Source organism: Nelumbo nucifera, chromosome 6 (assembly GCF_055504915.1).
Source record: "Nelumbo nucifera cultivar China Antique chromosome 6, China Antique-T2T, whole genome shotgun sequence".
Taxonomy (NCBI): domain Eukaryota; kingdom Viridiplantae; phylum Streptophyta; class Magnoliopsida; order Proteales; family Nelumbonaceae; genus Nelumbo; species Nelumbo nucifera.
This window is the reverse complement of record NC_142654.1, coordinates 5397657-5469745: the sequence shown is the minus strand read 5'-3', so window position 1 is coordinate 5469745 and position 72089 is coordinate 5397657. Positions and strand designations below refer to the sequence as shown.

Sequence of the window (72089 nt, the reverse complement as noted above, 5' to 3'; positions counted from 1 at the left end):
CATGTAATGTGCTTGTGTTTTGTTTTTCTTGTTTTTTTATGAAGTATGGAAGTTAAGAATCAATGCCTAATTTTTGCTTGTGGACATTGCCGGATGCATCTGTTTAAGGCAAAAACGAAAAGAAATTATGGACGATGGTTCTATTGATGCCCTACTGAATTAGTACATCTCTTATCGATTATATGTTTTTGTTATGAAATATTTTGGGTATTTAATAATAGATTTTTTTTTTTAAATAAGCAGGCACAAGAAAATGATTTCATTTGGGTAGGTCAATTCATACCTTATGATGATGGCAGACATGTTGAAGTGCGAAAAGAACCAATTGCACAAAATAGGGATCGATTTGTAGCCATTACTGCTTGTGGGTGTTGTTGCATCATGACATGTTGGGCATTTGTTTTATTGCTTGTATATTTTGTTTTGATCCTCAAGTGATCAAGGATTAGGTGGTGACAACATGAAGACATCACTATGACCAATTCATACCTCGTGATGGTGGCAGACATGTTGAAGTGCGAAAAGAACCAATTGCACGAAATAGGGATCAATTTGTAGCCAATACTACTTGCGGGTGTTGTTGCATCATGGCATGTTGGGCTTTTGTTTTATTGATTGTATGTTTTGTTTTGATCCTTAAGTGATCAAGGATTAGGTGGTGACAACATGAAGACATCGCTATGATAATGACATGTGTTTTTTATGGTTAATTTTAGGCCTAATGTGGGTAGATTTGCAAAACTGATGTTAAGAAATAGTTTCATTATCCAAATGATATTTATGTTCCTATAGAACAAAAATTCATTCTCAAAGAACAATTTGCCAAACGTATTTGTTACTCCTGAAGAGCAAGAAATAAAATTCTTGTCCTGGAACAAGAATTTCTAAAAGAACATGAACATGAATATGTAGAACATTGACAAATAGGGCCTTAAAGTACAACCAATGTTACTAATGTGCAGCAGGATGCACGTGGCCAACAATGTGTCGTGGTTAGCAGATCTGAACTCCATAAAATTGCATAGACCCTTTTGTACATTGGGCAATAGTAAAAACTAAAAACAGTGTAGGCTGTTTTTGTAATGTCATTCACATGACACATTATCATAAGGTGGCTAAAGAAATATTTAGTTATTTATGATCAATATTCTCTTGGAGGTGGGATCTCCTGCCAAGACAATTACACATTTCATTATAAAACCGGGGCTCATCATAAAAGTGGTCCCCATCATGTATGAGATATGCAATGTTAGATGATGTTGGTAGGGTATTGGAACATATTTTGTCGGTAGGTGATTCAGACTCAGTCTCTTATTGGTCAAAAGGACTAATTAAGCCCTATGTTAGATAATGTGTCACAACGGGATTCTCTACACACATTATCAAAAGCATAGGAGTCTCACCATATATTAGTAGCATATTGCCATGAATTTAAGATAAAGGTACATGTGATATTCCTGAATTGTGACTATATGCTATGTGAGCAGAATTTTGTTTGCAGAAAATCCAGGTTCAAATGTGCCATATGCAAACTCGTTTTTACAAAATTAGGATCTCCTGCCCACAAACTCTTCCCACATCACTACCCAAGTAGACTTTAGCTACAAATATCTCCCCTGTCGTCCTTCATGGGGAAATGTTCCTAATACATTGTAGCAGTGTCTTGTAGGAAGGGAAGTAGGAAGAGTTTGTAATTAGGACATTTGGAATAGAAATAATGTGTGGGTATCCCTATTATACTAGCTCAAATCTTCAAACCACAAATTGTGTTGACGTCTACACCCACACCACACTATAGGTGTGCATTAAGAATATCTCCCTTGTCATTCATTGGAAGATGTTACCAATATTAGGCATAGTAGTAATGTCTAGTGGGTATGAGATTCAGGATGTAAACATCCAAAGTTTTTTCTATTGCAATTTGGATTTGTTGATTACAAAACATTGGCCATATCATGTGCATAAAACACTACTGCCACATGTTAGGAACATTATCAAATCTGGATTCCTATGTTGCGTGTGGCAGCATTCTAGTTTGCAACCATTTGAGTTTTGAATGATACATTACTTTTATTTAGGGATGCAATTTGAACATGCTTGGATTGACCTTTTGTCAAAATTTGAATGAACTTAACTTGAAAGTCCAAACCTAAAGTAGTGTATTTACACTAACTTGGGCCAATCCGAGTTGCATCCCTACATTTATTATGGGATTAAGATCAGCACATTTTGAAGACGTTAGCTCGTCACTTAGACCAACATTTTGAGAATGCTAAAGGAGGAACATGAGTCACTAAGATGGTATTTGATTAATTTCATTACCGTTTATTTGAAAAGTGGAACAATTCAACACCACATAGGTGTTTCCCCTAATGAAATTTGAAATGTTATTTGGTTAAAGTATTTATCAAATAACATTTCTTTTTGGAGTTGTGTGAAAGTTACTAGTTAGAGAACACCTTTTTGACGTTTATTTCGAGATCAGATCGATGCTCCATAGGGAGCACCACACAAACGCTCCACAACACCTCCTACCCATGTATTGGGAACATCTCCCCATGATTAATACATGAGATGTTCCCAATGCATGATGAGATGTGCATGTGAGGCGCCATTGTTTAGGTGTTTTTTTTCTTCCTACTATTCAACATTTCAACTTGTGTGGTGCCTAATGATGCCTAACTGTTAAAAAACATTTTTTAACTTTTCATTTTTCAAGGGAGTACAAGATGTATATAAGGACAATGAAAATTTCGAGTGATAAAGAAGATTTGGGAAAAAATCTTGAATAGGATCTAACAATTTTCCCACCAAAGAAGATAAAGTCCATTCTGTTTTGTTGGGTAGAAGTAGAATTCCTCTAAAAAAATTCCTTTTTTTTTTCAATGTGTCCATCTTTCGTGCAAAATGATTTTTCCTTTTTTTTTTAAAGTGTCATACTGCAAGTAAAAAAGTGGAAATGGTTTCCCTTGTGTGCAACCCAAACAATAAGCAAACCATATCCTAAGAACTACTTACCCATAAAAGCATTTTCAAGAAAACCATTTCTTTTAACTTCAAATGATTCCACAAATCGCATGAAAAAATAGGAGGCACTTCCAAAAGGGGAAAAAGGATCTAGAACTAGCTTATAAGTCAAACAAAAAACAAGTTTTTCAGAATTCCTATATTTGATTTTTTGAATGTAGGTCACACTTCTAAGACATTTTCCTTCTATGTTAGACTTTCTCCATGACTTGGTTTATTTAAGTATGATTGCTTAAATTTGTAGAAACGACAATTTATGAACACCCCCTTTAACTATGCTTTCTTTGATCCACAGTCTATTGGCATCAACATTCTAACTTGATTATGAGGAGTTTGAATTAGGATTGCAATTCGAGTTGGTCCGAATTAACATTTTACACTATCTTGGGCCTTTGGGTCGAATCCATTCAAATTTTGATCAAATTCAACCCGAGTCCGCCCAAATTGCACCCATATCTTGAATTTGGTTAGGATGACAAGTTCAACAATTTTCTGGTTAAACCAGGCCCCTTTTTTATTTGATGACTGGTTCGGTTTTAAAATCATTGCTTTTATATATAAATATTGTGTTAGCAAATAGTTATACTAATTGAGTTTTTTTAATTAATTAAATGTTGATAAGATTATTTTTAGATGAATTTTTCATATATTTGCATTGAATAAGCTTACATGGGAAGATGAATGAGTTAAGCTGAGAATGTTCTTTTGCTTGAAGAAGATTGTTATCGAATTAGATTTTTGTTTATAATTTCTTTTTGAATCTATGACTATCTATTGAAATTTCTTTTATGCACTTTATCAAACAATCTCAATCTATTTTCTCTCACTATATCACCTATTGGAACTATTGGAAGGTTCTTTTGTATGACTTTATTTCAAATCCTATTCTTATGCATAGGTGACCATCTAAACATCTGTTAGAAAAAGTGATTTATTACAAGTTTAGGGGCAAAATGAAAGCACAACTAGGAATAAGCGTGTATGTGCTTTGCATGTGAAAATTCTAGATGATGATAATAATAGTAATAGTGTATCCAAAAATTTCTATAAATATATATTTTTATTTTTTTTTGTTTTTATATGTTTTTTGCTTTTTATTACTAATCGGATTCATATTGCAAAATCCAAATCTGACTACATAAACACATCATCTAAATATGTGATAATCAGATCGAGTTGTGAAGTTTCAAGTATCATTGACAGGTCTATCTGTTTGGTTAGATTCTTCTTTTTATAATATTTTATCTTTTTGGTGTTTTTTCTGTTCATTTATAAAAAAATATAAGATTTAAATAGAGGGAATTGAATGAGGTGAAAATTAATAGTTTAATTTACAATTTAAATCTCACAATTAAATAGAGACTAAATTCAAAAATGAGTATTTTAGTCAAAAGAAAGTTCCACAATCTTATTTATATTTTTAATAGTAGTGTAAATATAAAATTATAGATGTGTTCAATTTTTTATATTTCTGGGTAAAAATAATCCCGACATGTCATACTTATTTTTTTGTTTAATATGATAATTAACTAATATTATACATGTGCTTGAATGTTTTTTGCAACATTTATGTATTTTTTCATTTATATATGTTATATTTTATTAATTTTTATTATTTATTTATGACATTAAATGCTAATACATTTGACCTAAAAGTTGAACTATTGGTCTTTGCCAAATAGTAAAATAATTTCATTTTTGGTTAGTTCTAAAGTATGTATTTCATTTTCATTATCAACAAAAAAAAATCATTTTCATTACACTTATTTTTTTTAAGTTGATTAATAAAAGTATCATAAATGTGTCTAAAATTTTGTAATTTTCTATATTTATTTCTATTTTAATTTTTTTTTACCTAACTATGACTTCATAGGCTTATCAATTTGATTCGAATGGTTGAATTACTTAGCCATCACTTGGATAGAGAATGTTTTTTGTTTTTTAGCCAGTTTTAAAATATATGGATTTATATTATTAAAATATTAATATAGGTCTAATTAGTACCATTTATTAGTGAAAAATAACTTAAATATATGTTTTAATAAGAGAAAATGAGAGTTAATGCCTTTAAATATAAGACTTAATGAAAGGGATTAAATGAGGTGGAAAGTAATAATTGAAGTTAAATTTTCAACCCTTACAATTAGAGATGTAATACATAGACAAATATGGGCATTTTAATAGCCATCAAAAGTTGTCATTAAATTTGTAATAAAATGACTTTAATGCCCTTTCTCAAACAAAGAAATAAAGGAAAATTTTAGTAAAAAAAAACTTCCACTTTGCATTCGCACTTTTATATATAGTATAGATCTTTTTTCTTTTGTTCATTTATAAAAAATATGTAAGATTTTAGATAGGGACTAAATTCAAAAATGAATATTTTAGTTAATGTCTTAAAAATCGGACCAGACCGGGCGGTTGAACTGTTTTAGCCTGAGAACTGGTCAAGTCCCTAGTTCTATTTTGGCCCTAAACTGCTATTTTACAAAAAAAAACCCACTAAAATGGTAAGAGAATTGCTGATCCAGACAGTTTAACTGTTAAAATGTTCGACTCAGTTAATGATTCTCGGGTTGCTTTCAAAATAATTCTAAATTTTTTATTTATTTTTAAAATAGAAAATAAAAATGATAAAAGAAACTTTCATATCTCAAAATCTTGTTCGATTATTCCCAGTGGCCAAAATTAGTTAGAGTTTTTAGTTATTCCATTTTGATTTTGGGTTTTCTCATTTATGTGATTCTTTTTAAGTTGTAACAATAAAGTAATTGCAACTTTAATGAAGAAGTTAAAAAATTAATGCAAGAGATGAGAGATCAAACACCGATTTTATATTAAAATATGAGATACATCAATAAATCAAAAGATTTATGATTTGAGAGAGATTTAGAGAGATGTAAGAAGATGACAAGTGGTGTTGTAGCAATGGTTGAACCACTGACTTGGAAATCGAAAGCCAAAGTGGTTCCGTTTTTGGGTCGTTTTTAAAACATTGATTTTAGTCAAAAGAAAATTTCACAATCTTATTTATATTTTAATATATAGTAGTGTAAATATAGAATTATATATTTGTTCAAATTTTCTATATTTATTTTATATTTTTATACTTTTTATTTAATATGATAATTAATTAATATTATATTGTGCTTGATTTTTTTGCAACATTTATGTATTTTTTTCATTTTTATATTTTATTAATTTTTATTATTTATTTATGACATTAAATGTAAATACATTTGACAAAAAAGTTAAACTATTGATATTTGCCAAATAGTAAATTAATTTAATTTTTGGTTAGTTTTAAAGTATGCATTTTATTTTCATTATCAATAAAAATAATTCTTTTTATTACATCTATTTTTTAATTTGATTTATAAAAGTATCATAAATGTGTCTAATTTTTCTATATTTTTAATAATTTTTTATATTTATTTCTATTTTAAAAAATTATTACCTAATTATGACTTCATAGGTTAATCAATTTGATTCGAATGGTTGAATTGCTTAGCCATCACTTGGATAAAGAATGTTTTTTGTTTTTTAGCCAGTTTTAAAATATGAGTTTATATTGTTAAAAATATTGACATAGATCTAATTAGTACCATTTATTGGTGAAAAATAATTTAAATATAGGATTTAATAAGAGAAAATGTGAGTTAATACCTTTAAGTATAAGACTTAATGAGAGGTAATTAAATAAGGTGGAAATTAATAATTGAAATTATATTTTCAATCCTTATAATTAAAAATGGATTAAATACACAAATATGACCATTATAGTAGCCGTTAAAGTTGACATTAAAACTATAATATAATGACTTTTATACTATTTCTCAAACAAAGGAAATTTCTTTCACATTTTAAGAAAGGAAAAGAACAAAGAAGTGGTCCGGAGCAATAAAAAATGATCTAAGAAATTACAATTTGACAAAGAATATATAACCACACCAATCCAAATAGTTGAAATTAAGGCTGAGTAGAATAAAATTGCAAGATTTTTGTGGCGGTGTCCGACATATTTGACATGCAGGTGTGGTTCATCATTCTTTTCCTCTTGTGTTTACAGACCAGAATGGAGGAATGGACAAAAAAAGTGGCCCAAATGGCAGCTTCCTTGATTTGCCCTGGATGCAACAGAGCTGAGAGAGGCTTTACTCTTTCCAATAGAAGGTCATCGTGCCATATTTGTATCTGTATTGTATTGTATGGGTCAGATCTGATCCACCCGACACACAACTGGAGCTCTTTTGTCGGGCTCAAGTACTCCTTTTCGTTATTCCTCAATGGAACTTCTCATTGACGCTGCAATTTAGGTACGTTTGGTTGTGAAAGCAAACTCCACCCAACCCCCCCTCACCTCACCGCGTGGGGACTACTGAATACTGAATAGACTGGCTAGAGAGGATTTATGATTTTCAAGTGTTCACGTTAACAGACAACGACGACGCATTGTTGGTATTTGTTTGTTCTTAAAGGATTTATGAAAAAAACTTGCCACGTGTACTACTAAATGACTTCAACCCGAGAGATAGCCAAGTTAGGATTAATTGCACTCTTATTGACTGTTGCCTGTGACTATGGTCTCGGTAGAACTGTCAATGAATTGGGTCTCTATAGAATCGGAATCAATTGGACAAGAAATATTAAAGAATCAGAATCGATCCAAATCTTGATATGTAATTTTAGACTCAAAACCTAATTAATTGGTTCTCGAAACAATCAGGTCTGATTCAATAGGCACAATATCGGGACTCAGTAGAAATCAATTCCAAATCGAAAACAGTAAATTAATAGATCAAGAATCAAAATCGATATATCAGTACCAAATCCTGGAACCAGAATCGACCCGACCCATTAACAATCCTACGTCTCAGCAAATATTTCATTGGAGATTGGCCACTTCAATCTCTCACTCACTTCATTTGCATGGCTGATGTGGAACGTTATTATTAATTAAACGGCCCCTAATACACCCATCAGATGCAGCTAATCCGAGCTTGAGATTGCCTAGCTAATAGCTAAGCCAAGATGTAGCATCAATCATGTGAAATTCGTAATTTGAGCACATACATGATTCAATGAAACGTTGGCCATCTTATTGTGGCATAATTAAGTGAAATTTAATTCGTCATTAATGGAAACAAATCGATCCATTAGTTCTATGTACAAATGAAAATTTGAAATTGTCTCATCCCACCACTCATCAATCCCATCAACATTTTTTTGATCTGCATTTGTTTTGTCTCTTTTATAATATGCCAGATAGATGTTTTGTGCGTGAAAAAGAAAAAGCAAAAGTCAACACAGTTTTTCTTGAATAAAATTGATGTTGCTTGTGTTTATTGCAGGTACGGCTACTGTTGTTCTCTTTGTCTCTAATACCTATATTCGTTTTGGAAGGAGTACAAATGCAAATATGTACGCTTACAAAATCTTATATTTTGTATTATTTTATATTATTTACATTTTATATATTTGCATTCGTATTCCTTCTAAACTGAACCCCTTCCAAACTCAGCCTTAGTGTCTGGCATGGGCCGGCTGACGATATTTATTGTGACAATTATTAGCAATAGTTATCTGAGTGGATATAAGTTGAGTTTTTTGTGAGTTATTCGAGCTTGGTCCGATCCAAATCGAATTTAAAGCAAAATTCGATCAAAATTAAGCTTAACTTTTAAAGCTCGTTACATGATCACGATTCAAGACATAATATTTTTAATTTCTAATTTAGTTGAACACTTAGAAATTCAAAGTCCAAACCACCGTCTCAAAACAAACTTGAACTGAACTTGAAGTTTATGTTTTTCTGTCAGACCGAACTCAAATAATATAGATTGTGTTTGGTATAATTGCTGTTTGTTCATCAAAGGTTTGGGAATGATAGGTATAAATTGGTGTTGAAATATGAGTTGTCATGTTATATAATCAGAAAGGTTTTGGTTGATCAATACAAATTGATGTTGTTATTTGAAATATTAAGTCTAAACAGCAGTGATCAGTCCCCACATGCATTTTTCATCAGTTGAAGTGATTTTTTTTTTGCATAAATGACAATTCATCTTTTTTATCAATTTCTATTGATGAACTCCAAACCGTTTCATGAAAGAACTGCAATAATACCAAACATAGCCATAATATTCGGTTAAGCTCCCCCTGTATATAGCAAGCCACGGAGAGCAACCACACAAAACGATGGTCCATAGCCCAGCCATAGGTGTAGGTCGAGTCTATACTCTACAATCTATATACTAGTTTGGCTTAGCATAAATAACAAAATATATGTTAGCTTACACTAACGGTCTAATACAAAAGAGGTATTAGGGTTAGACTTCCGTTATGTGAGTGATGGTGAGAAATATCCAACTCTTAGGCATTAATCTGCAATAATGTTTAGATTAAGGTATTGGTTGTTCTCAAGGATATTTACACCAAACCCTAGGATTAGGATCCCAATGTCAAGTCAAGGCCACATGCATGCATTTCTCCTTCTTAGCCAGTAAGAACTTAGAACAAGAGTCTTGGGGGAAATTTTGTGTAGTCATTATTGGAAACAAGAAATAATAGCCAGTGTGGCTTTATGGCACGCAAGCTATAAGTAAAAGCTGTAACAAGGTCAAGTGGCAAGCCATATTGATTTTTTCATGGTCTCCCATGTGCTCACACACTATAGCATGTGTGGGCCACCTCCATGCTCCACCACTATTCCATTTGATGGTCCTCATCCCACACGGTGTACAAACTACAAAGACGACGGACAATTGAGATGTTTCCTATTTGTGGCTGTGATGTTATGTGGATGAGATCATTTCAGATTTTGGTCAGTTTAAGGAGTGGGCAGGCTTAAAATCAGCTCTAGAAACAATTTTGAGAAAAACAAAAAAAACTATTAAGTGCCAAAGCACCTGATATGTCTGTTTGTGCATGTTGGGTGTATCAATACTTCAAACCTTGGTAGCAACGGACAATTGAGAGAGAAAAAGGTGTTATGTGTTTTGGTTAGATATAAAAAATAATAGAAACAAAAAGTTGAGAAAAAAGTTCTTAATAATGAGTTTTACAAAGTGTATTAAGAACTTTCTCTCAACTTAAGTTTATACCTTCGAATCAAGCATAGTTTAAAGGTCTTCTCTAATAGAAGAGACAGAAATAGGGTATGTAATAGTGAGTTGATCCAATATCATGTATTATATCCATATTTAAGGTATGTAATAGTGAAGATAGAGAAGGGTGCATGTGAGGTCCACTGACCTTACCAAGTGCCTGCAGTTACGTGGATGCAGGTTCAAAACACCTGTTTAGAGGTTTTTTGAAAAACCATTTATTTATTTATTAAATAATATAAATGAATTTAAAAAACAAAAAAAAAAGCATAGGGTAATAACTGAATCTTGACGTGTATCAATACTTTAAATCTTGACGTGTATAAGAACTGAATTTAGCAATAAATATGACACTAAATAAAACATAATGGCGAAAGAGAATTATGTAATCGACCCCATATAGTTAGGATAAGGCTTAGATGATAAATTGATGATGATATTATTCAATTGATAGAAATTAAAAAATTGATAGATATGACCATAAATATAACAATTTATCCATCATATTTACATATTTGCCTATATGCTTATTAGGGTTTTAATCAGACTTATGGACAATCTATGTTCTGTTGCTTTTTTTTTTAAACTCTAAATAAATATCTATTTTATCTAATGTTTCTTGCTGACAGTTGACTGGTTTGAAGTGAAGAGTGAGGAGAAACGGTGGCAGCTAAAGTAAAACAAAAGAGGGAGAATCTCTTGGAAGTTTGGGCTTCATGCTGGCTGGTAAGTTGGTAATACATTTGTTCTTCCTCTTCTTCTACCCAAATCGAAGGCAACCTATTAAGCTCTTGGAAATCAGAGCCTGACAGAGCTTTGGCCATCTTCTTCATGGATTTGTTTTTAGGAAACACCCAAGTCAATCACAGAGCTCTAGTCATTTTCATCATGGAACTGAAGATAGAGCTCTGGAATCATTATTAGATATGGGTCCTAATCAGACTTGAATTTAACTGAACCCACTCTGTCACATGCCCTAGATCCAAGGCAACAAAACCAACCGAGGGCTGGCTCGTTGCTGTGGTAGTTTGTTTGTTCCAGTGTTGATTAGACCTGTTTATGGGCCGGGTGGCCCGACGGGTCGGCCCGGCCCGGTCCGACCCCCGGACGGGTTTGAACAGGATTTTTGGCCCGCGGGCTTAACCTCGGGCCAAAAAGCTCGGCCCGCATAAAATTCGAGCCGGGTTCGGGCTTTGCCAAAATAGCCCGACCCGAGTCCGGCCCGGCCCGACCTATAGTTAAACTTAAGTAAACCTAGCCCAACCTATAGTTAAACCTAAGTAAAAACCCTATGTGACGTCTATTTGAATAGATTTTTTGATTTGAGGTCATTAATTCACTTGTAGATCCATTGTTCATTTAAATAGGGGAAAAAAACATTTAAATTAAAATAGAAAAATGTCAGAAAATTTTGAATTTCTTTTATTAGGTTGGGCTTCGGGCTTTTTATCAGGGCCGGGCTCGGGCCCAAGTTGTAGGCCCATTGGTCGGGCCGGGCTCGGGCTCGGGCTCGGGCTCGGGCCTAACAATTTTCTATTAATAAAGAGTCAAAGCCCGGCCCGAGCCCGGCCCGGCCCATGAACAGGTCTAGTGTTGACGTGAAATCGAATCCCTCAACCGGCAATTTGGGAAAAAGGGGTCAAGGGGAAATTAATGGTGCATGACACCGAATATCAAAAAAAGGCAACAAACTAACAAATGCCTAATGAATTGGCTGATGAACCTAGGGTCTCGTGTCAAAGTACAGATACGGTTAAACCTACGATTTGGTTCAGTATTTAATTGAAGAGTTGTCATTTTCCCCTCATGGAGCCATTAGATTTGCAAGATTCCATTTCCCATTCACCGGAAGACCCCATATAGCTGGGACCAAATATTGGGTAATGGTCTTTTCTGGTCCAAAGCATCAGGTTTTAGGTGATCAATAAATTGGTGGAGAAAATGAATCCCACCACCCCTCTCCCCCATTATTGCAAGATGCTAAGTTTCAATGGAACGACCCCACTTGTGGTTGGCTGCACATGGAATTTAGGAACCTAGGGTGGTCCATAAGCACATCATCCTTGCCCTTCTCCCCCTCCTTTGAGGCACCGAGCTTTGATCTTGAATTCTCGATTCAAGCTCACGGATTAATTTATTATTACATCAACTAAATAGAAATGGAGTTGATCCAAGACCTAGCTGTCCATCTTGATGTAAGCCCCTCTAATGTAAACCATACCATCGTCGTCATCGTCTGCGCCTGCCGGCGACGGTGGTGGTGGTGAAGATAGAAACAACAGAATTATCTATTGGCTGGCTGCCCGGCCAAAGCCAAAGACTAGCTGCTCAATATATGATTGATTATCAACAGTAGGTGATTTGGGCGACTGAGAATTGTTAGTAAGAAAGCTCAGAAGAGGCCCAAGAACAATGTTGAAAGCAGATGCTTGAAAATTGAAGATCTGATCATTATCAATAGATGGCGTTGGAGACCTTTTCAAGTGAAACACCCTTCAATGGTGGGTCCAACCTCGAGTCCTGACACTGCACCAACCCCATTTAATGAGTAGCCCCTGATCCAATCAGTCAGGCACAGGCTCCCTGCTTGAAATTAAGAGGAATAGTTCTATTCAAAGAAATATTAACACAAAACTCTGTTCATGGTCTACTCTCTTGAGAAAATGGTTTGGGTCAATGACCTGAGCCGGAAACCACCACCATTAAGAAATTAGCAAGAACTAGTGGCAATTAACCCTAGTTTACTTAATTGAACAAGGTGGATTAAACAATTAACACCCATGTCAGACATTCTTCTTATATAATACAATTATAGAAGGAAAGAAACAAAGAATATGGGACGCGAGAGAGAGAGAGAGAGAGAGAGAATCCAATTCAACAATGAACACTCATTGTCGCCCCTTGTATGACACTGCTCACTACCGGTGTTACATTTTTTTTTTTGGTAAAAACTGCTGGTGGTCCATAAGAATTTGATGATGGAATTCCAATTCAACAGCTCCCCCCACTCAACAAAATTATCTTTTTATAATTTAATAAACAAAATTCATGAACGCCAATGACCAATCTGTAGAGCAATCAATGGATTTACATTCACGAAATCCACAAACCCATGATCAATCAATGAAATGAACCCTATGACCATGTCTAGTTGTATTCATCTATATACATAGTATGCCAATAATGGTAATACATGATATATGTATTCCAAAGAACAGAGAAAACATTCCCATAATAGCCCATTTTCTCCACACACAAACAAACAAGCCCCAGAAAGAAAACACAAAGAAAACAACACGAAATATGAAATGCTAGTGTCATAGAATGGAATGTCACCAATAAGGCATCAGAAAACGCTAACATACGCCGGAGTCATTCGTATTCATCTCTCCATTACCATAATTTGCTAAATAGCTATCAGATCAGATTTGTAGAGCAGCTCCACCAAACAAAAAAGAAAATAAAATAGATTGAAAACAAAGATAAAAAAGAAACAAAAGGTGTTCTTTCCCATCTTTTCTTTTTCTTTTTTTTTTTTTTCTGGTTTTTCTCCTACTGAAAGGTCGAACCTGGTGTGTAAATGGCGAGATCAGGCCACCCATTTCCGCTACCCCAACAGCTGGAATCGCCATCCTGAATGCCCAAGAAGCTCTCTTGATTGTTGTTGCCCTGCAACTCTAAGGTGGAGTTTTCAATTGAACTTGAATTTGAATTCTCTGCGAATTCTCCAAACTGCAACGTGCGAGTACCCGAGCTGCTTGGATTCAAACCGTCTAACAGGTTCCCCATTTGCCCATTTGAGGCCAACAGTGAGCTGAAACTCCCTGAGATGTCGAGCATCCGGCGATCATGATCGATGGTGGTTACCGGCGGGCTGAAAGTTCCGGTAGGCTCTGGCTTCGGAACTGCTGCGTTCTGGGTTGAAGAAGACGACGTGGAGCGTTTGGGGTTGGAGGAACGCTTCGTGTTCTTGCGACTGCCACCACCAACTGGGATGTTACGGAGGGCGCCGCCTTTAGTCCAATAGCGCCTGCAATTCTTACAGAAATGGCGAGGTTGGGAGAGATTGTAGTTGTTGTAGTAACAAAATTTGGTGTTGGTTGAATCACAACGAGGGCATTTGAGCTGCTCTTGCTCCGGAAAATGGGGCTTCACTGGTTGAAACGTCGAGGGATCTTGCATGTCTTTTCAGAAATGAACGGAGCTCTTAATTTAGATTTCTGTTTCTTTGTATCTGTCTGCAGGGCCTTACGAATATGAAATGGATCGTTTATAATTGGTTTCTGGAACTGGGTTTTGATTCTTCCATGAATTTGAATGATAAAACCTCTTGTTCTCGTATAGAGAAAGATGAACTGGGTCTTGAGAAGGAAACAGAGACAGAGGCAATTAATAGAAAGAAGAGAGTAGAAATGAAAGAAACTTAGGAAAGAAGAAATAGAAAGCTTGGAAGATAGGTGGTGGAATTTTGGAGAAAAGGAGAGACACAGTGAAAACTAGAAATAAAAATCAGAATTTTCTGGTGATGAATTTCAATGGAGGCAACAACAACTGTAAAACTTCAGATTTGTCAAATCCAGCAGAAAATTTGAGGTCTCAAAATTTGATTTCCGTGCAATCAAATCCAAAGAATCGAGAGCTCAACTCCTTACCTGGATATGAAACCAGCTAAAGATTAGAGTCGGAAGAAGCGTGAGAAACAGGGAGACTGAGAGAGTTATTGGGGGCAAAAATCGTGGGGGGGGGGGGGACGATCTAATCTACGTAAACACGTGTGAATGAGAGTGAAAGGTCAGAGTCGCCACTCGCCAGTGATCGGACTGCTGCCCTTCACACGGAGGATAGAAGGAACAAGGAAGGAAGAACGAATCCCAGTTCCTAACCCAACCCTTCCTATATCTACCCTCTTGTCTTCTGTTCTGTTTTGTTCTCTCTCTCTCTGGATTCGTGAATTTTCTGGCTAAAGCCTTAAGCCTTCTTGTGCTCTTAATCCAGAATTAGTGATCCTGATTGAAGGGTGCTGTGCAACAGGGAACCTTCATGGGGCACCCACGTGGCCTCATCATAATAAACATCAGATGCCCCCTTAACCGTCCGTCCATATATGGTCCCACCTAACCATCTGATTGGCTGTAAGATATGTTTAAGGTGGGCTCCAGTCGATTCTAGGGCCTAGGCCCCAAGGAATAATGGCTTGCTGCACACCATTCCTTTTATTTTCTACCCATTTAACTTCTTCTATCTCTCCATAATTAGGACTAGTGATGATTCAATGAACACCCTCATTGTCTCATTGAAACATTGAATCACCCACCAAACCCTACTAACTAGAAACTAGGGTTTCCTTCTTCACAAATCTATTCATGAAGATTGGTAGCATAGCATAATCAGTCATTAAGTGTTTAGAATTCTCTAGGGTCCATTACGAGTAGAACTGTGGAGGATTCGAACTCGTATCATATAGGCTATGGTCCCATATCATGATATTAAACATTAAAAAAATATTTATAATTATTTTCGTGATAAGACTCCACAATGGGTAAAAAACCATATAATATTTGAAGATGTTTATCGGTAGTAATGGACCCCACTCGGCCCATAGAGTGTATCTTTATTGGTCTATCTCGACATGGGTTGGTGGGCCACTTGGTTGAATGCCCAAAAATCCCAAAGTCCAGCAGACGCTGGGTAGGGGTACTGACTCATTGAGTTGAGAACGGGCAGAATTGTGGAGTGACAAGATTGTCAGAGACAGGTGTCAAGACCTGAACGAGCCAAGCAAGCTCAGTAGGAATAGTGTCAATCACGAGATTGCGTGCAACTTAAGCAACCTCCGCCAGTGAGAATAGATTAGATTCTAGGATGAATAATCTGGGCCGTAGGCTAGTAAACGGTCAGCATTGGCCGTTCAACTGTCGGATTATGGGTGGGCATTAGTAGTGGAAATATTGAGCTGCCGTCACCCACGTTAAGCCCCATTACTTCACCAGTGAACGTACTCACACCTGAGTCTTATTTGGGCACATCCCATTTTTTATCAGAGCAGAGAGCACCGAACACTAATCCCCCAACTAATGAATACGATATGATTATGAATGAAGATGCCTGGATATGGACAATAAAATGAAGATGCTCGGGCTGCTATAAAGTGCTAATGCATCGTGAATAACAGAATTTCAGGCTATTTGTTAAGTTTTGTCCCAAAGTAGTCTATTTACTCCTTACGACCTTACCCCCCTCTCTAAAACTCACCATAATTTTTTAATATTTCTTTTAAATTTATCATAAATTTTTAAAATGTTTAAAATTCATCATATTACTAACTTGATGTTAAATAGATTAACGTGAGTTAATATATTACCATTTTATTCTTTATAGAAAAATATAAAATATATATATATATATATCTATATATCTATATATTTTTATATTTTAACTGCAAAAACATGAAAAAATGTTCAAAAAATATTTTCAAATATAAAATACATTAAAACACAAAAATTACAAAAAAAAACTATAGAAATTGAAAAACAAATTCAGAAAATAAAAATTGTAGAAAAAACAAATAAAATTAAAGAAAAACACAAAAGTTGCAAATAAATAACAAAAAATACAGAAAAATTTATAGATTGTAGAAAATAAAAAAATGTAAAAAAACAGAAATTATAAAAAACATTGGAAATTATAACAAAAACTAAAAATGCAAAAAAAAAAAAAGAAAATAGAAAACCAAAAACTGAAAAAAGACAAAAAGAACTCGAAAAATACAAAGATTGGATAAAAACAGAAATCACAAATATACATAAAATGATAAAAATTCAAAAATTACTATATTATAGAAAAAGTAAAAATTGTAAAAACAAAAGAAAGTGATAAAATTTTCAAGAAGATAATAAAAATCTACACAAAAATACATAAAATGATAAAAATTAAAAAATACTAACTAAAAAAGCAAAAATTAAAAAAAAATCATATCCTTTTGAATTATATATTTTAGAAAAAATAAAAAATTACAAACTAATAAAATGATAATTTTTTTTCAAAAAATAAACAAAAATTAGACATTGAATCCGAAGATTATTGCAACAAAATTTCAAAAAAATATTTCAAACAATTAGATAAAAATTTACAAAAATATTTTTTTTGCATAAATTTGTAGAATCATCAATGGGGATTTACATTTCTGATTCAAAAGAATATATTGCAAATGTTTAAAACATAAAAAATCTTTGAAATTTCTGATCGTCACCTAAATGATCTTTTGCCCTAACTTGCCGTTCAAGGGTAATTTGGTCATAAAAATTATTATTTATGCTGGCATGGCCATTTCTGTTAAAACATTAATGGTATACTAACGGAAGATGAATTTAAAAAATAAAATTCACTGACATGGGGTTCCCTGCAAGTTTTGAAAAGTTATGATAAATTTAAGAAAAATATTAAAAACTCATGATGAATTTCAGACAATTTCCCATGTAGAGATAAAGACGATTAAGTACTAAAATCACTATCCCGTACGGTTGTCTGACTGGGTTTGTATTTGCAGGGAGAGAAACACTGAATGATGGTTCTGGTTTCTGGTTCTGTTATTAGTAAGCCAGAGTCCAGACCCCATCTGAGAAACAAAGCATGGCAGAGCGTGGTACCGGTAGTGGTTGGGTCTCAGACCCACTTCCAGTTCCAGTAATCCGGTCCAAGTCCAGGGATCGTTGGTCTTTCCATCCTTTTCACTCTTATCTGTTGAGAATGGGACCCAGTCAATAGTCATAGTAATGGCAGTAATAAATAAATAAAACCTTTATTTAATTTAAGACGAAAGTTCGTTGAAACAAGTCCCGAAAGTCCACTTCCGTCTACTGTACCACTGCGTATAGTGACTCTAGTCTTCAGTGTCGTGTCCATCCATCCATCCATCCATCAATGCAGCGCTCATTGGGTCTCAGTTGGCGTGCTCTCTCATTCTTTCCTCTTGACTGACACAATAATCCATGGTAATCCATCCTAAAGCACACGCCTGAAACTTGGTGTACGCAATTGTGCTCTGTGCTCTGCGTCCTGTACAATTAAATTCCATATGCCTCGGTAAGGCTAGCTGTGTTTCTTTATTAACTTCAGACTTACGTGGGATTATAGATGTTTTGTAACTTGCACCATTCCCTTCTTGGGCTCTTCCCCCGGGATTCCAACTGACTTAGTTTTGAAAAACAAGGGAAAAATTAAAACGAGAAGAACAAGAATAAATCTCGTATCTGAACTGATGTGGAATAGGATTGGAAAGAATAAGGTGATGACTGATGAGGTCAAGTAGATATTCTTCTCCGGCTCCATGATGTGATGATGAATGAATGGGAATAGAAGAAGGTTCCCTTCTTTTTCTCCTGTCTTTCCATGTCTCCAGAAAATTTCTTCCAACCACTAGATGAGCTTCTTTCTGCGCAGAATCTATTCTACGTTCCACTTAATTAAAGTCGATGACTTGTCAGAGATACGTTGGAGTTATTTTGACTTAACGCACATTTTGGGTCCATCTTTCATAATGGAGTTTAACATGGCAGAGAGTAGAAGTGTATAACCGCCAAGGAGAGGCCACCTCCGGGGGGCTGTCCGATGACGACTTGCGCAACTGTCTGGTGGCATCTATCCAAGTTCCAAGAGGAGGCGGCACAGATGAAAAAAGAAAATCACTACACCAGCTGGGTCAAGGATGTCTCTCGTATATGGCACCTATGAGGCCCGTCCCGTGTGGACTCCTGGCCAACACAACCCACGGAACAACCTTGGCTTTCAGCTGGATAAGTGGCCCTGCCGACGACCGCAAACAAGGGCGATCCACTTGCTTAAGTGCTTGGGACTCTGGAAAGCAGAGCAGAGCCCGCAAGTATATAAGCTTCAAAAGTACCAAAGACATCCTCCTAGTGAAACCTGAATGCTTAATAAATTGGCTCGTAGAAGTATGAGGATCCCTCTGAACTATAGCAAATGATAAATGAAATTATATACAAAATCAGTTTTAAATTTCAGCTCAAGCACAGCCTGTTATTTTACGGCATATTTCAAAAGTAATGCAAAAATCAAATAGAAATAACAGGAACCATCAAACTTTAATATCACACATTCAAGTGCTGGACTATGGTGCTATACTGCTATGTACATTTATATTAACATCAATGTCATTATCTCAGTACTCGGATCAATCATCTGATTATTATAACCTTCCTGTGCAAAAGAACCCCTGATTAACACCAAAATGTAGTGAAATGAAATGGAAACTTACTCATCGCTTGCTTGACCTGAGAGAATGAAAGTGGGCTGCAAAACTATCATAATCTGGAAGCTTTGGATGGACATGGCTTGTTTTCTTTACTGAATCTTCACTGCTCTTTGATGGTACTTTCTTTAGAAGAGGATTTGGCAACTGTTCCACTGCTGAACTCAGTTGTGATGAATCTATGCTTCTTGTCTTAGGTGCTGAGAAATTGGATTCCCTCATTGGTTTAGAAGTATATTGTTCACTAGATGGGTAATCCCTTGGCAACATAGGATCATCTCTGCTCCCTGAACTTACCGTCTGAGGTTGTAACTTGTTAACAGGTTCAGCTTCATAGGAAGCACTTGATTCCTTGGTAACTGAAAACTTGGACTCAGGTATAGACTCAAAACTTTTTTGTTCAATTGGTTTATTAGTTCTTGGCAACTTATGAACATCTCTGCTTTCTGAGCTAGTCACCTGAGCTTCTTTTTTATTGGAACCCCAAGCTTCCTTGTGCACTGAGAATTTGGACTGTGGCATAGATTTAGAAGGTTCTTGTCCACCTAATATATTTGCCCTTGGAGTCCTAGGATCATCTCCTAAGCTCATAGCCTTGGGTTCAGACATTGCAGGAAGCTCATCTGCAGTGGAATCCCATGAGGACAGTTTCTTTCCAATCCCAAACTCGGAAGCAGCTGGCCCCTTAGATCCAACCGTAAACTTCGCACCCCTACCTATTTCAGATTCATTAGGAGAATCCTTTGTCCTGCGCGAAAGTGTGCTACCTGTGTAGTTCCGAATGGTTTGGTGGGGAGTTTCCTTTGTATCATCACTATCTGAATCAAAATACGCTCTTGAGGTTCTTACACTTGACTTTTTGTGAACTTTGTTATGCATTTTCTGACTGTTTGTCTCTTCATCACAAGGTTCAGACTGTTTAGGATAATCTTTTCTTCGGTGAGAAAGTCTCCTGCCCATATAACTTTCCTTGTGGGGTACTTCCTCAGTATCACTACTATCTGAAGCAGTATATGTTTCTGAGGCTCTTGAGCTTGATGCCATATTAACTTTTATGTGCATTTTTTGATTGTGTAATTCCTCATCACATGATTCAGAACTGTGTGTATTCGTAATTGCAGAGGAAACAATTGGTTGTTTAATGGTTGGAGTATCTTCTGCTTGCTGTTGAGATAGCAATGCAGAATTACCTGAGGAAACCTTGGTGTAAGGTGGACGTCTGTAACCCTTATTTCGGAGGCCACCAGTTAACAACCCAAAATTCAACTCTTGCCCACTTTCAGAGCTAGATAAATTTGAAATGTCTGGGCTTTTTGTAATATCAGGCGCCTGTTCTGAACCAAAACTTTCATGAGCTTTGGCCTCCTTGGCCAGTGACAACTTAAAAGATGGCAATGGCAATTCATGGTCCAAATTATCCAAATCTCTTGGGGAGCTAGTGTGTCTGGGTGGTGGCTGCTTGGTGGGAGAGTTAATTTGGCCATAATTCTCCGTGGACCTGCCTACATGCAGATTTCTTTCTTCTCTTCTCCCAATGTGGTCTTCCTTGGAGTCTGAATCATCAAAAGAGGACTCTATGATAGGTCTTCTATTCACTCCCATGTCTTCCTTTACAATAGTTGATCCTCTTGATATATGAGTCCTAGTGCTTGGTGCTGATTTTCTACTACTGATGAAGATATTCTGACCATGAAGCCAAGTGCTAGATTCTGTTTTTTCATAAAGTTCAAAATTATCCTTCTCCCCTTCACTCTCAGAATCCAGAGTGTCTGAATTATCATATGTAACAGGTAACAAGTCATCAGATTGAGAAGGAGCTTCAGATTTTATCAGTCTATCAGAATGTTCAGAAGGGGAGTGTGGTTCCACAATGAAAGGTGATTCTGCAGTGGACTCCAAAGACTCACTCTTGTTTTTCCTAGGTCTCTGAGCATTTGTAGTTGCCGAAAGAAGAGAATAGGGTTTCCTACCTGAAGAATGGGAACAAAAATCAGATACATGTCTATTATAGTTGGGCTTAGCCTCAAAATGATGGTCATCATCTGAACCATAATCATCAAAAACTGCAGGAGGATAACCAGCGGAGTCTAAGGGATTAGTGCCTCTTTGCATCTCTTGGTCAGTATTAATGAATGACCATTCACCACCATCATTCTTGTACTTTCCAACATCATCATTGCCATCATCATCAGAAGCACTTCCATGGGAATAAGAGGATATAGAACTGCTAGATCTCTTCTTGAAACATTCTTCTCCATAATGGTTTGTATTCTCAGTTTTCTTACTCTGTTCCTGATGGCTCCCATTATATACCTCAGATAGGGTAGATTGCCCTTTGGTACTTACTTCACCAACTAAATTATCCTTGGGTTTTCTGCCATGCCAATTGGGGTCAGTTGCCACGGTTCCAGGTGACCTGTCTTGAGAATATCTTTCTCCTTTGCTGAAACTAGCCATGGATATATCATTGTCAGCAGAAGCAACACTGGAACCTGAGGAAGCAGACCGACTAGAACTTCTCTTTGAATGACCATGACCTTCATACACACTTTCAGTGGCTCCTGGCAAGTTATCTTGCCTGTTTATTTCTCTTGGTTGATTTGGTACACCTGGATTCATGTCATGGGAGTTTTCTGATGAATTATGCACCATTGTTGGCGACTCCCTGGCAATAGGGTCTTCTTGCAACTTTTGAACAGTTGAACTTCTAGGTCCACCATCTCTCAAGCCATAACCAGATACCCCTTGTGATTCTGAGGAATACTGTCTTGAAAGTTCTGCAGCGGCCCTGGCAGCAATACTAGCTCTTTCTGCAGATTCAGCCGCTGCCTGTGCAGCTGAAGTTGCATCTTTAAATTCCATATTCCAGTTGTGCTTGTGAAATTCTCGCCCCTCAATTCCACTTTCTGTAAGATTAGAAAGACAACAAAAAACAATAATGAAATCATGCAAGCAATAGATAGAAGAATTGATGCAACAGGCTCCCATTGTCCAAAATGAAATAACTGATCATCAGAAACAAGATACATCTGATTCGCATACCTGAAGTTGTAGTGGCAGGAACTGTTGTGTAAAGAGTACTGGTGTTTGTAGGAACATAGGCATGTGAACTCAGTGATAACCTGGTTACATTGTTATCAGGGATGTTCATAGTTGATTCTTGCTTCAGGACAGGGTTAAGAGGTACATCAGGAAGTTCCTCATGCAACTTACTGGCAGCCTCAAATGTACTTGGCCCATTCTGCTTTACATGGATTAAGAAAGAGAATACTAGTCTTCAACTCTATAACAATGAAATGTCAAGCAAACAATGATTTTGTTCTCAAGTAATATTTCTTACCAGCAAATCCTCAGGAGGTTTTGGATCTTTCTCTTCAAGCCTATTAGGATCCCAGTCAATGTTATATTCCTGGGCAATTGAGGTCAAAATCTTAATCTTCAACTGACCATCAGGTGCTCTTGCAGATAAATTCTCAACCAACTGAAACATAACAGCATAAAATCCTGATTAGTTGAGAAAGATAACAAAGTTAAATTCCTATTTGCTTCTTTTGAATGTTAAATTTGAATTTCAATTAACAGGGATTGCCAGGAACTACACAAGCTTACAGTACGGTTTACACCACATTCTGGATGCAGCTCAAGGGCTGAAGCAACAAATTCTTTTCCATATTTTTTTGTGAAACGCTTGCAGACATCACTGAGTTCTGGTACATCCGCGCATCTTTTGGATGCAAAAATTAAACTAGATATTGCTTCCTTCAAGTCAATGGGGCAGTTTCTGGAGACATGAGAGAGAAACCAATAAATTTCTAAACCATATCTGGTAGTTGTAGACTTATCTTACATGATTCTATTATTAAAGACTGAGTTAGGACTGGTAAGATTCAGCTCTATATCATAATATGCAAATACAGTTTCAAAGATGAGAAAGATTCAATGAAGGCACCAACACCCAACTAACCAATTGAAAAGGAGGTCACAAACTGCACGAATTAATACAGCAATTAACAAAGCAGATGCCCTATCCAGTAGGATTTCCTTCATTGAAATTTAACGTGAGGGAACAAAGTAAATAATCCCAACACTGGAAGTCCAGTTATCAGAAAATTTGATTTCCCGCAGTAACACAACCATTAGTAACTATATGAGGCCCACCTTTGTTATTTGACATAGCAGTTGCATTCAAATTCTTAGGAAAGCATTTTGCAAAATTTCAAGGCAAAACATATGCACAAGGCAACAAAGATAATCTAAAGGCAGGGGAATATCACACATGGTAAGAGAGCAAGTTGCTAAGAAATGGTGCATGTAACTAATGATGGAAGTAGCATATGGAGCAAATAATGTAACTCACGCACTTCCAAAGTCATGGTTCAGAAAGATACTTATCCTTCCTTCAAAATCTCTTACCTCCAGTAGGCCTGCAACTTGGGCTGGGTTAGCCTGAAACCAAGCTGAAAAAGTTGGGTTGAAGTTCCAGTTAGGGTTAGGTTGAAAAATATGAATCTGGCTTAACTTCATATTTGTATGCATAAATCTATGCTTCCAGAAGAACTTTGATCAATCAAACCCTCCCGTGAATTTTGATATATACCACCTGATTGGTTACCACTTTTATGACACCTGTTGATTGGTAAAGAGTTTTTCCAGAGTCATAGTTGAATCCAATATTGTATAAACATTTATTTATCTATACAAGTACTTATTTATATATGTATGTATGCATGTGGCATGTATCCACATGTGCAACTACATACAACTGTGTATGCATCAAGGATTTAAATATCAGATTAGGGTGATACAGGATACATTACGAATGGAAACGTATCCTGCAAATCACGCGTATTGGACCGATACGGGTGCGTATTGGCCCATATTGCATTGTATTGACTGATACACACTGATACCAACCGATACACAGCATCTTCGATTAAAAATCAAAACACTGCTAATTGTGTGATTTGAACTCGAAACTCCATGCATGAGGCGCCGAAAGCCTTAAACTTGTCATCAAACCACTAAGCCATGCCATGCATTATGATATTTAACGAAATAACATGATTTTTATTAATGTCTATCCAAACAAATAATCAATATTTATGTTTAAGAAATAACTCCAATTAAAAATTAAAATAAATAATATTTAGAATTAGTATTTCATAAACAAATGGAATAAATAATCTATCAATTCTATATTTACATGAAAAGATGATTTTAATCTCAAGAAACTTATGAAAATAAAATATTAATAGTAGAATAATTACCTTATTACTTATAATTTATAAATTTGCACACAATATATATCTTACAAATTTTATATATTTTTATAATTATTAAATAATATTTTAATTTACATTAAATGACAACATACTTATTATTTACAAAAAATAAAAATTTGTTTACAAAATATTCAAGAATATAATATTAAATTGAATTTATCAAATCCACTAATTTACATTTATATGAATAATTGATTTTTAATTTCAAAAAAATTATACAAATAAAAATTTTAATAATGAAATAATTATTTTAATAATTAAAAATTATGAATTTGCATATGGCATATATCTTAGAAACTTTAAAACCAATTTGATATATTTTAAGTTAAAATGATATATTTTTATAAATTATTAAATGATAATTTAATTTATATTTGAGAATTTAATATTTGGTTAACTTTTTTATTGTTAATGTTAAAAAGTAAAAATAATAAAATAGAAAATAATTGATATAATAATTAGGATAAATATAATAGGACCATCTTGGACTCTTAACTAATGCATTGTATGATATCTATACATTCTGCTATTAATTATAATATATTTTTATATACACCATTAAATATGCATTTCTTATATATTTTATACATTATTTATGGCTATTTGACCATAAATTTTGTGTTATTAATGTATTTATGAAATTTGCATGTGTTTCCCTAGTGTATCCAAGTGTTTTCATATTTTTCATCCGTATCCATGTGATTCCAAAGTGTATCCGTATCCGCATCAGTATCCAAGTTGTCCGATATGATACTCGATACCGATACTTTAACCCTTGGTATGCATGCATCCATACAACCATGTATGTGCATGGTATGTATCTATGGATGCCAAACAATTTTACATTTAAAGGCAAAATTTTTCAAAAGCATGATAATACTTAACAGCCTCTCTGTATGTGCAGGGGTAAGGCTGCGTACATTTGTCCCTCCCTAGACCCCACATTGGTGGGAGCCTCGTGACCTGGGCTGCCCATGATCACAATGTTCTTTTACATATAATAATGCTAAAACCGAATTTACCTCAACCCATGATTCTAGGAAATAAGAACATTTGTCCAAAGGAGTAGAGATGTCAGGCCAACCCGAACCCAACATGAGTCCAACCCTGGCTTGAATGGTTGCATCCCTAACCCCCAGCCTACCTGTGGTCAAGTGAAAAGCAAGGAGTCATCCATATCAAGTTAAGTGATAGTGGCCCTTGATCTTGATTCTTGAAGCTTGATTGTAGAGGAGCAATAATTTTAACTTTCGCAGCTGCAGTATGTGTAATTCTGGCCCCTTGGGTATTGGAGGCATTTTGAGACATAGTAGAGGAGCAATCCTAGCCTTGTTTTCTGGCCCCATAGGCAATGGGAATTTGACAAGAGCTAAAGTAATAACTGTGCTTCAAGGTTTATGGCAAAGCCCCTTGATCTTGATTCTTGAGAACTTGATAGTGGAAGGTAATTGTGGGATGGTTAAAAAAGGGACAAGTATTACTTGGCAATACTATACTATTTTGACGAAGATAAGAGAGCTGGGAAGGAATCTGCACTCAGAGTTCAATTGGGTACAAGGTCTGCAAATGCAATTGCTGATGGCTTAGCTAAATAAGGGATAATCAGGCAACAACTATATTGGAGGAGAATACCCAAAAAAAAAAAAAACAACTATATTGGAGGATAGTAGGGGATCAAAATGTAAGCTAGCTCTGTAAGAAATTGTTTATGGGATGCTTGGCATATTACATGCAACAAATTCTTTATTCTTTCTACTAATCAATAAAATTTAAGTTACTAATAAACAAAGAAATAAACTTAAATATATTGTTATATACAGATATTGATGATAACATCTATAAAGATAATAAATACATAAAATGGGAACAAAAAGGCAGAAGAATATAGTGATAATTTCTAATAATATGAGACAAAAAAGATGAACAAAGAACAACACTTGATGCACAAAATGAGCCCACTAGTATGGAGATGCCACTTCTCTAGAAAATTTAACAAGCAGAAAATGCAAGTGTCCAAGCTGGGGTGCTCAACAGATAAGGTCATGCAATACATACTTCTGTGACTCAATTATTGGCAACCGTGCAGCAACAAGTTCACAATAAATCTCAATAAGATCATATGCTGCCATGGTCTTCTCTTCCCTCACTACATGTTCAACCTGAAAAGAAAAGCATCATCATCATCAAGCCTTATCCCAACTCAAGCTGAATCAAAGAAAAAAAAAGGTCATGACTTATGCGATGGGGATATTTGCAGATCCAGTCTCACTACATGTTTGTGACAATGCCAGTTCATATACCAAAATATTAACAAAGACTCATATTATGAATATTAGATACGAATATTCCAAATGGAGTCCATGAATACCACCTAATAATGAACTAGAGGTTACATTGAGAATGCAGTGAAAAACATTGTTTTATTTTTGCTAAGCCACTTTATTACTAAATGCAAAACCCAATGGATTATATGCTTGCTATCATGTCACAACATACACCTCCAAAAATTCTAAATCACATACAAGACTACCATTTGCAGATTTTCATATATAAAATAAATAGGAAAAGCATTAGGAGTTAAGAAAATAATCCTCATCACAGAGAGAAACCATGTGGCATAATTTAACATTAACATGGAGGTTCAAAGAAAGTATATTCATTTCAGATACCCTAGGTAAAAATAGCTGAACCATAATTTAAGTGCAAAAAGAGAAGAAGAAAAACAGATACGATTTGAAAGAGAAGATTACAGAAAGAAGATCAGTAGACAACATAGTCCTACTTGAATGTACTATTAGAAATCCTAGGTTTCCCCGCATAGATTTTATGTCCTACAATGTAGATCATATGTACCTGTCCTATGCCAATTGTTTTAAATTTCCAGAAAACCTTGATTAGCTACAGGCCTACAGTCAATGTTTCCTTATCTGTGGCACTCAAGACAAAATTGTTGTGCCAAAATCTCAGCCAAAGTGTTGTTTATAGATAACAAACAAATTTTAGTAGAGAAGAAATACAGAAGTACAAAAGCCCCAACCATAAGGAGGGGGTCAAACAACAAGAATCGAACTCAAAAACAGCCAAGAAGTCTCAACAGAGCTCCAACACACTAATATGCCCCTGAACTTGCTTCTTAGTGTTCTTATCAAAATCCAATGAGCAGATCTAATGACAATCAAATCAAGAATGATATACTGCTGCAAATTAATGGAAAAAATTCTAGAATTTCTGACCTATCAAATTTTCCATAATTAACATCACGAGTACAACCTTACATAATATTGGAAAAAGAACTATATAAAAAAATATGAGTATAAGAAAGGAGACGTCATTGAGTACAAAAGACTCTGGTAGCAAACTCAAAAGAGGGGTAGATTTATTAATGGTCTAACAGTTAACATTATATAAGATGTACACACATGAGGGATAGCTTCCTAGACTTCCATATGCATTATCTCACAAGAAATGGTTTTCATTTGAACCATCTCCTGACAAAAAGGGTGGGGATTCTGGGGAACAAGTCAAATAGCTTCAACCAGAAAAACTGAACATTAGAGCATTAAGGACACTAATATGAGGGCCTTAAAGAAGCATGAACGCAAAGAAGGCCCTTTGGAGCCAACCATCCAAACCATCACCCACCATCTAAATGGCTATTTTGTTAAACATCAATAAACCTCTCTTGAGAAAACTCTGAAGGAGGCATAGGGAAAAGACTAAAAATCCTTTTACAGGAAAAGACATTTCCAGTTTTACTTCTTATGGATCATTAAATCTTAGTTTCTCTCAACAAAAGAAAAAAAAAATTAGTTTCCAAAATGGTTGCCGAGGGGTATTTCCTGCATTAGAAGAGTATAGACTTGAAACTTAATTTATTGAAGGAGAGGAGAGGGGAATATGGCCTGAATATTTGACTTTCCTAAGCATAAAACCAAAATTATCTTATGATACTCTCATGTAATATCTTAATCTTTGCTCATATATTTCCATGCCAAATCTTTACGGAACTTGACCTATAAGTGTGGCCCTCTCAATTAATTAAGCAACCCTATGCGTGTCCTTTATATTTTCATATACCTGCAATGGTATTTTGCTAGCATTTTCTTCATTAATCTTGTTATATTGCTTAATTAGCCAACACAAACCAATTTCTGTCAAGTGTTTTAAACCTATACTATACTGAGATATCACTCAACATTTCCCTACCAAATCTTGACATAACTGGACTCATAAGATTGCCCCCTCTCAATTAACTAACAGTTTCTCCTTTATGCTTGTGTACACCTGCAATAATACTTTCCAAAATTTCGCTAGCATTTTCTTCATCCTTATTTCTAACCTATAAAGCCTTCTGCATCTTTGCCCTTCTCAGAGCTTGTTTAACTTCAGATACTACATTCTACAGAAGCATGTGATCTTTGATATATTACCAGATGACTCCCAACTCCTGTAATGCTTAAACTCCCAACATGGTCATCATTTAACAATTTCTAGAAATAACTCCATAAATCTGTCATGCCTTACCAAGATCATATACTTGTTGCTCTAAGGTCTTAATTCTATTTCAGATTCCCAGACTTCAGCTCCCTGATTCTTGCAAGCTTAGAGACATCTAGGGCCCAAATTCTGAACTTGCACCTTGATGCACAAAGATGTGTTAAAAGTTCAATGCTCCAGAAACCAATAATATGTGGTTGGATTCAATGAAAAACAATTTTGGAATTTAATCAATTTAATAAAAAATCAAAGTTGTACATAGAACCAATCAACTAGAAAGTTTCAAAATGTCAATATTGGTATGAATTGAAGAAAGTAAATAGCCTTAATATGCAAGTCTCCTCCAAGGTCACCTTCTTGATGTGGACAGACACTCGGGATCAGATTTGCACCATTGATCACCTATTAAACAAGGGAATGGTCCTTGAAAATGTCTGTAGCTCATCTGGAATGGAACAGGAACTGATTATCCACCTTTTCATTCATTGCCAATTCACACACACGTGTTATGGTCCCACTTTCTTTGCTGCTCTTTTGGAGACAGTGGGTCACTCTCCTTAATCTCTCTGGCTTTCTGTCAGCCTGGACAGTTAGGGGGTTCTCAGCCAAAGAAAAGATTTTGTGGAATGCCTTGCCTTTTGCTCTTTGCTGGACTGTTTAGAAGGAAAGGAATAGTAATTTGAAATCAAATCATCCACTTCTGAAGCAGTGACCAACAAAGTTGAATGGATTTTGAGATGATGGCTGGGGTACTTAAGCCATTTTTCTGTGACCTTTGAGAATTTCAAGAGATCAGTGGAACACCACTATTTTTTGGTGGTTACTGGACTTTTTTTGTACCTTTTTCAGTTTTAATGTACATAACTGCATATCTTGTGGGGGCACACAATCTCACACTCAGTGTAAATTATGATTTTGAGGGCTCCTCGCCCATTTTACAGTAATACAATAATTTTTGTACTTATCAAAAAAAAAAGAAAAAGAAAAAAGACTGATCTTCAATTCCACAGTCCACTATGGTGCTGCATAAGTTTCTTTTTTTTTTTCAATCAATTTTCTGCATAAGGAAGTTCAACCGCCCATGGAGCATACACATATATGATATATCCATCTGGCTTTATTGGGACAGAGTTATCTGTGAATTCCATGATGATGGGATAATAAATCAGACAACATAGGAAATTACAGTCTCAGTAGGCAGTTTATCACATTCTGTCAAGAGTAGCTATTAGACATGTTTTTATAAATTCACATCCTTCAAAAGATACATTAGTATCTTTGACATGTTTACTCTTTATTGGCAGCTAAAATTTCTCCAAAGATGCCATTACAATATTGGGAATGTTGAAGCAATGTAAATACATCTCATCATGGCCAGAAATTAGTAGATCATCTCCAAGCCATGAAATGCACAATTTCAAGCAGAAAAAATCATTGATTAAAGTTGGGAATTTTTAAGGTACTAACCTACTAACTTAAGATCAGATATAAGAGAATAAGAAAACCAAAAGTCAACTAGGAAACTAAAAAAGAAGAAAAAAAAAAGAAACATAAGTGATACCAAAGAAGAATAGCTTCTCGCTAAAATCCAAAAGGATAATGGTTAGTTTGACTTGACACGAAGCATATCAGAAAAGCTGAATGTAAATTAACGCGTACTCGTATTTTGGCAGTCTGGTCCTGCCCGGACTCAAGAAGCTGAGCCAATTCTCTCTTTAACTGTTTAACTTGTGCATCTCTCTTATTCTTTAGAAGCTTTAAACGAGAGGCCGCAAGCTTCAACGATGTCTTGCTGCACATACAACAGATTGAAATAATCCAACCACAAGTCCAAAAACCCAAGTAAACTCAACCTTCACAACAAAACCCTAGAATTGTACGAAAGCCATAATAAAACCATAGAACCTAAATCGTTTATAGATTCAAAGATGTGCAAAAGCTATATATAACATGCAGAGAAAGGGGGAAAATATTAACTAAGTTCTCAAGAACCGATAGAAATTAAATTACCATTTCGAGGCCTTGAAGCTCCTACGAAGCATTTGTTTTGGAACGAAATGGATAAGAAATTATGCTTCTACCGAAGATGGATTTACAAAGAGAAATCGAGACTGAAGTTTGAGTTCTGATTTTAATGGTACAAGCAAGTAAATTAGATTTTCCAGCTGGTAGAAGAATTGCAGTAAGGGATCTGCGACTGAAGAATAAGAAGAGAAATCGATCGAAGTTTCGCAGAATTTTAATCTTACAAAAGAGTATATTACAAGAAAGTAAAGGATTTGCCGCGATTGACTTTGTAGCTTCTATTTTCAATCCTTTCAGCCTCTCGACACAACTGCGTTAAAACTTCAAAGAACTTAAAAATAAATCGTGGTCGGTCTCACGAGTCATCACAGAAAGTGAACCGCTGTCAGAGTGTCCTTGTCGTTATTGTGTGGTTTGCCACGGTCGAACCGTGGACCACCAGGCCGTATACACGGTTTGCTTTCAGGATGAAGAATGGGACGACGGGCGGCCGGTCCCAACTATCTTTTACGCGCTGCATCCTGCAGTGCTAGACTAAGGTCTAAGGTCTATGGTCTAACTTCTAAGGACACACGTCCCTCTGATTGATACATGGTCACATGGATTAAGGCCCAAAGGTCGTGGGATGTGCCTATGACTGAAGTCGGTGTGAGGTGCGCTCGGTGAGAGCAGATCCGTCGTGCAAAGAGAAAGGGTGAAGAATGGACCGATGGCGTAGGGTGCACGTAAAGGGCACTGACCTTGTCAAAGGTTTTAGTGCTTTACGCGGGTTTGATCCGCGCCTTTATTTTTGGAGGAACACAAGTCATACAATTAATCAATTATCCCTTTTTAGAATTAACTAAAAAAAGAGACCCGTGCGGTGCACGGACTGGTGTTAAAAATGACTAATGATGAAAATTGGAATATGTTCCTCACACAGGGCGCCTCACATTAAACTCACATGCACATTTCACCATGTATTGAGAATATCTTCAATGAATAATAACATAAATATGGGAGATATTCCTAATGCATGATGGAATGTACTTGTGAGGCGCAGATTCAGTCTCGTTTAACTATAAAATTTTATAAGGGTTGAGAAGCAATATGATGAATTTGACAGGGACAATTGCATTTTAAAATATAGTACTCATGGCCCATATAATACACAGGAAAACCTAATACCTAATATGATGACAAAAACGATAGCAAGTAAATGTAAATCTCACATTATTTGTGATGCATGTGCATTTTCAATGGAGTCAAAAAAAAAAAACCTTAAGCAAATATAATTAAATATAGGGAAAATATTTCTTAATTAAGTAGGGGTATAACTTGGGTAGGTCCAACCTAAGCCCATGCTAACTTAATTCATAATTTTACATGAATTAGGCTTGAATTTTTTATCACCAGACCAGGCTTGGGTCCAAAAGCTTAACCCTTGGGTAACCTGAACTGGCCTGATTTATCATAACCCAAGTTTGACCCAATTATATATATATATATATATATATATATATGTATACATACATACATACATACATACATACATACATACATACATATATGCATAATTTTTTTAGTAAATCATATGTACATATATGCATATGCATGCATACATATATAAACACATACATGTACATCAATTTTTAGTATGAGTTGATTCCCAACCCGAGTCCAATCCAAATACATTAAGTTTTAGCATGGGCCGAGCTTGAGTTGGATAGTTCAAGCTTGACCTTGGGCTTTGTCTTAAGCCCAATTCTTAGGATTGGGTTTTGGGTTGAGCTAAAACCAGGCCCAATCTGCCCAACTTGCACCCCTATAATTTGAGTGAAGAAGGAAGTGAATTCGGCTTCAGTCAAGGCAATGCTTCTTCCAGCAGATTTTACAGCCTTGCATTGGGAATATCTCCATACTTAGCCCTGACTGAAGCTAATCTCGGAGGGAATTCCCTTATGACAAATTATGTATTTCTGTCGCATGAAAATATCTTATGTTATGACGATCCAGACTGTCCATCAAGATTGAAAACCCAATCAGATTGGTGTTGGCTACATATTCAATTCCAATTCTGTAGTTTGTATCATCATATATCGATCCCGATTTATGTTGGTAGCTTTGAGATCATAATTGTCGTGATCACTGATCACACTATTTTCTTTATAATTGGTTTTCATCTACATGAGAGGAAACCCATGCGATTAGATTCAGTTTCTTAATAAAAACGAAACTAAATCAGCTGTTGATGAGTGGAGATAAGTTGTGATGTGGACCAAGAAAGCATTAATTCTCTGTACAAATGATTTACATATTTTAAGCATTTTCTGTAAACAGAAAAAGATAAAGGTTTGAACTTTGAATAGAACTTGATGAAGGAATGCCAAGGTTGAACCGAGATTTTGTTACGACTGATTAATAACCAGGGAAGCTCTTTGTTGACAAATGCAATGTTTAAATTTGAAACTTCAGATATTGGTGGGTCCCAAACGAAAGAAAAATGGTAGAGGAAATTCAACCGCAACCTGTGGGAAGCAATTTGATCAATATCTTATCAAGCTATCAACATGGAAAACAAGCAAACCAACAATGGTTTTCAAATTTAATTAGACAAAATGTCGCTGTTACCTATTTCGTCCATTTCCTAGGTATAATGAGAAAGAATATTGCATAAAACCTACTTTGGAGGTTCCTTGTCCTTTCCATAGAATTTTATGAGAAACCATTGACATAAAGCCGGATTGTTCAGAGATTGAGTCATAGCCCAATTTAGGGCTGCGAGGGAAGAAAATTTGGAACAGGCCAAGGCCATCTGGTCCTGGCCTGGTCAAGTATTCTCGGCGTGGCGGTCCCATTATTTGTCCAAATTAGCCTATCCAAATTCAGCCTGACAAAGGTTGTATGGATTAAGGGGTGGCTTAATGGAAAAACCTCAGCCTTCACCCTGACAGGATCTTCTGCAAGCAAAAAGCATGATTGAGATAGCACGTCATCAGCTACACGGCATGAATATCTCCTCATGAATTTTACATACAAGTGTGTGATAGATGTTTTCAATATATGGTTGGATGTTGTATGGTGAATTTATAAACAATCTTCTTGTGGCGATTTGAGAGATAATCCGGGGATATTTGGTACCATAGACAAAACCATGGATGGTTCATTTCAATCCATGCCAGTCCCTTATTAATATTCTTTGACATCCTAGGTGGACTAACTTACATTATCTTAATTCTTTGTCTACAGGTAAGGTAAACATCGTGGATCAGTCCACATCATGCTATATTTAAATATTTTCATGAAGTTTTATAATAAATGACTGAGGCCATGTTTGGAAGTTTTTAAAAATAAGTGTTTATTTGGGCCGGGACTACATCATTAAGCACTTATTGGTGTTTGGGAAATAAGTCTGGAATAAGTGCTTATTTTAAAAATAAGGACTTATTTTTTAAGTCAAAATTTCCAGCTGTTTTTAAGTGTTTATACAAAAAAGCACTTTATCATTTTTTTCTTCCAAAATTGTCCTTAGTTGAATTTTATAAAAGTACTTCTGTAAACACTTTTATAAAAAAATGCTTTTACATAAGCACTTTTATAAAAATATTTTTATAAAAGTATTTTCATGAAAGTGCTTTCGTAGAACTTTGCTGATAAGGCATCCACACCATGGTGGAAAACACTTAAGCTGAGTTTGGAAGAAGTACAAATGTAAATATGTAGAGTGCAAAACCTTATATTTTGTATGTATTTACGTTGTACATATTTGCATTTGTACTCTTTCCAAACTGAGCCTTAGTGTAAAATGGTTTCAACTTTCAACTACACAACAATGGGGCCACCACATGTACTTTTTCGGTAGACCGGTGTAGTTAAAGGGATAATATAGAAAGGGTACCTAACGTCATTTTCTGAAGTGGTGCCTAAGAAGTAACTAGAAAAGCCCTCAGGGTGAAGGGAATGATATAACACTTGGGCCCCGTTCGCTTTTCGATAAGTTACTTACCCGGGTAAATGCAATTACCTGGGTAAGTTTTTCCTAGGAAACACTTATCCGGATAAGTGCATTTACCCATGTTCTTTTATTTCTCAGGTAAATAATGTAATGACCATTTTAGTCATAAAAATCCATTATTAATAGGGGCATTTTTGTCCCATTGAAGTGTTAGCAACTTTCCTCCTAGGTGGGAAAATTATTTACCCACCTAGGATATGGGTATCGTTTATCTACCCAAGAAAATAAACTTTCCCTGGTCCCCACATTAATCTGAAAAATGATCATGGGATTCTTGGTCAATGGGAACCAAAATCCCATTGACCAACTTTCCCCCTCTCAAAATCCAAAAAAAGAACACCCCCTTAGGGTGAAGGAAATTATTTTCTAGAAAGAAGAGCAAATTGTGAAATAAACGTTTCTACATGATGTTTCTTGCATGTCTAACACAAGGAAAATGCCATTCTCCATGGAAGTCAATGTATAGAGTTATGTTTTCCATCCAACCAAGCACAATGGCTATTGATCTACTTTAACACAAGATCAATAATTCAAGGAAACGGTACAAGTTGACATGAACCACTTGGTGGGTTTTTCTTAATAGAAGCATAGAATATGAAATTAAACATTTCCTGTTTCACTTTGAACTGATTAACTATTACATAATAGAATCCTTGAAACAAAGTAAATACCATGTATTTCCAAGACTTGGTCTTTCACCTTCAATCTAAGTACTTGCATGTCAAAACTACAATAATAACTCCAATGGTTATTAATAATGATGGGGATTAACTGTTCAAAGTTTGCTTCAGAGTTCTTGGAATCCTAAAGCAGCAGCCAAGCGAAGTTGAAATATCATGAGCTCATGAAGGAAATGGGCCATCCTCTAAGAACCTCTCTCAAAATTTGTTGCCCAACCAATCATTATTCTAGAATCCCCTTCACTTGCAACAAACTATAGAGTAGAAGTTTAGCAGATCTGAGGCCCTCAAGGAGGGCTTGCACTTAAAGATGGACTACCATGTAAATAATTTTCAAAGTATTATTAAATAATTAAATAACTTATTCCAATAAATAAAAAATTATAATTAGGGGAAATTATTTTTCTGAAAATTAATTTATTCCAATTTAAGAATTTCCAAGAAATTAAAATTTAATAACTTAAATATATTCTGAAATGATTTTCAATATGTTCCCGAATCCATTATTTAAATAATGGATTTAGTAATTATTAAATAAGTGAGGTAAAATATTATGTAAATAATTATCTTTTAAACAATAAAGGTGAACTATTATGTAAAAAGTTTCTGAAATAATTATTAAATAATTAAGTAATTTACCCCCAGGAAATTAAATTTTTATAACTTGGGTAAATTATTTTTCTGAAAAGTAATTAATTTTAATTTAATAATTTATTCCAAGATATTAAAATTTAATAATTTGAATATTTTCTGAAATGATTTTCAATAATTATTAATTGAGGTAAACTATTATGTAAGTAATTATTTATTAAATGATTATTTAATACTTATTTTTTAAACAATAAAGATGGAATATTATGTAAATAATTTCTGAAATATTTATTAAATAATTAAACAATTTATTGCATAAATTAAAATTTTATAAATTGGGGAAATTAATTTTATGAAAATTAATATACTATAATTTAATAATTTCTTCCAAGAAATTGAAAATTAATAATTTAAATATATTTTGAAATAATTTCCAGTATATTCCTGAATCCATTATTTAATTAATGGTTTTAATAATTATCAAAGAATTTTTAATAATTATTTAATAAATGAGGTAAAGTATTATGAAAATAATTATTTATTTAATAATTATTTGTTATCTGATTATTTAGTAATTATTTTTTAATAATAAAGATGGACTATTATGTAAATAATTTCCAAAGCAATTATAAAATAATTTAATAATTTATTCCAATAAATTAAAGTTTAATAATTTAAATATATACTGAAATGATTTTCAATATATTCGAATCCATTATTTAAACAATGAATTTAATAATTATTAAATAATTATAGTTATTTAATAAGTAATTATTAAATAGTTGAGGTAAAATATTATGTGTATAATTATTTAATAATAATTTATTAAATAATGAGGTAGTATACATCTCAATAATTATTAAATAATTATTAATGTAAGAAATATTAGTGTAATAATTATTGTAACACTAATAATAATAAATATTCCAATAATTTTATTGGAATCTAATAATAATAATTTCTATTGTGTAATAATTATAATATCATAATTATTAAAAATATTTACAATATAATTATTATTTTTCATTATTGTAATTTAAGAATTATTATGTAATAATTGTTATTATTAAATAATGAAAAATAGTGTAATTTAATAATTATATTATTATAATTAATACCGAGTTGACCTTCTCGTCACTCACCGAGAGGTAGAGAGAGCTTTAGCTTGTATCTGGGTTCTAGCCTAGTTAGTAAGGGCGAAGAACTAAGGTATCTCTTAAGCTCGTCAAATGCGAGCTGACGCTCTATGATCCACTCGAAGTCTTGGGCTTTTTTTTATTGCTTTGAAAAATTGAAGGCATCGCCCAGAACCAAGCTGAAATTATTTTGTCACCTCACTTCTTGCCACTTCACTCCTTCGAGCTGCAGTAAGGAAGAGTTGCCTTTCTAAGGAAGTGGTGCTATACTGCTATCATAATTTTTACTCCCAGATTCAAGCTGCAATAAGGAAACATGTAGGTTTTGCAATTTGAACCTAACTTATGATCACCACATTTGTCACCCACTGAAGCATCCGAAACATTCAATGTCTTGGAAAGCAAAATTTGAATTTCTTCTGGAGTATCACTTTGTTCATGATAAGAAAACACAAATCTCTCAGAGGAAATAAAGGGTGATGCAAATCTGTTGCCAACTTTTCCATCTACTCAGCCTGGTACAATTGTTTTCCCAAATCACCATGGCTCCAAGAGACGTGCATTTGTGAGTATCAACCCATTTAAAACAGCCGAAGCCCAAACTCCGTCATCTATAGTACAAACAGTTTGGTTCATGGGAATAGAGGTATGGAATCAGAATCAGAATGGGCAATTCCGATTCCAACTATTTGGCTGGGAGGAAACTGAACCCATTCCCATTCTGTAGGGCCGAGTGGTGAAAGTTGTTAGGATCAATGTTGATTTGGGATCTTTAAGGGGGATTGCTGGCTTTGAATTTTAATGGATTTTGGCAGTGGGTTTTCTTTTTGTTTGCAAGATATGGAGAAGAAAAAGTATGTATTAAAAGGGATTGAAGGAATCTAAGGTGTGGGTGTTGGGCTATGAACTTTTGAGGGTGATATCTTATCACCTTCTTGTAATTTCTTATTCTTTAATAATATTTTTCTTTTTTATTTATTACCAAAAAAACCTTTCATTAGACACTGTTGAACAGAAAATGGAATGAAAATGAGAAATATGTTATTTACCAAAGGGTATAATCCTTGATAGAGTGGAAGGTCAAAACAAGATTCATCTAGTTAACACCACAGTTGGAAAAAGAGGGTTGGTTGAGTTGAGTTGAACCCATATGATATTTGTAGATTTGTCGCAATTCCCCATATAATGTCTAAATCACATCATATTGGCCAGATCAGATGGGTAACACATAAAAACTCTTCTACTGAAAGGTGACCGGGCACATTTAGGGTCTTAAGCATCAACGATGATGCCACAAGATATCGGCCATGACTTCCCCAAATCAGTTCTGCAACACTAATATTTCTAGCTTCTAATAGAACCTTCAAATTATTGATAAAAAATTATCTTCTGTTTCAAAAAACAATATGCATCGTTTCAATGGCCTCGTCCATATGAAATCATTCAGTTATATTATTTCCAGTTTCAGCATCACGAAGCACCTGTGACAAAAAAAAAAAGAGAAACAATTCTTAATATTTCAATCATGAAAAAAATGCCAATGCATATTGAATAAAAAATGTAATGTATGAAATACTCAACACCTTTTTTTATTATTAAGAAACAGTTTTGTTAAAGATTAAATAAGGATAAACAACATGGAAGAAAGCGCTCCCAAACAGAACAGACCCGGTACCAGCCACATTATCTCTGGCTAGCTTCTCAGCTAAAAAGCTGGTAGACCTCGGTATCCATCTGAACAAGTTCACTATGATGCCTAAAGTTTCATCTTGTCTCCCTGATTTTATGCCTCAAATGGCAATGGACCATGAGAATCAACCTCAATTCACCCAACAATTTGAGAATCCCCTCAACCTCAAATCCTTCGAAGCCCAAAAGATAACATCAATCTTAATCTCTGATTAATCAGTAAGAACCAAAGTCAGATATTCCTGAGGGACCCAGATTCCATAACCAACAGTAGGAAATATTTTCACATAGCCATTTTTGTCTTTTGAAAAGGTAAGGTATTGTACCACAGAGCCAATAACTCCATCATGGAGTTTATACAACAGTAGGTGCCATAAAAATGGGAATTTAAACTAAGATCCATAATAACCTGTTAACATGTATAAAAATAGTATGTGTCTAGACCAAAAAAAAAAAAGGAAAAAACACTTGGCTTATAGTTTATTACTGCATGTTAGGCAACAACCTTGACTCTACATCTTAGCAAAAAAACATTCCATATATATTTTTGCTGATCTGGCAGTTATTTTTGTTTTGAAAAACATCCCTGTGTAAATTATTTTAACCAAAAAGAGGAAAAAATATTCTGAAAATAAACCTGTATGGTTGTTCCTCTTCCATGCTGCGTGTGTTGTGCTTTCAGGACCTAAAACCAAATTGCATGTCAAACGGTCACTTTAAGCACCACTCTTTTGCAAACTATATTGAGATACAAGGTACCAAAACAACTAATATGTCTGTTATACAATTATCTCCACCATATTCAACTACCTGGTAAATATGCCCTGAAGAAGATAGCATGCAGAATTACGCAAAACAAAGACCAAGATATCAGTAAATCTATAATTTAAGCAATAATTCAACCTTCATTAGCTGCTAACAAGGATAATGCAACTGACCTTATCTTTGGATGACATTCCCAAGTCTGACCAAGTCTGACCTGAACCAAATCAAATCACAATTATGAATTTAAGTAAGATAAAAGAAGTTAAACTTAAAATACATCCATGATGCAATTCATAAGTTGATTCATGAGGGAATGGCATCCCATGTTTCAGCTCAATAATTAACAGGTTCTCCTTATTCCTTGTTTCCTTTCTCTTTTTCTTGGGGCGAGGGAATGTTTAAGTTTAACCGAAACAGAATACCTGCCGGTTGCAAGTTGCAACAAGATTTATTCAGTTAAATGAGTTACAGACTGAAGCCCAGTAACTTAAATTCTCATAATTTTAGTGCCCCCCATCAACTTTAACACATTAATATCTGAATAGCGGTAATATGATACAAGTGGACTGTTTATAAATACAAATCCAATTGCATTGATAAGCAGGATATCAATATTTTTCTTCTTTTCTAATTTAAAGAATTGCAATATCAGAACTGAATTTCTAATACAAGGAAAACAAATAAACAAAATAAGCATTATTTTTAGATAGATTGAATGAAAAAGATGTATAGTAGACTATGAATTAACTAATGAAAGTGTGGAAAAAGCATACATTGATAGGAACCGAGAACTTTGGCTCTTCGGTGTTGGATGGCCAACCATGGAGAGGCGAAAGTGCCACGTGCCAAGGAACAATTGGATGAGTTCGCTAAGGACGCGCAATGATGGCCAACTAAGGGGGTGTTCTGTACTGTGGTTGGGAAAAGTGTGGTGTGTTTTGGAACAAACCACCTCACCATGGTGTGTTTCAGAACCATGGTTCTAGAACACACCAGGTGTTCTGTAGACTGTGGTGTGGTGTGTTCTGGAACACACCACTACAAGAGAAGTGTTCTGTACCGTGGTGTGTTTTTAAAAGGCAATGATTCTGTGTATCACATGTAAAAGATAATTTCAATACAATGAGAAGAAATAGGAAATATGAAATCATTCTTCCACTATGAATAGGGTCATTTCTGTTGAGATCTGATGTCTGCATTTAGTCATCTAGAATATTTGATGCACCTTTCTACCCTCTTGAATAAAGGAATTGGTAAAACCATGGATGATGTCATAAGCACATGGGATCTACTGTAGATCAAATTTATCTTGCATGTTTTATTTATTATTAATTTCTTCAAGCAAAGTGTCTACTACAAATATTATTATATACAAAGTATGTATGTGGGCGGATGGGTGGGTGTGCAGGTGAGCTTGGGCCAAGTATATCTTACATTAGTGTGTTTCTCTCTGTGTTGTTAAGGCAAGCTCCACTGGAGCTTAGTGTCATTTGGCTGTTTCATATGATTTTCTGATACAGATCTAATTCAAAATCGGATGTGACCAAATCTATGCTATGCAATAAGCCTGTAAATCTCCACAACAGATCGTTTTCTCTTCTGGCTTCTTGTTATATTTTTGCATGTTGTCAGGTACGATCCCTATCAACCTGCAAAATTCTTGTTTCAGGAAATAGTATTCATACCTTTGACCAGTTTGAACTTCTTTCATTTATGGCCTAGTATTTTTCTATACTGAAACATTGATTTTTGAATTATTTCTTGCTTCCTAGTATCTTTTTCTTCAATTCTAGTTCTAAGCACTTAAAATTTAGACAGTTTCATTTATTGGAGGCCCCATCAATCAGCACCATGGATTAGATCTCACAGTACAATTCAATCCTACACATCAAACTCTTAGTTTTCAAATGCTAACAAGCTGATTTTCTTGAACTCCTGAGTTTCAGGGTTTAATTCTTGAACCCTAGACTCCTATGCATCTCAAATTTTTTGAGAAAAAGTTAGGTAATTGTATTAATGAGTATAACTGTAAACATATCAGCTGCCAGTCCACAAAACGCTCCATGTACAGCCGAAAACTATACAGAAAAGCCAACAAAAAACTGGTCTCTCCGGAATAAATACAAGAGACCCCCAACTAAATCAAGTAAACAAAAAACCCAGATCAAAATACTGATGATGAGGGATATGCTTAAAAGAGTCCTTGGATGACAGCCAGGAATATATAGTAGCCATTGCCCGAACCACCAACTCATCTAAGGAACACCTTTGACCTTCAAAAATCCTACTATTTCTTTCTTTCCACAGGACCCAACACACCACATGAGGGATCATACACCACGACACCTTACCCCTGTTGTTTAGGCTTTCCAAGAGAAAAGCAAGTCAGCTAGAGATTTGGGAAAGCATCGCCTGGCATTTAACAGGGAGCAGAAATGGCTGAACAGAAAATGAGCAACCTTACAATGAACAAATAAGTGATCCACAGATTCATCTTCCTCACTGCACATCACACATCTTATGGAGGGCAGCACCAGACCCCTCCTACTCAGCTGCTCCTTAGAAAGGCATTTACCATGAACTGCTGTCCAGATTAAGAAGGAGACTTTAGTAGGAATGTGAGGGAGCCAAGTCTCTTTCCATGGAAAAGCCTGAGATGAACCAGCACTCAGCTTCAAATAAAAGGACTTCACCAAGAAAATCACATCCCTAGCCCACTTCCAAATTCTGGAATCTTGCTGATTTGGATTCAGTTAATAATCCTGAATTAGTTGGAGCAGCTCTAGCAGATCTGAGACTTCCCAGTCATTGAGATGCCTCCTAAACTTTGGACACCAGTATCCTGAATTTCCACGCCACTCAAACTGATCTGCCGCCATCACATCCCTATCTTCTGCTATAAGGAATAGTGAAGGGAAAGTCTCCATTAGAGAAGAACTATTGCACCAAGTGTCTCGCCAGAACCTAATCCTGTTGCCATCCCCTAATTTTTGCCTTACCCCTTGGACAAAATGAGGACAAACCTTCTCAATTACTTTCCAAACTGAGCAGCCAGCAGAAGTGGGTGCAGGTCCAGGATCCCATCCATAGTTTCTAGTTCCAAACTTTTCCACAATTAGCTGCCTCCAGAGAGCTCAGGGGTTAGAATTGAAGAGCCAAAGCCATCTACCTAGGAGAGCAGTATTCACCTGCATGAAGCTTCTCACTCCTAAACCCCCTTCTGAAACAGGTTTGCAAATGATTTCCCACTTAACCTGGTGAATCTTCTGCTCACCATCCTTCCCACACCAGAGGAAATTCCTTTATAATTTTTCCAGCCAGCCTTTCAGCCACCTGTGCTGGGATTGGAAACAATGATAAAAAGTGAATAGGCAGATTAGCTAGAATACTTTTCAACAGAGTAATCTTAGCTCCCTTGGACAAATACCTGGACTCCCAACCCCCCAACTTCTTCTCTAGTCTTTCAATCACCGGGTCCCAAATGGACTTGGAGTGACATTTTGCTCCAACTGGAAGGCCCAGGAACCTAAAAGGGAGCTTTCCCACTTTACAACTGAGCGACACAGCAAGTTCCTGGATGTTGTTGACCTCCCCAACTGAGAAAATTTCACTTTTCTGGAAATTCACCCGTAGTCCTGAAATCACCTCAAACCACACCAGAATCATCCGAAGATATAGAGTATCATCTGCATACTGCAATAAAGGGACCTCTGTCCTGTTCCTTCCTCTGCCACTCTAAAACCTTCCAAACAGCCTTCAGCCGCAGCTGTTTTGGTCACTCTAGCTAGTGCCTCCACCACACAAATAAACAGCAGGGGAGAAAGGATCTCCCTGTCGAAGACCCCTCGAACTTCTAAAAAAGCTAGAAGATGACCCATTCACAAGTATATAAAATTTAGCAGTAGATATGCACATTCTGACCCAATTCCTCCATTTCTGGCCAAAGTTCATTTTCCGCAACACCGAGTCGAGAAACCTCCAGTTTACATGATCATATGCCTTTTCTAAATCAATTTTGCACACCACCCCATTACTGCCACTCCTTAACTTCGAGTCTACCAGCTCATTAGCAACTAGAACACCTTCTAATAATAGTCGATCAGGCACGAATGCCCCCTGCACACCTGAAATGATCTCGGGAAGTACCTTCCTCATTCTATTAGCAAGGGTTTTCACCAGAACTTTGTAGAAACCTCCTAGGCTCCTACCAAACTTATGGGTCTATAATCAGAGAGACGAATAGGGTTCTGAACCTTTAGAATCAAAGTTATAAACGTAGCATTTAAGTTACGCTCCAAGGAGGCTCTGTCATGGAATTCTGACAAAGCCTTCATCACATCTAGCTTCAGGAAACTCCAACATTTTTTGAAGAACAGCATTGTGAAACCATCATGTCCAGGGGTCTTCTCTCCCTCTAGGCTTGTGATAACCCCCCAAACTCCCTCTTCTGAGAAAGGTTACTCTAAGTCATCTATATGAATATTGAGAAAGGTTACTCTAAGTCATCTATATGAATATTGGAAATGGCTTCAAAAAGGCTCCCATTCAAACCTGGACGGACTGGCCACACTTATATAAATTCTTGAAGAATTTCACCACCTCCTTCTTAATAGAGGCTTCATCCTCAATAAGCCTGTCCCCCACCTGCAGCTTCTTCAAAGTATTTTCCCTTCTTCGGCAATTTGCAACTGCATGGAAATACTTTGTATTCCTGTCCTCCGTCTTCAGCCAAGAGATTTTAGCCCGTTGTCTCCATTTAATCTCTTCCTGGTAAGCTACTTTATCAAAACACATTTTGGCCTCATTCCTAGCTACCTTCTCTTCTTCAGATAGGTTCACAAGCTCCTCTTTTCTATCCAGCTCTTCAATGGTGCTTAACAACTCTCCTTTCTTTAATTCTACTGCCTTAAAACTGTTTTTCTTCCAGTCTAGGATTTTCTCTTCCAACAGCTGTAGCTTCTTAGCTAGGATATGATCATATGAGATCCTGAACCTTCTACCTCAAAGGACAGCCACCGATCCTTCAACATTGCTTCAAAACCAGCCTCCTGAAACCAAAGATGTTCAAACCGAAACGGACCCGGCTTCCTCCTCAGGCCCTCCCTCCTAAGAAGAATAGGCCTATGATCAGACACAGGCCTTGGTAGGGCTTCCTGAAACAGGTTAGGAAACCTTTCTTCCCACTCTGTTGACACCAGAAATCTGTCAAACTGAACTAAAGTAGGATCACCCTGGTTATTAGTCCAGGTGAACTTGCTCCAGACAACGGCAAGTCCACTAGACCATGCCTGTGAACAAACTCACCAAAAGATCTCATCCCCGTAGTCCTTCTCACACCTCTATTTTTCTCCTGTGGAAATCTGATAATATTAAAATCTCCGCCTATATACACCAAGGAATATTATCTCTACTCCTTAATCCTGCCCAACTCCTAGAAGAGGTGTCAACTGGACAGATTTGGTCCAACCCAATCCAGTCCAATGTGAGTTCACTTATAAATGGACTGGACCCAATCCAGTCCAAATCCAATACAAACCGAATCCAATCCAATCCATTAAAATGTAAATGGATTGGACTGGATCCAATCCAAACCGAATGAAATATCAAAAAATATATAAAAGCACTTTTAGCATTGAAAAATCACTTTTGTAAAAGTACTTTGATAAAAATATTTTCATAAAAGTGCTTTTACAAAAGTACTTTATTGAAAGTACTTCAGACAAGTGCTTTTGTAAAAGCACTTTCCGAAAAGTACTTCCATAGACTTTTATAAAAGTACTTTTGTAGAAGTGTTTTTATAAAAGTACTTTTGTAGAAGTGTTTTTGTAAAAGTACTTTCGTAAAAGTACTTTTTATAAAAAAAACTTTTGTGAAAGTACTTTTTATAAAAGTACTTTCGTAAGTGCTTTCATAAAAGTACCTTTTTAAAAGTGCTTTCGTAAAATTTTTCATAAAAGTGATTTTCTAAAAGTGCTTTTATAAAAGTGCTTTCGTAAAAGTACTTCCGTAAGTTTTTTTTGTAAAAGTGATTTCATAGAAGTGCTTTCGTGTAAAGGTACTTTTATAAAAGTGCTTTCATAAAGCTTTTATTAAAGTGATTTTGTAAAATTGCTTTTATAAAACTACTACAAAAGTGCTTTCATAAAAGTACTTTTGTAAAAATGCTTTTGTAAAAGTATTTTTAGAAGTGTTTTCGTAAAAATACTTCTAATAAAATTACTTTTATAAAAGTGCTTTTATAAAAATGTTTTCATCAAAGTGCTTTCGTAAAAGTACTTTCATAAAAGTGATTTTATTTTGTTTTCAGTTTTGGTTGATTCCAAATTGGACAAGGATTTGGCCTTATGATTGGATTATTGGAAATTTGGTTTAGGTCCAATTCAAACCAATAAGAATACAGACCAATTTATTTTGGATTGGCCCAATCCAATAATTATAATGGACCGTCCAAATCCGATTTGATAAGGCTTGGATCGGATTGGATCCAAACCAAAACCGGTCAATTGACACTCCTACCTAGAAGGCCTGCCTTTCAGCGTCATCATTAGGATCATAAATCCCTGTGTTTATCCCCTTGAAATCTCCTGCCCCTACAACTTCAATGGAAACCAAGTAATTTCCAACCATAGAATCACTAACAGTGACAGTGCTAGAATTCCAGACTACCAGAACTCCCCCTACCGTTCTTGAAGCGTCCATCCTACTCAATTTAGTTTCCTGAATCAGGATGACATCTGGTTTGTGTGCCTTAATTACTGAACAGATGACGACCCTTCTCCGACCTAAGCCCATGCCTCAAACATTCCATGACAAAATTTTCATCACAACAAATACAAGCCAATCCCCCACCCTCCTTCCCCTACTTCTTGACTTACCTCCCTTTTCTCCTCCCCCTACCACCATCCTTTGTACACCCTGCCCTATCATTCAAGCCCCAAGTAAGGCGTAACAGCTCCCTTTTACCTTTCACATTCTTCTTACCTTTGGCATTTACTACACCCCTTTCCCGTAAAATCATGTGTTCAATCTCCATCAGGAAATCCTTCGTCTGTTTCTCGAGACCAGCCATCGAGACCCCAATGAACTCTCCAAACTTCAAATATTTGGATAACACCCAGCTTGATAGAAGTTCTCCTTCAACCAAGTTTTGAGTCCGCTGCCGCAAGATCCCCTCCTCTAACTCGGAGCCCTTTGAAAGTTCCCCTTCCTCTAGCAATGTTACCTCTCCATCGCCTGGTCTCAACGGAGTTTTAGATTCCAACAAGGCCAGACTATGCAAAGTCTCTCTCCCCTCTCTTTTTTCCAACCTCTCTTGCGATGACGGTTCCACAGCCTGCAATGGAGACACGTCTTCCCCATGCAGGCCCTCACTACTCTCCAAAGCATTCTGGATTTTACTAGGGCCCCCTCTAAATTTAGGAATGCCATCAGATCTAGCTTCCCCCAAGTCTTCGTCAGTCGACGAGTCTTCTACCTCCACCATCACAGCTTTCCCTTTTCCCATTGCCGCTCCTGAATGGACCCCCTGAACCTTCGCCTGACCCATTCTTCCCTCGAAAAACTTGATCGCCCCTGGGTCCCTTCGGAACTTTTCGTAAAAAAACTTTGAACTCTTCTAATTCTGACATCTAGACTCAAAGTTAGGCTCTCGACTCCCCTGAATAGCTTTCCCAACAGGCCTAGAAATTGGAGGAACTTGGGCCCCGGATTTTTGTCGGTCTTCCCCTCTCTCTTTTCCCCAAACCCACGGTCTAATCCTTTTTATGATAAGGATCCCTAGACCTCCTCTTGTGATTAGAGTTTTGGGTCTTCCAACCGACTCGTTCATCCCTACCCAATCTGCTTGTGTGACCCAACTCCAGCAAGCATTCCCCTATTAATTCTTTCAGCTCCTCTTTACTAGTCAGCCAGTAGCCTCTCTTCGACTTGTTCAAAATTTGAAACTGAGCCCCCTAACCGCATTCAGGCACAATGTTAGACGCTACGCTTCTCTTCGACTCGTTCAAAGTTTGAACCAGAGCCCCCTGGCTATAGTCAAGCACAATGTTAGATGCTACACTCCTCTCCATCGCCCGACTCCCTTTCCCGTTTGGTACAATCAACGGTTCCCTAGTCATCTTCTGCAAATTGCCCAACATTCGACCCTCTTGAGAATCACCCGTGGAATGTCCGGTTGAAAATAACCCCACCAGCACCCCTTTCTCTACCACCCCAAGGTCTCTTCTGTATAACTTTCAATCACCTCATCCCTTGTAATGCTCTTCGCCGATTTGTGTAATTCCGTAACCGGCCTCATTGAAGGTTCCAGTTATGGCCAGATGTGTGCAATATACACCACTTCTCCCACTCTAACTTCCATCATCGTCGGAATCTCTCCCCTCCACGCCACCTGCATTCTCACCCATTCACAGGTCGCCAACTCATCCATGGAGTCATTTGTGGCTAGAAAGTCCCCATAGAAATCCCCAATCACAGAAATAACTTCCAGACTCCACAAGATCAGTGGAAGGCCATATATACAGACCCAAATCTTTTGATAGAGATCGCCCTTTCCTGAAGGCCGTTTGAAGTGCATCCAACACAAGCACACCATCTGTCAAGAAGCAGCTTATTCTCCCCCAAGCACCACGGTATGACACTAAGTACCGCCTCCACTCCCTTCTCCAAGGAAGTTATGAACAAAAACATTCCATTCACAAGTTTTTTAACCTTCACCTCCCCTAAGGCACCCCAAGCTTCCTAAGGCCACCTCTCCACTACTGCAAGGTCATGTACCTTTGTCACAAGCCTACCAACAAGGCGGCCCTCTAGGAATTTCTTTCAAAGATTTGCGCCCTTCTTCGACGTCCCAATGAAGAACCCATCATTCCTGAAAAACCTGGCTTCACCTTCTACCGGCCATGCTCTGGATTCAGCCACTTCTTTGAATGAAACCCCTTTCCTGGTCTTAGGGTCTCTGTCACCTAACCATGGCGGTCTCCTCATCTCTCCCCGTCACTGGTCTTTCCTAAAATACAGGACTACACTGATCAGGAATTCCTATGCATCTCCAAATCCCCACAAGTCTAAGCCCTTGCTACTATCACTGATATATACCTATTCCTAAAGTTTCTCAAGTCCACTTAATTTCACATTTCTCATAAAATAATGTTCAAAACTCTAGTCCATTCTCTCTTTGCATGTTTAATTGTTGACCCACTTAAGTTATTCTCAATGTTACTTTTCTATTTACATAATTGATTCTCATGGTTACTAGTTACTTTCTGATTTATCTCCTGTGCAACTTGTTGGAGAACTTTAAGTGGCAAATATATACATATCAAATGGCCTCTTATTATATTAAAATGTACTTGCTAGTCCTTTATAACAGTTGAAAGAAAAATATTTAGATGCAATTTAGTTGCTATCTAGAAACTATTTGTTTTGCCACTGATGTAGCTTCAAGGTTATCTAAAACTGAAAGTACTCTGACTTTCTTTATCTGCTTTTGGTTTAGTGTTTGGGAGTTGGGGCAAGATAACGGAGCTCCAGTTGGAAGTTGCCCCTTGCTTGTATCATTTACTTACTATGGTTTCCATACATTTCATGTGGTTACTGGTTAGTATCAATTTCCTTTGCCATTTTTAGTTATTTTGCTCTTACCACTGATCATATAGCTGAGGATAAATTTGATAAACCTCTGAGGTAGACTGTATAAGATTGTCAGCCTTCAATCATCTTAGTGTTGCATGTGGCCATGACATGACACTGCATTCAAATTTCCAGTTTGGAGATATTTGGGGTAAATGTGAATATCTAATTATTCTAAGCATCTAACATTTTGTTTTTGTTGTCAGAAAATATGGTAACAATCTAATAAAGGCCATTACCCAATGTTGATCCCATCTATCTGGGATCTTTGTAGTGGCAGACTGGATATGGTGCTAGCATTCGGTAATTTTTTGCACAAAGTAGCCACTCTGCTCAAGTAGGCAATCACAGCTATGTTATTGCAGCTAACTGTTCTACATCTTGTGATTGCAATCCCGGTATGCTTCAGATCTTTATGTTATCATCAATTGGAACCCTTATGCCTCCTTTTTGTATGGTTCGTGGTAGCTATGTACAGGTTCTCAGGTTCTCATTGTAAAACTGGATTTCAATGTCAGAGTGATTGTAAATTTTTTGGAGAAGTAGGGAAGTAATAGCCATTTCAATGTCAGAGTGATTATGACCGGACTTTAGTCTTTATTATTATTAGGTATTTAGAGCTGTATTGAGAATTAGATTCTATATTTTAGTGTCCTAGTGTGTTTATCTTAGTGTTAAAGCAGTGTGGTTTGTTCCCCAGTTAAAACTGGATTCCATAAAGGGATATCTAACCCCTATATTGATGGTATAAATTTATTATAATTGAACTTTTAGAAGAATTTACCTGCAGGCAAGAGTATTTTCTTTCTTTCTTCATTATTGTCTCCATATTCTAGACTATTTCTTTTATTTTTGTCTCTTGCTTGTATATCTGATTTTTTTCTAGTCTAATGTTTACTCTCTGTTCTCAGATCTAAATCTCTTTCTCTCATAATTCAGAATTTCAGATCCTTGATTCCCCTTCTTTAGCATCAAGTACACTGTAATAGGAATTTTCTCCCTTGTGATCTCACAAAGCAAGTGCTGAAACTGGGCAAGCTGAACCCAAGTTGATCACCTTTTAATTAAGCTCATCACAATTCTAGTCCCAATAAAGTTTATAAGCACAAGACAAGATGGGCAGAGCTTCCCTAACCTTAAGCTATTATGTGGAATGGAAATATAGGTAGATCTCCATTCTCCAGATGATGGAATTTGTTTGAGTTTGCAACATTACTCTCTCCTTATGTTTGTCTCCTGCAAATTGGAACAGACTAAAGATGTTAATGAGATTTAATTTAAACTTAATGCCAATACAAAGTTCTTTCATGCTTTAGCAAATGGCAGAAAAAGGAAGAATTCGATTTCTTCTCTAGTAATGGGGGAAGGGGGGGGGGGGGGGGGGGACTGAAATAACAAATAAAGAAGAAATTGCTAAAACCTTTGCTGATAATTTCATATCAATATTTGGTAGGCCAATCATAGAGAGATGGGGTTTGGGAGGTTTGGAATGAGAGAGCTTGGAAGGGAATCAAGTGGAAGCCTTGGAGAAGAGGTTTGAGAAGTAAAGGAAGCCATCTTCTCTATGGGCAGATCTAAGGCTCCTGGGCCTGATGGATTCACGATGGCATTCTATCAAGATTGTTGGGAGATAATTAAGGAAGATCTGGCAAAAGTGTTCAAGGAATTCCATAGAAGGGGAGTAGACCTGTTCATGGGCCGGGCCGGCTTATAGGCCCGCGGGCTTAAATTCGGGCCAAAAAGCCCGGCCCGCAATAAATTCGAGCCGGGCTCGGGTTTTGTCAAAATAGCCCGGCCCGACCTAATATTAAACTTAAAATGAGTTATGTGATTATGTCCATTTGAATAAACTTTTTGATTTAATAATGTAAAATTGTGTTTTAAAATATAAAAGAAAGGGAAAAAATACCATCTTGTAGGCCCATTGTTCATTTAAATAGAAAAAAAAATACTATCTGAATTTTTAATTCTAATTTGAATAGGAAAAATTGTTTTTTTTTTTCAATTAGGTCGGGCTTCGGGCCCAAGTTATAGGCCCGTTGGTCAGGCCGAGCTCGGGCTCGGGTCTAGTATATTTTCATTAGTGACAAGTGAAAGCCCGGCCCAAGCCCGGCCCGGCCCGGCCCATGAACAGGTCTAAAGGGGAGTAATCAGCCAAGGGATGAATTCAACTTTCTTAGCTTTGATCCCAAAAAAGCAGGGTACCACACAGCCAGGAGACTTTAGACCTATAATGAGAAGGTGTGGTTTCGGGAATTTATGGTGTAAGTGGATCAAAGGATGCATGCAAACAAGTCACTATTCTATTCTAGTGAATGGAATTGCAATTGATTTCATAGAAGGGAAAAGAGGCCTTATACAGGGAAATACACTCTTCTCTCCATTTCTATTTACGTTGGTAGCTGAGGTCTTGAGCAATCTAATTTAAAAGGCTAACTCTATGCAACTGATCAAAGGTTGGTTAGTTGGGAGAGATAGAATATTGGTCAAACATCTGTAATTCACAGATGATACCCTGATTTTCTGTGCATGGGATAGTAGTGAAGATGTGGAAAACCTTAAATTAGTTGTGAATGTTTGAGAGGATTTCCAACTTGAGAATCAATTGGTCAAAGAGTCTAGTGGCAGGCATAAACCTGGAAGAGAATGAGCTGAGAAATTTGGCTGCATTGTTGGGTTGTGAGATGGGAGATTGGCCTTTGTGTTATCTTGGGCTGCCCTTTGGTGGAAACCCTCATTCAGTCAGTTTTTGGAACCTAGTAGTAGAAAGGTTTGAAAAAAGATTGGCAAGTTAGAAGAGGAATTATATTTCTTTGGGAGGGAGAATCGCATTGATCAAATCCACCTTGGCAAATCTACCAGTTTACTACATGTCGGTTTTTAGAATGCCCCAAACTGTGATAAGAATTGAGAAAATTATGAGGGAATTTTTGTAGGAGCCTGGGGAAGGGAAAAAAGTTCATTTGATCAGGTGGGAGAAGGTGAAAGGTGAAGGGGGTTTGGGAATTGGAAATGTAAAATTGAAGAATGTGGCTCTGTTGAGTAAATGGCTTTGGAGGTTTCCCAAAGAAAATGAGAAATTGTGGACTAAAGTTATCTTACGTATCCATGGGCAATCAAGCAATGGCTGGGATGCGGGCTGTTTGCAGAGAGATACCTTGGTTGCACCCTGGAAGACCATCCATGATATTCTTCCTTTGTTTCTTCCCCATATAAGGTATGATTTGGCTTTGGGTCAGAATATCAGATTCTGGGAGGACATCTGGTTTGGGGACTCCCCCTTATCAGAGGTCTTCCCTTCCCTCTTTGCTCTTTCCAGACTCAAAGATAAACCTATTAGTGAATTTATCAGCTCTTCCTCTTCCTCTTCAAGCTTGACTTGGAACTTGGGTTTTACTCGAAAACTAAGAGAGTCTGAAATTTCTAGTGTTTCTACCTTGGTTGATTTGTTGATTCAATAGTTTTGGGGGAGAATGCATCAGACTCCAGAGTCTGGGCCCTCAATCAGTTAGGTTCCTTTTCTTGCAAATCCTTCTTGAACTCTCTTATTGCCACCTCCTCCTATCCTTCTTTCCCTGTTAAGGAGATCTGGTCTTGGCCTATCCCCCCTAAAGTTAGTGCTTTCTGTTGAGAAGTTTACCATGGTTCCATAAATACTTGTGACTTGCTTCAGAGAAAAAGACCGAAGTGGTGCTTGTCCCCAAGCAGGTGCTCCTTATGTAAGCTAAATGGTGAGACTGCTTTTCACCTCTTTATTTCCTGTCCTTTTGCTAACTTTATTTAGGAGTGGTTTTCCTCTCTGTTTGGCTGCAGCTGGAATCCTCCTGCTAATCTGGAAGATCTTTTCAGCTCCAACATATTCAGGTGCTCTAAAAGGAGAGGCAAAGTGATGGGAAAGTACACTAGAGCAGCAGTGGCTTGGACAATCTAGGAGGAAAGAAATCTGAGGATATTTGATGATAAGGAAAGAGGTAGAGAAGCTGTGATTGAAGTGATAGCTATAAGGGTGGCACATTGGGTGAAAACTTTGAAAATATTTCCAGATTTTAAGATGGAAGACTTCTTCAGATCATGGGGAACAATTGCAAACATTGCCTCTAGAAGACCTATTGTAACTGAAATTTGGTCTCCTCCGGATGTTGGGTGGAAGAAACTAAACTTTGATGGTAGCTGTTTGAGAAACCCTGGCCCATCGAGAATTGGTGGGGTAATAAGGGAGGAGAATGGAAACATAATTGCCATGTTCTCAGCCCCTGTCCAGCATGGTGACATAGTGAGTTCAGAACTGAAGGCAGTAGTATTTGGTGTTAAAAAAGCTAAAGAGCTGGGGATTAACAGGCTGATTATTGAAGGGGATTCAAAAGTTGTTGTAAACTGGCCGAAAAATGAGGAAGGAGCAATTTGGAGATTAAGAAATGAATTCAGGCATTTTAAGCAGGCTCCTAAAGATATGGAAATTCACATAAAATGGATTAGGAGATCAGCTAATAGCATAGCTGATGGTCTAGCTAAGCAAGGAGTTCAAAGGCAATCTATGTTCTGGGCAATTTTATAGCTAGTGGGAGTTCTTTTGGGTACTGAGGGGCTTGTCTATATCTTAATTCTTAAGAATCTATTTGTTGGGTTAGCTTGGTCTGTATTGTACTTGGTGGGGTTTCTGTGGACTTTTTGTCTACACACAACTTCTTGTTGTACAAATTCCTTTAATTTAATAAAATGAATCTTTTCTGTGTTGCTGATAAAAAAAATGAGATTTAATTTGAACTTACTACTTCTTTTAGCTAATACAAGCTCTCATCAATGGGTCCAAGCTTGGGTTGAACTTGATCCAAGTTGGACCTTAGCCTATGTAAGCAGTAATAGACATAACTATGCTGAACAAAAGTACACGCAATTCAAAAAGTACATGCCTTGCTTAGAGCAAGGCACTGGAAGTCTAGATGTAGAAGGCTTTAAGTTGGGGTTCAGAATGAGCCTAGTCTTTCACCCTCACCTCCACTCCACCCCCTTAAAACCTCAGCTTGGGAAATGAAATGATATTTAGAGTGAAGGAAATTATTTTCTAGAAAGAGGAGCAAGTTGTGAAATAAACATTTCTACAAGATGTTTCCTGCATGTCAAACACAAGGAAAATGCCATTCTCCATGGAAACCAATGTGTAGAGTTATGTTTTCCATCCAACCAAGCAAAGTGACTATTGATCTACTTTAACACGATCAATAATTCAAGGAAACAGTGCAAGTTAGCATGAACCACTTGGTGGGTTTTTCTTAATGGAAGCATAGAATATGAAATCAAACATTTCCTGTTTCACTTTGAAATGATTAACTATTACATAATAGAATCCTTGAAACAAGGTAAATACCCTGTATTTACAAGACCTGGTCTTTCACCTTCAATCTAAGTACTTGCATGTCAAAACTCCAATGATGAGAATGGTCTTAAACGTTCAAAGTTTGCTTCAGAGTTCTTGGAATGCTAAAGCAGCAGCCAAGCAAAGTTGAAATATCATGAATTCATGAAGGAAATGGGCCATCCTCCAAGGACCTGTCTCAAAATTTGTTGCCCAACCAATCACTATTCTAGAATCCCCTTCACTAGCAGCGAACTATAGAGCAGAAGTTTAGCAAATCTGAGGCCCTCAAGGAGGGCTTGCATTTAAGCTTCAGAAGCATCCCTAGCAGTGACGGCACTACTAAAAGCCCAGATCAGAAATCCATCAGCTCTCAAGTCTCAAGATACCCCCCCCCTTCCAGCCTTAGCATCCCTAGAGTTTCTCAGAGTTCCACCAAACTGCAAAATGAAAACAGTGGGAGGTCTAGGGGATAAGGACTTAAGGAGAGAGAGGGCTAAAGAATTAAGGGGGAGGACTTTAAGATTTTTGTCCATATCACTGTAGCTGATTCCAGAGAACATTTTATCTGAAAGCACCAAAGAGTTTAACAAAGAAAGGATATTCTTTTCAGATCAGCCAAGGATGAACTTTAACTTTCAAAAATTACTCTATTTCATTCTTCCCATATGCCCCACATCACTACATGAACTGCCTTCCAGTAGTGAGGTAATTTCCTTAACATATTAAACAGGAGCCTTCCCCTCAATCCTAGCTTCCTTCCTTTCCACTGATTAGATTATAGATTTCCTTAACATGGATATGGGTACAGGTATCCTGTTTAATATGTTATACAGTGCTTTTTTTATCTAGTTTTTGAAGCTTAGTTCATTTTTTAATTCGTACATCTTTCCAGGTCATTATTGTATAGTATGATTTTTTCATAAGTTGTATAGTATGATTTAAAAAAAAAAAATAGAATTTTACATATTTAAAATGGGTAACACTACTAAGTATACAATAAAGTGTTCATGCAGTATCCATTATTGTATCATGTCCAACATGGGTACATTGCCATGTAAAAGAGGTATCTGGTATTATAGACTTACTGGTAATATACACAAGAAGAGAAGACAAGATGTAATATAAGCTAAAAGCCTAAAATACACAACTTGTCAAGCCAAAAATACTCAATTATTTTGACACTCAAAACTTCCACCAAGTAAACGTACTGGAACCCAACCACCACCAGGTAAACTTGCTTCAGATCATCTAAACCACAGAGCAGTTTTCATTTCTCATTTTTTATTGGTTTTGGATTCCTCTCTTTCTTGTTTGGATTCTCAATCAAGAATTGAAGTTTCAAGAGGCTCGTGATTTTATTTTGAAACCATGATTAGCATTTAGATGCCCCATTAATCCAAGCCAAATCCTAAACTGGACTATGATAGGCTTACATGGGAAGCTCTAATAACTTTTTTAAAATGTTAATCTTTTCATGTCTTACATTGCCAAATCATAAAATAATGTACCAATCCTAATTCCTTCATCCTCTCATCACCAATCACCAAAGACCAATCACCAACATGATTGATTCCACAAAATCCATATGCATCATTGTATCTATTAAGATAGACCTAGCTTTTGTTTGTCTTCACCTTCATTCTTTTTTCTACTTTGTAATTAATTTGTTGTTGCTTGTTTCTACTTGTTTCCTGTAATTTGCTGGACTACTCGACTCTCTACTCTGGAGTGGATAAACATACATGTATATATAAATAATGATATGCTTTGGCTAGTGTTACTATTGTATCGTTATTCATCTCTTCCTCTCCAGTTAAAAATCAAAAGCAAGTTAAAATACATGTATATATACTAGTCTCTTTATTTTATAGCAGAGCAAGTACGTATGTATATGGAATTGATGAGGGAAGGGCATCTGATCATCAGCTGGACACAACCATTTGATGTGAGTAGTGATTAATGCAAATGTAGATCATTCTCAAACACATATGGAAGCCCAAAAATGCAGATCTACTAGAAACCCCAGAAAAAGCAATGGATGGGAAAAACATACGAGAAAGTATATAAAAATAAAAAAAGAATAGAAGATTTACACACCAGAACACAGTTAAGAGTTTCTTCGGTGGAAGTGGAGAAGCAACAATAAATCTTTACTACTGAACTACAAGAAATCGTAGATGAGAAAAGCAGTGGATGAGTCTCTTTCCATCCATAGATTTGGAAGAAAACAAAGAAAAAATAGCTTACCTGAAAGCCAGCAGGAAGAGGATTTCTTCAATGGAGAACAATGGCAATGAGAAGAAAGCCATTTCAACATATGCTGGTGTGAGAGAACGATGGCAATGAGAAGAAGAGACGTTTCAGCATATGCTAGTGTGAGAGAAGCACAGAATCACAGTGAGAGAAGCATCGAATCGCAAAGAGGTGTGGCTCGTCCCAGAACACAACATTTTGACATGACTGGAATGACGAGGGGTTTTCCGTTCCAGAACCAAGCATAGCTCGTTTTAGAACAAGCCACACCCCCAAACGAACATGTTTTGCCATGGCTCGTTCCAGAACAGGCTGAAACATGACAGGACCATGTTATCGAACACCCCCTAAATAAGTTTACGATTGAGGCTCAGTTTGGAAGGAGTATAAATACAAACATGTAGAGTACCAATATATGCAAAATAATATAAAATACAAGGTTTTGCACTCTACATATTTGCATTTGTACTCCTTTCTAAACTACCTAGAGGCGTGCGTGAGGCATGGTTCAGAACGTAAGAGGCGTAAACCCCCTTAAGGCGTAAGTCTTCCCTTTCTTTTCCTTTCCATTTTTTCTTCTTTTCTGTCTTTTTATATGAAATGTGCATGAGGTGTACGCTTCTAACACGCCTCATGAAAAAGACGTATAAGGTGTATGCCTTAGAGGTATCAGTGCCTCTGACATATGCCTCAAAGCATACACCTCCCACGCCTTTTAAAACACTGCTATGGACATGGGTTTTGCCTTCACTAGTATTCACACGTAATAAACAATAACATAAGCTTGGGACAAATGGGGAAATCAAATGAGAAGACAGCAAAGTTTATAACGTAGGTCATGACAGATCTGAATTCAAATGTTAGTTCCAATAAAATTGTACACACCCCCCTTAGTTCATGAGTAGCTAAGCAGCATGTTCTCCCTTTTATTCTAGATTCTTATTGACTATTCCAATTTCCTGGGAGAGATCACCCATGAGAGGCCTACTAGTCCATTGTTGGCGTTGTATGAGTTTTTTCTCTCAATTCCTCTTCTTAAGAAGTTGTCCCAAAAAGGAAAGAAAACAATGCATGAGGAACATAATAGAACATAGGGGAATGTTATCTTTTAAGAAGAAAACATGTTATCCAAAAGAAGGGCCATTGCTTGGTGGAATGGTAAAAAGTGAAACCTCTAGGTGAATGAATGGATAGCCAGGACCAACATTAGGAAATGAAAGCTAGGTTAGGTTTGCATACATTCCACCCATATAACTGAAATCAGATCCAAGAGAGCTAGGACTAACATTAGGAAATGGCCCTTGTACATGTTATACAAAATGTTGTTCTGAATGAATGGATATAATAAGATGTCACTTGTATAAAACCTCAATAATAACTATAAAAGGAAGAATGCAATCAGAAACGAAACAAGCTTGACTTCATTCCAGTGTTTTAAAAGCGCAAGGCACAAAAAGGTGCAGAGGTCAAAAATTAAAAAAAAAGGCCAAAAATTTCAAAAATATAAAATATATATATATATATAAACATAATATTAATGGAGAATATAAACTTAAAAAATAAATGTTTTAAAAAACCTATTATCTAAAAGTAAAATACATAAACATAACATGTAAAGCATATTCAAATGAGAATTTAAAAATAAAATCAAACATATAAAACATTTTCAAGCATGTAAAACCCATAATCTCTTTTTTTCCTCAATTGCATTACTTCAAGTAGCTAATGTGATGTAAAACATATCACATTCCTGATTCTACGAGCCGCCTTTGTGCCACGCCCTCAAGGCAAGCCCAAACAAGTCCATGTTAAGGTCTTAAATTCTTAGTTCTCACACAAAAAATAGTGATTTTATAATTTTAATTACTTTTTAAGAAGATATTTTATTAGGATGAATGAATGAATAACATTACCATATAGGGGGTTATCGGAGCATCAAATTTTCAAAAGGCACACACCTGGGCTGAGGCACAAGGCACATCAAGCGCATCAGGGTGCGCCTCTTGAAAGGGCTGCACCTAGGACCTAGTCAAGGCACATACATTATGCCTGTAGTTTGGATCAGTTGTAATAACTTGTCAGGCATGTTTCCTAGGTGAGAAGCAATCTACCATTGCCCACTTTATAGGTGCACCCCTCACATTGGACAACATGAAGATGGAGAAAAAAATATGGCAGGTTAATGTATCAAAGAATTTCTTATTAACATCAACAGCACTCATAAGAAGTGATTTTTGCAAGTTAAAGGAGCTAAGAAGGGCTAGGGGTAGACCAAAACAGAAATGGATAGATGTAGTACGAAATGATTTAAGCACCAATAATTTAACAATGGATGTGACATCAAATAGAACGGAATGGTGAAAGAGGATTCATGTAGCCGGCCCCATATGGTTGATGATGCTAGGTGATGCCGTGATGAACATTTTCATAGCAAAAAAACAAAAACAATGATAAAAAAAGCCTCAAAAAGTAAACTGTCACTTCACTATAAATCAATGGTTTGGCACAATCAGATCATGAATGACACAATGAATATATTTCTCAATCATTGCCATCATTAATGATGTGAAAGAATAGAAATAATGCAACTGACGAAGCATCAGAAACAGGTAGCATTATCTGCCTCGACCTTTATATTACCAGGTTACAATTCAAGCTTTTGATTACCAAACTGACTGAATAAGATAGCCATATCCATCCCTTGGATCATTGTAGGCATAGCAATTTCATAAGGGCACTGTCGAGAAAAGCCAATCTTCCCAGATTTCTGTACTCTTTTTATGCAACTCTTGAACTTCTCATGGCATTTCACACTCATCAGGCCTGGCAAACCCCATATCAGAATAATCAACTTCACTTGGTATAGGAAAAGGAATTTACTTTATACATAATACTGTTTAAGTTCGAGAAAGGCATTTAGATTTGGGAAAAAAAACATTAACGGTGTAACCGAAGAATTGTTGATTGCCTGTTTAAAGGAAAAATGTGATATTTCTTTGTCATTTATGATTTTCATGGTCATTAATCTGGAGACACTGATAAGAAGCTACTAATGTGAGAGCTTATTTCTCCATTTGTCACAAGAAATTTTCCAGTCAATACGGGTCTTCTCTCTGCACCTATTTTGTTTTCTTAGACTTGTAACATATGCAACCACAACTAAATATCATTAAATTAAAGGAAAAGGTGTGACCGTCTTGGTAAGACAACTTCCTACTGAGCCCTTTTTCTTGGTGGTTGGCATGTGTGTTGGGGGTGTGCAAACTTTTTTTTTTTTGATAATTGAAATGATTTTATAAAACAGCAATAGACAATAGTACAAAGTCCTCAAGGAAAGGTACAAGTTGCAACCTCTCCGAGCTAGTTAAGTACAGATTTCCAAATTAATAACAACTTACATAGAAGCACAAAAAAGATCTTCCCTAGAAACCTCCTGTTTGGCTAAAGCATCAGCCAAAGAATTAGCAGACCTACTAACCCATTTTACCTCAACTCTCATATTACTGGTTAATCACTTTACTTTTTTGATGAGATCTTTGTAGCCCCAAATGGTGGTATCCAAGTTTAGGAGCCACCTGGTTACCACCTGAGAGTCCCCTTCAACTAGGAGATGCTCCACCCCAAGCTAGTTGGCGATCTGAATTCCTTGTACTGCAGCAAGGATTTCTGCCCTTGTGGAATCCCCCACTCCCACCGGTCCTGAGAATAGGGAAATTATGTTGTTGTCCTTATTTCTCAGGATACCCCCTATACCTGAAGGCCCGGGGTTGCCTTGGCTACTTCCTTCAAAGTTCAGCTTGATGACACCTTCCAAAGGTGGAATCCATTCTGACAGAATTCTATCATTCTTTGTTGAAGTGTTAGCTATTACTAGCCAATTTCTCCACAAATCATCAAAGGAGAGGTCATCAAAGATATCCACAGTTTTCAGCCAATGGATTGCTCTTGTTAGGATACAATCCTTCATTTCATCTAACCCTCTTTCCTTCTCTAAGAAAATTCTTGCATTCCTTTCCTCCCAAAGAGTCCACAGAGTGGCTGCCCTAACACATTTCCACATGACCTTACCTCTTCTAGTGTGCCAAACAAAGACAGATGGGTTGAATAACAAGCTTAAATTAGAATGCAAAGACCACCTACCTCCAAATAAACAAAGGCTCCACCTCCATATAGTTGTAGCAAAGGAGCAGGAGATCATCAAATGGACACAGTCCTCATTCTCGGCCTTACACAAGGAACACCAATTTGGGGAAAGACAAAGCGAGGGTCTCTTTTTCTGTAAGTTTTCCAAAGTATTGATCTTTCCATAGAAGACTTTCCAACAAAATACAGCAATTTTTTGGGGAATATGTCACGCCCAGACATCTTTGACAGGGAATCCTTGGGAAAAGGGGTTAGAACTGAGGGATTTTAGAAAACAAGAGCAAGTAAAAGTACCTTTTGGGAGAGGAGTCCAAACCCTTTGATCAGAAGAAGTGGGGTCCAAGCAAACGGATTCTAGTAAATGAATTAGCTCAATAACACAATTTGACTCACCATCCCTTAACCCTCTACGAAATCCAAAGTCCTAGTTTAAAGAAAAGGGGTTTAACGGGCTCGGGAGAAAAGTTGCAATTGGCTCATGTTTGTGAAGGGAAATGGAATAGAGCAAAGGGAAACAATCTTTGAGGGGTTGAGTACCCACCCAAATATCCTCCCATAACAGAATAGCATTACCAGAACAAGCATCATACCTGATGAATCTGAGGAAGCGAGGGAGAATACCATGTATAGCCTTCCAAGGTGTAGCAAGGGTAGCTCGGCGAGATATCCCGGAATCCCAACCATTTCCTGCACAACCATGAATGCTTGCCACCACCTCATGCCATAATCTCTCTCTCTCTCTCGGGGCCATCTCCATAGCCACTTCCCAAGAAGGGCTACATTCTTCACCACTATGTTCCCTATCCCTAAACCTCCTTCTTCCTTTGGCTTGTTAACTATCTCCCATCTGATCAAGTGATCCTCCTCTCCTGGTTCCCATAGAAAGTCCCTCATTCTCTTCTCCAGTTTCTTAGCCTCCCTTGGAGGAATCCTGAATACAGAAAGGAAGTAGGTTGAAGGTTGGCAAGTGTAGTCTTAATTAAAGTCAGCCTACCCCCTATTGAAATGTAATTCTTTTTCCAAGCCGCCAAGCACTTATCAAATTTCTCCACAATAGGGGCCTAGAAACTACTTTCTTTAGGGTTGGCTCCTAAGGATAGCCCTAAGTATGTCAAAGGCCAAGAAGAAATATTGCAACTTAAGCATTCTGCAATGGATTCAATCTCCCTATTCTCCAAGTTTACTCAAGCCACACAACTTTTATCAAAATTTACCTTCAAGTTGGAGACCCTCTCAAAAGTACTTATTAAAATCTTAAGGTTCTCCACTTTGCTCAACTCAATCCCTTCACAGAAAATAACAATATCATCAGTAAACTGAAGGTGAGTTACTGGAATGCCTCTGCTCCCTATTCTCCATCCCTTTATTTGGCCCTCCTCATCTGCTTTGGAGATCATCCTACTAAAGACATCAGCAACAAGTGTAAAGAGGAAAGGGGAGAATGGATCCCCTTGTCTTAAGCCTCTATTGGCTGGAAAAAAGTCCTTAACCACCCCATTCACCAACACTGAATAACGACAAGAGTTTAAGCATCCTCTTATCCAATTACACCATTTATCCCCAAATCCACGTCTTCTCGACATCTCCAGCAAGAAATTCCAATCCACTAAGTCATAGGCTTTCTCCAAGTCCAGTTTGCAAACAAATCCTTTCATGCTCGATCTCCTTATCTCTTCCACACTCTCGTTTGCAATAAGGATCTGATTTGTAATTTGTCTATCCTGTATAAAGGCTCCTTGTGCTTGGCTAACGAGAGAGGGGAGAACTACTTTGATCCTCCTAGAGAGCACTTTTGCTAGAATCTTATAGATGCTTGTCACTAGGCTAATTGGCCGAAAATCTTTGGGGTGTCTGGCATCATTCTTTTTGGGAATTAAGGCTATAAAGGTGGCATTGATTCCAGGACACAAAATTTTTATCCTCAAATTCTATAAATACTCCAATTAAGTCTTCTTTGACTATGTCCCAACAATCCTAATAAAATGCCATTGTAAATCCGTCAGGACCCGATGCCTTAGCCCTATCCATAGAAAAAACAACTTGTTTAATTTCCTCTTCCTCAATCATTCTTTCCAGCCATCCCTTACCTGTTTGGTTCAAAGTTGGCCAATTTTCCTCCCCTACTATTAACCAATTCTTTAAGGGTCTTTGAAAGATGGATTTGAAGTGATCCACAATCCTACTGGCAATCTCCTCTTGAGAGGTTATCTCCACACCATCAACATCAAGCTTTAGTATCAAATTTTTCCTCCTCACATTAGCCAAATCATAAAAAAATTTGGTATTCCCATCCCCTTCCTTGATCCACTTATATATGGATTTTTGTCTCCAAGAGATCTCCTCCCTCAACAAAGTCTCCTCTAACTCCTTTTTCAGTTTCCTCCTCATTTCTCTGTCTTGCTCATCAATCATCCCTTGGGATTCTTTTGCATCTAACTCCTCAATCTGAACCAATAATCTAGCTTTTACCTCCTCCACTCTTCCAAATTGAATCTTATTCCATTCAACCTTTTTAATTTTTTGTGGAATCTAACCCCATCCCATTTCACTTCTCTCAACTCTTCACTCCACCATTCCTTAACCTTATAGGGTAGTGATCAGAGGTTATCCTAGGTAGGGCCTTAGCCACCAAACCTCTCCAGTGGCTCTCCCAACCCTCATTAAATAGGAATCTGTCAAACTTTGAGCAGATTGGGTTTTCTTGGAAGTTGGACCAAGTGTAGATAGCCTGTAGTAGAGGAAGTTCCCGTAACTCACAAGAATTTATGAAGTCATTGAACTTCCTCATACTAGTTGTAATGGTCTGCCTAGGATTATTTGACTCATTTGTGAATCTTATTGCATTAAAATCACCCCCCAAACACCAAGGACCTTCCCACAAACCTTGAATCCCATGAAGCTCCTCCCAAAACTCATTCCTCTCTCTGTGATTATTTGGAATATACACATTTGTTAGCACCCAAGTAAATCCATCTTCCACCATTCTGAATTTTAGGGATACAGTGAAGTTTCCTATTAGCTCCTCTACTGGTTCTTCGAAGTCCTCCCTCCACAAGGTTACTATTCCCCCCGAGGCTCCCCATGACGGAGCTGAGCACCATCTTACCCCTCTTATTTTCCATATCTCCCTGACCCACCTTCTATCCAGTTCAGCTAATTTTGTCTCCTGCAACATCACAACATCAGGTCTTTCTCTTCTAAGTAACTCCTTAATCGATCTCCTTTTTCTGGCGGTGTGCAAACATTATAGCAGGCCCCTTGACTATCTCTTCTGCTCAAGTGGAAAACCATAAACCATAGCCAAGTGAATAAACTCCTTCTAGATGGTGCCCAGCCTTAGCATTTAGCTTATATGATTCCCCTTTAAGAAATCCATATATGAAAGAATATGTTTTCTACATGCATATCAACAGTTTTTTTAATGCACATCCACAGTAAGAATCTCCTTGTTTTATCATATCCACGTTAACTATTACAACACTTTTCTAATTTAACAAATTTTAACCCAAAAATAGCTTACTTGGTGAAGAACTCGGCAAAGAGTTCAAACAACATGGTTTAGAATACATTTGCCTCCACCTTGTAGAGGTACAGATCATAGGATTAGCGTTAGCCTACAACCATATACCAACTTTGTTTATCATGAAAAAGCAAATCATTGAAGTTGTCAAAAAGGATGAGAAACTTCAGTAGAAAAGCTTGATAAAATATACATGAAATCTTTGTAAAACCCTCTTCTTTTCTCCAGTATAATCAAGGCCTAATATTTCAGACCTCTTAATGCAACGTAAGGTAATAATGTTTCGTGGACTTGTGAAAAATAACAGAATGAAAAGATAATCATTGAGGTCATAACATGGCTCGGAGGTGATGGTGACAATTTCAACTTTTGGACCAGCTAGATCTCCTAAACCCCTTACTGCAAGACTTACTTCTTCCATGCACTTAGGTTCCTGATCTTTCTTGGGTATTGCCACATTTTTTATTTATCTAGTTTAGTGCTACCATTTGTCCTAGTGAGTTTTATGGGCTTGCTGAGCCAGAAGCTTCCTAAGATAAAGCATCTAATACAAGGTTCTACATCAACAAGAAACAAGAAAGGGAAGAAAGGCATTATGTACATTATGATTGAAATGGCAGTGTTGTGTGAGATGACTGGTACTGGTAGATAGAGTCATTCAGCATGGCATACTTTGAATACACCCTTGCACAGTATTGGGGTCGCATTTCTTAATATTGCTGATCCGCTTACTCAGACTAATTCTGTAGCCATCGAGATTGGCCCAGTTTCATATTGAAATCAAATGTTCAATGTCCAAGAGGTCATGCAAGCAGGAGAAACTGAACCAGGCAGAATGTAGCTAGAAGTACAAAAATGAAAAATGCAAAATGCAAAAGATAAGACGTCAATTTCTCTGAACAAAACATAAAATGAATTAAATAGAAATTAATTTCCTCTTTGTTTTTTTTGTTACCTTTCTTCTCGACGCATTCATCGTGAGTCTTACAGCACGCATCGAGATCGTCGCACGGCTTTTCTCCAGGACAACCCGTCCACCCTACTCCACAGAACTTCCCGTATCGAATTCCGACAGCTAAAATTCAATACAAAAAGAAATAAAAAATAAAGATCGAAACCTTTCACTAATGGTGAAATCAAAACTTTAGAAAGAAACCTAAAATCAAACGAGAATAAGGGTTTACAGTTACAGTTGTCTGCTACGCAAGTTTTGCTACATTTGACCTGCCACTCAGCCCAAAAGAGACGAAAGATTAGAGCTTTCGCAGTTGGATATCGGAAGTAGAAAGCGGGAAAGCTTTAGGGATTTGAATCGAATTAAACCTGAGGGTTTGAGCACTCTACGACGACGAGGAGGACACAGGAGAATACCACGATGAAACGTGCCCTATTAATGAGGTTTCGATGCAGCATTCCTTATTCCCTTCTCGGAGCTTGAGTTGGGAGCTGGTCGACTGAAGGAGCCTCCTCCGTGTGTTTGGAGGTTTGAAATAAGTAAGACTTAACTCCTAGACGATTCGAATCAAGACGGAAATGGATGGGAAGAAGACGAACTTATGTTTACAAACGGCTGAGAGAGGAGGGATTGGAATTTGGAAAAGAAACAGAAACCTTGGCCAGTTGCGAGGTCAAGGGGTATTACGTGACTTCTGAGTCCGAGTCTGAGAGTTGTGAATTGTGATTACCGGATGGTTCTTAAATTTCCGATCAGTACTCAAATTTGGCTCGAGTGGCAATTTGCTTCTTAAATTTTAAAATACGAACCTGAACTCTCAAAATGTGACAATTCAGTATTGACCGTTAACTAATCCGTTAATTAGTCGTTAAGTGACATTTCAAAAGTCAAATATTTTTAGAATGCTATCTAATTTTCTTTATTAACCATCCAAACATCCATAATAAAATGAACATTTCCAAATTTTAAGTTTTTCTAAATAGTCACCAATTTTTTTAAATAAAAGAGGCTAGGATTTGGGATAATTCAGTTTTCTGTAAATATTTGGATGGTTGATAAAGAGAATTAGATGGCATTCTTAGGGCATTTTTTACTTTTCAAATGTCACTTAACGGCTAATTAACGGAATGGCTAACGACAAGTACTAGATTGTCACATTTTAAAAGTTTAAGTACTTGATTGTTATATTTTGAAAGTTCGAATACTGGATTATTGTATTTTAAAGTTTGGGGACCAAATTGTCACTCGAACCAAAGTACAAGGTATTGATCGAGAATTTTCCCTTAAAATAAGGCAATTTTATTAAATTACCGTTAACATTTAGAAAATTAACTAACTATACTCCATTGTTTCAGTATTATCTTAAAACTACCCTTACTGTTTTTACAATTGACTAAGAGCCCATTTGGTGTATCTTTTTGCACAGTCTTTTAGTTGTTTACAAGCCGAGAAGACCAAATTTCAGCTTATTCCCATTTGGTTCACAGAAAATATAGTCGCCAAAAGCCGGAGTGTCAAAAAAGATACGAAAAGCCCATTTTGGGCTGATTTTGTAAAACTCCAAATGAAACTTTTCGCATCTTTCATGTTTTATTCTCATGTAAAAAGACGCATGAAAATATGTGATACTGCCAAACTAGCTTTGGGCCGGTCAGATTTTTATGCAAAAGCTCAATGTACCTTTTGATTCTCAAAGTTACCATAAGATCATCTCAAAAGGACACACCAAATGAGCCCTAAATCTTTATCACTAGTGTTTGTTAAGGGAATGATTAGAAAGATTATTTTTCCCATCATTCCTTTTTAAATTTTTAAAAGAAAACTGTTTGACACTTGATTAAAAGTGAAAACTTCAAACAAAACTCGTTTAAAGATGTCGAAGACTATGGACCAGTTCTCGGACGTCCGTTGCAGTTTCTTCAATGTATTTTTTGGATCATCTGAAGCTCCCCCACCACTGTTGACGAGCATACGGAGGAAGATGCAACCGCAGGCTCCACAGCTCTTTCACCACCTGTTTTCCTACGGTAGTACTTGCTGCAAAACTTGAGGTATGGTCAATAACTCGATCTGGGGATCTTTTTCTCCTATAGACTTCTTCTCGGCAAACAACTTCGGAATGCTCGATCAGCAGAGAATTGTTCCTTGGGAGGCTTAGATATAGATGGTTTTGGTTCAACTTCAACTGGTACAGAAGCCCGTTGGTTGTAGAAGCCATTTCTTGAGCCACTAGTAGATTCGATCAGATGGATTCTACAGGATTGCTACTCCCGGCTGCAGAGGTCTTGCCATTAATTACTTCTAAAGTTATCTATACTTGATAAGCCTGGACTGGCCACAGCACCAAGGCTTTGGAGATTAGCCCTAATAAACACTGCAGGCCTTGAGAAATGGGAGAAGTTCATTAGACCTGCACTGATATCAGGCTGTGGCGATGGTCTTGTGAGTCTTGCAAAAGCTACAGTCACCTCCACAGCACAGAGCACCACTGTGGAATTTCAAACAACCACAATCTTATCAACAAAACCCTTTTCCTTCTATTTGGTTCTCCACCATATGGGCTCTTAAAAAAAAGACACATTTAACAAATTTGGAGCTTATGAGCTTAAACTTTTTTCTTGGGTGAACTTATGAGTTTAAAACTAAGAACACCGTAAGGCAACAAGATTTGAAAAAAAAAGGAGAACATTTTCAATTGGGAATTACAAAATTGAAGTTAAACTTTACATTCCAAACCACCAAATAAAAAAAATAAAAATAAATAAATAAATAAATAAACTTTAATCGAAACAGGCTTTCAAAGACTCTGTAAGCTCCCAAACAACCTGCAAAGAACCCCCCCCCTCCCCCCCCCCCCCCCCCCCTCTTTTCCGCTTTCTACTTACAAAAGAACCCAGATCGATTCATAACTCCCTAATTTTTAATCAACAAATCCCACACAATTTCCACTGCTTTTCATTGGAAAGTAAACATAACGAAGCAAACCCATCTCGGAGAACAGTATCAATCTCACTCTCCCGCCAAAAATAACTCGAGATTCGATGAAGCACTTCTCGAGCAAACCCAAAACACGTTAACTGAAATACATTAAAATTCCAAAATTCGTACAAGGTGCCTCCATTTTAAAAGGGAGTTTCCCTGTTCCACATACAAAGAGAGAGAGAGAGGAGGTGAGAGAATGAGCAGCGAGAGTCGGTGGGATGGTTCAAAGGCATGATGAGGGGAGGAGGGCAAAAGAACTAGCAAGTGATCTTTACTTGTGAAAAATGATTGTTTCATATTAAGATCGCTGGTACCAACTGCTCATTATCTTCTTCTTCTTTTTGGTAAAACATGCTCATGGTCTCATATGACCTTGGGTTGAGCATCTCTTAAAGCTTGAAGGGGCCCGGCCCAAGGGCCTGTGCCTAATGCAGAGTATATTCTTCAAAATTGGTGCCCAATTTAGGCCATGTTTGAGAGTGATTAAGTTAAAAAAAAAGTGCTTATTCGAATAAGCATTTATTTTGCATTTGACATCCAACTATTTCAAGTGTTTATTTTAAAAAATAAGCACTTGTTTCATATTGGGCATTTGATAGTCTTTTTCTCTAATAAGCACTTAAATAATCATTTCTGACTAAGGGTGTCAATGGACTTGTTTTTTATTGGACCCCGTCCAGTCCAAAATCAATTTGGATGGATTGGACGAACCAACAAGACATATTGGATTGGACCAATCTGGTCCAAAATATTTATTAGATTGGATTGGACCTGGTCCGTTCGTAATAAATTTAAATTAGATTGGGTTGGATTAAGCCAATATCTAGTCCATTGATATAAGATAAGAATATATGTGTCAATGGATCAGGTTTGGGTTGAAATCAATATAAATCAAAACAAATTTAAACAGATTGGATGGTCCAGACATTGATTTGGACCGGTCCAAATAATTCATTGGACCGGATTGGACCTGGTCCATTTATAATGGACTCACATTGGACTAGATCGGATTGGACCATATCTAGTCCAATTGACACCCATATTTGTGACTATTTTTTCCTTCATTTTCTTTCAAATTTTTAAAATATACCCTTATGAAATTACTTTTATTAAATTATTTTTATAAAAATACTTTTATAAAAGTACTTTTGCGGAAGCACTTTTGCAAAAGTACTTTTATATGAATGCACTTTTATAAAAATATTTTTACAAAGAACTTTTATGAAAGTACTTTTGTAAAAGTACTTTTATGAAAGTGCTTTCATAAAATTCAACTAGAGATAATTTTATAAGTGGTATTTTAAAATTCAACTAGGGATAATTTTGAAAGAAAAAAATTGAATAAGTGCTTATTGCATAAGTACTTAAAAAAACTGAAAATTTGGGTTAAAAAAATAAGCCCTTATTTTTAAAATAAGTACTTATTTTGGGCTTATTTCCCAAATGTCAATAAGTGTTTAATGGCCCAAATGTTTTCTTATTATCTTTTGGCTTATTAAGTTGCAACTCTCTTGTATAAGTTTCCTTACCTTTTTATTAAACATTTTTTGTTTATTCACCTCTCAATTTCTCTCCACAAGTTTGGTAATTATGTTCCATCTTCTTTCTGCCTAGTTTTGCTTCACAGCTTGGAGTCCAAGAGGATGGATGTTCTCTAAGGTGATTTTCTTTTTTATTTTTGTTGTGTTTTTAAGAAAATTGGGCCCACAAATGATATGCAAAATCATTTTTTGAACAAAAAAAACATGAAACACGTTCTTGGATGTCTAGTGTTTCCATCTTTTTTCTTCTAAAAATGCTATCTTGAGTTTCTGGTTTCAAAAAATGATTTCATCTTTTAGTTTGATACTATATTTTATAAAGCACATAATATTTAGATAATGATTTTAATTGAATGGATACTTTAGTTCACCTTTCTTTATACCTTGGATTCTAAATTCAATTAGAGGGTGTTTTTTTTTCGGATTTTGAGAGGGGGGAAAGTTGGTCAATGGTATTTTGGTTCTCATTGACCAAGAATCCCATGTTCTTTTTTCAGATTTATGTGGGGATCAGGGAAAATTTATTTTCTTGGGTATCACTTACCCGAGTAAGTGATACCAATCTCCTAGGTGGGTAAATAACTTTTCCACCTAGAGGAAAAGTTGAAAACACTTGAATGGGACAAAAATACCCTTTTTAATAATTGATTTTTATGACTAAAATGGTCATTGCTTTATTTACATGAGAAATAAAAGAACATGGGTAAATACACTTACCCAAATAAGTGTTTCACAGGAAAAAGTAAATCAAAGATATTTTACTAAGATGGTCTATCTATAGCAGATTTGGTGATACATCAGCTTTATGCAAGTACAAGCATTATTTTTGAAAGCATTTTTTGTTGGTTTAAGAAGTAAAAGTAAACCAAAGATATTTTAATTAACTTTTAACATTAACCAATCAACCCCCCCCCCCCAACTAATTGTAGTATTGATTGGTTACAATTTTTTTCGGTATCATGTGTTTCCAGTTTCCAGTACCGTTGTCAAGCTCTTTTGAAAAAAGAGCACACATGAACTGCATTTTTATTTACATCACTGGTGTTTTGTGTTCTATTGCGGGGTCACGACTCATAAGGGAGTGCTGCCACCATGGTTGCAGCAGATGTGCTCTCCTGATAAGTTTGCTTGAAAGTGGACTACCAGTAGAGAATTCAATGTTGGCATAGCTTAAATTCCTGCTGTTGCCAAGCAATGTGTTCACTTAACTAGCATCTGTCAATTGCAAAATTTTGTAGTTAAATTGACCAAAATTCTAAATGTCAACATTGGCCGATACGTTGGTAGGGTGCATCAGCCTGTATTGATGCTTTTTTTTTTTATGTTTTACTTGTTTTTTTTTTTCAAATTGGTTCAGAGGGGCCAATTTAAGACCTAGTTATCCTTTGAATCAGTGGCTGACCTGATACAACCCCTGTAGAGGCATATCAGGAAGCCACTGGCACGATACATATCGACCGATACGGACCGATACTTGTCCATACTTTGAACCTTGAAATTGACCTCCACAAGCCACAAGGGCCAGAGTGGTTTCTTTTCTGACTTTGATGAGTCTTCGTGATCGTAAGTACAAAGATACGTAGAGCGCAGACCAAATTTTATTAGTGAATTTTTAGATTTCCTTTCCTCATAAATTTTTATCTGTTTAT

At 36.5% G+C, this 72089-nt stretch overlaps 3 protein-coding genes across 23 annotated transcripts; all 3 read right to left on the bottom strand.

The window, feature by feature from the left end:
* Window positions 1-13496: 13496 nt before the first annotated feature.
* LOC104604417 (dof zinc finger protein DOF1.7-like) lies at window positions 13497-15083 on the bottom strand. The gene has a single exon (XM_010268734.3). The coding sequence runs from the start codon at window positions 14313-14315 to the stop codon at window positions 13686-13688; it is 630 nt and encodes a 209-aa protein (XP_010267036.1). The 5' UTR covers window positions 14316-15083; the 3' UTR covers window positions 13497-13685.
* A 4023-nt stretch (window positions 15084-19106) lies between these two features.
* LOC104604416 (uncharacterized) lies at window positions 19107-31534 on the bottom strand. 6 transcript variants are annotated; one of them, XM_088890051.1, is made up of 8 exons: window positions 31191-31525; window positions 30840-30972; window positions 26739-26842; window positions 23815-24027; window positions 23011-23182; window positions 22742-22882; window positions 22444-22645; window positions 19107-22307 (listed from the first exon to the last, which is right to left on the bottom strand). In XM_088890051.1, exons 7-8 carry the CDS (start codon window positions 22550-22552, stop codon window positions 19408-19410), a joined length of 3009 nt encoding a protein of 1002 aa, XP_088746177.1. In that variant the 5' UTR covers window positions 22553-22645; window positions 22742-22882; window positions 23011-23182; window positions 23815-24027; window positions 26739-26842; window positions 30840-30972; window positions 31191-31525; the 3' UTR covers window positions 19107-19407. The 6 variants fall into 6 exon arrangements, with proteins under 6 accessions (XP_088746177.1, XP_010267033.1, XP_010267034.1 ...); XM_010268731.3 differs by lacking the exon at window positions 23815-24027 and having other exon boundaries at window positions 31191-31534; XM_010268732.3 differs by lacking the exon at window positions 23815-24027 and having other exon boundaries at window positions 22444-22642; window positions 31191-31534.
* A 7184-nt stretch (window positions 31535-38718) lies between these two features.
* Window positions 38719-66682, bottom strand: LOC104604414 (putative phospholipase A2 homolog 1). 16 transcript variants are annotated; one of them, XM_088890496.1, is made up of 10 exons: window positions 66286-66682; window positions 66147-66186; window positions 65918-66037; window positions 59967-60122; window positions 57294-57416; window positions 57144-57202; window positions 40234-40274; window positions 40106-40119; window positions 39933-39980; window positions 38719-39087 (listed from the first exon to the last, which is right to left on the bottom strand). In XM_088890496.1, exons 1-10 carry the CDS (start codon window positions 66373-66375, stop codon window positions 39077-39079), a joined length of 702 nt encoding a protein of 233 aa, XP_088746622.1. In that variant the 5' UTR covers window positions 66376-66682; the 3' UTR covers window positions 38719-39076. The 16 variants fall into 16 exon arrangements, 11 of the variants coding, with proteins under 11 accessions (XP_088746622.1, XP_088746624.1, XP_088746625.1 ...); XM_088890498.1 differs by having other exon boundaries at window positions 57144-57207; window positions 57294-57366; window positions 66286-66680; XR_016077720.1 differs by lacking the exon at window positions 57144-57202 and adding an exon at window positions 50826-50926 and having other exon boundaries at window positions 39052-39087; window positions 66286-66679.
* Between the last annotated feature and the right edge of the window lie 5407 nt (window positions 66683-72089).

Excerpts from the sequence above, each read along its gene's own strand:
- LOC104604414 (XM_088890496.1), bottom strand. The coding sequence starts at position 66,375 with ATGCTGCATCGAAACCTCATTAATAGGGCACGTTTCATCGTGGTATTC. Across the intron at positions 60,123-65,917 it reads TGAATGCGTCGAGAAGAAAG|GCCTGATGAGTGTGAAATGC; the intron begins GTAACAAAAAAA and ends GGGGTTTGCCAG. Across the intron at positions 57,417-59,966 it reads TATCTTATTCAGTCAGTTTG|CATATGCTGAAACGTCTCTT; the intron begins GTAATCAAAAGC and ends CTCTCACACTAG.
- LOC104604417 (XM_010268734.3), bottom strand. The coding sequence starts at position 14,315 with ATGCAAGATCCCTCGACGTTTCAACCAGTGAAGCCCCATTTTCCGGAG.
- LOC104604416 (XM_010268731.3), bottom strand. The coding sequence starts at position 31,222 with ATGCTTCGTAGGAGCTTCAAGGCCTCGAAATG. Across the intron at positions 22,883-23,010 it reads AATGTGGTGTAAACCGTACT|TTGGTTGAGAATTTATCTGC; the intron begins GTAAGCTTGTGT and ends GTTATGTTTCAG. Across the intron at positions 22,646-22,741 it reads AACCTCCTGAGGATTTGCTG|CAGAATGGGCCAAGTACATT; the intron begins GTAAGAAATATT and ends ATCCATGTAAAG.